General features: G+C 40.9%; 1 protein-coding gene and 1 long non-coding RNA gene across 4 annotated transcripts; one reads left to right on the top strand and one right to left on the bottom strand.

Moving 5' to 3' along the window:
• Positions 1-14,172: 14,172 nt before the first annotated feature.
• On the bottom strand, positions 14,173-58,862 carry NECTIN3 (nectin cell adhesion molecule 3). 3 transcript variants are annotated; one of them, XR_013985312.1, is made up of 9 exons: positions 58,561-58,862; positions 49,196-49,534; positions 40,597-40,893; positions 39,358-39,475; positions 35,832-35,983; positions 24,814-24,952; positions 23,642-23,726; positions 15,547-16,167; positions 14,173-15,507 (listed from the first exon to the last, which is right to left on the bottom strand). XR_013985312.1 is itself a non-coding variant. In XM_081002713.1 (8 exons), exons 1-8 carry the CDS (start codon positions 58,730-58,732, stop codon positions 15,991-15,993), a joined length of 1,479 nt encoding a protein of 492 aa, XP_080858839.1. In that variant the 5' UTR covers positions 58,733-58,862; the 3' UTR covers positions 14,173-15,990. The 3 variants fall into 3 exon arrangements, 2 of the variants coding, with proteins under 2 accessions (XP_080858839.1, XP_080858838.1); XM_081002713.1 differs by having other exon boundaries at positions 14,173-16,167; XM_081002712.1 differs by lacking the exons at positions 14,173-15,507; positions 15,547-16,167; positions 23,642-23,726; positions 24,814-24,952 and adding an exon at positions 27,638-30,478 and having other exon boundaries at positions 58,561-58,854.
• Positions 58,863-58,913: 51 nt separating this feature from the next.
• On the top strand, positions 58,914-62,960 carry LOC308475635. Its single transcript, XR_013985319.1, has 2 exons — positions 58,914-59,076; positions 59,484-62,960. It is a non-coding gene; the product is annotated as an uncharacterized lncRNA (long non-coding RNA).
• Positions 62,961-72,089: the final 9,129 nt, after the last annotated feature.

Genomic DNA, 72,089 nt, shown 5'->3' with positions numbered 1-72,089 from the left:
CCGCCTCACACAGAGACAAAATGCTGTCATTTGTTGGAAAAGGATGACATCTCAACAACAAAAGGGTTACCTTGAAAGAAATCCATTTGGATTCCTTGCAAACAGCGATGCAATAGTAAAAAGGATAATCTGGAAAGGCTGTCACTCCAGGTCAGGGATAGAAGATTAGTGCAAACTCATTTCTGAGCTGATTTAGAACTAATGACAAACTGTCTTGTGGTGAGGGGGCAATATGAGCTGGTCCTTGTCATCCAAAGACTACCAATTTTCACGGGGCCCTTCTATGAATGCGTCAATTTTCAGAAACATTTTCCTACGGACTTTGATTCAAATTTCTGCAAATCAGGGGTGACCACTGGACAGCTATGCCATCTTTAATTCAGTGAGAATGGAAGCACATTTGGCAAAGAAAACTGAATGGCTATGGTTGCATCTTAAAACATTTACATAAGATTGCCTAGATTTGAAGACCTGCTGCGCTGCCTGATCATTTTTTAAAAGGTGATGCCTTTCAATATATATATTTTTACACATTTTCCAAAGCCATCGTTCTAGCTAAGAGCTAAATTATGCCCAGTGAGTCTAATATCTATTCAAGTCTTGTGCTTTCAGCAAATTGCTGCAAGATTTCATGGTATAAGTACAGTAGTTTTAAGTGTAGCTTCTCTATCTGCATGACTTTTATTCCACGTAAAGCAAAATGTGAAGGTTGGTGAGTACATTGAGGGGTTGGCTGTTGAGGAGCAAGAGGGTTTCAAAATATCTACTAAGATTTCTAAGGGACATGTGAATACCATTACATTGCCACGAGAGTTCTCCTAAAATTAAATTTGAAATAAACATAAGGATAAATTCTCAGATGAAATGTCTGAGGAATGTGGAAGGGCAAACAGACAAAAAAAGAGAGGTTTTTTTAGAAAAGGAAAATCCATCAAGGAATATCACATCTTTCTATACAGGTATTGCCAAGGCAGCCAGGACGATGTCTACATGGAAGACACAGAAATCCTTACTGCCCTGGGACCACAATCCCCATCAACAAAGTCAAAGGCTTTTAGAGCTGATGAAGCCATAGATATTCGGTCTTTGTGTTTGGTCATTAACATGCACCTATGTGGTCTATACAGGTATCCTGTACACTCTGCTCACAAGGAAAGTGCACACAATAGCAGGCAGAGTGTGGGTGAACATGCAAAAACCCCTTCTTGCCATTTCCGTCACCCTACAAGGTTCATGGAGGCTCCCTGTGCAATCTTGAACCCTGGATGATCTAGGTTCTAAACCACACAGCAAGTCTCCGTGAGTGATCTTCTATCTTCAATATTCCACAGGGTGGTGATGGGAGCAGAGCACAGAATGCTTGTTAGGTTTTTTAAAAAAACCACCCCAAATTTTACTATTGTTTGACATACATGGAACACAAAGGAGTCCAAACTCCCAGAGTTGCTGATCCCTTTTCAACTCACTTTAATCTCCGATTCACCCTTTGATCATACAACCAACCAAACTGGAGGCAAAATACGTTCAGGAATTTTTCTTCTCAAAAACATGCTTCAAAAACAGATTACGGTAGTCCTGTTTGCTCTGCAGAGAAGCAAGTCTTCAATTTTTTCTGCTCCTTTCTTCTGCATATGGAGCAGAACATTCTCTCTCTCCACCCGATTAGCTTGTGAAGAGGGAAAAGTCCAACAGTTCTCTTAATTTAATCAACAATCAATTAATTAATTGCTTGGGGATTATTTTAATAGTTATTCTTAAAACCAGTTTTTATCATTAATTTTTTTCATTAATGATAAAATTTCATTTTTATCATTAATAGTGTTTTGACACTTTTGCACACTCTCACGTTGCGATATTCCTCCAGAGAAGCGCTTTCTTGGGGGGTGGGAGTGACGATCTTGTGCAGCAGCCAAAAATGTGTGCTTCTGAATGCCATGCAAAATCTCCCCCCTCCCCCCAAAAAGGGCTTTTTTTCAGGGTGAGAATGAAGCAGGGGCCACATGACTGGCCTAGGAGCACATCCCAGAAGACGTGCATCGCAGTTTGGGGTCTGAAAAAAATGGATGGTATGTAATGAACATGCCTTCAAGTTCTGCGGAACTCTTATCTTGATTGAACACAAGGCAAGTCAAGAACCATGTTACCGAAGGGGATATGCCAGCCTTCTCCAACATGGTTCTCTGCAACTCCTATCAGCTCTAGGCAGTCCAGACCTGCTATGAGCAGATGGAAGTTTTAGTCCACAACATATAGGGAACACCAAATTGGGGGAGGCTAGACTATAACATCACCTCCTGCAGCAACTGTGGGTGTACCTACTTCTGTATATTACTGATAGTGTATAGTTAGTACAGTGGTACCTCTAGTTACAAACCTAATTCGTTCGGAGGTCCGTTCTTAACCTGAAACTGTTCTTAACTAGAGGCGTGCTTTTGCTAATGGGGCCTCTTGCTGCCGCTGCGCTGCCGGCACACAATTTCTGTTCTCATCCTGGGGCAAAGTTCTCAACTCGAGGTAACTCTTCCAGGTTAGTGGAGTTTGTAACCTGAAGCGTTTGTAATTCGTTGTCAGAAGAGACACACTTCTCTATTGCTTATTTTAAACCAAGGCAGGCCTGATGTGGACAATCATTTCAGGCTTCAAAAGCCATTGCCTATGAGAGGTTGGCAACCTTATCTGAGGATGGACCGTTGGAGGATGGGCTGGAGTATGTGTGAATGCACGCTCTTCTGGGTCGTAGTGCCCATGAGCATGCGCACAGGCGCCATCAACCCACGCCGGTAAGAGAGGGGGCAGCAGGAGTCGCCATGGACCAGTTAGACAAGCCTTGTGGGCTGCTACCGGCCCATGGGCCTTAGGTTGCCAATCCCTGGTTTATGAAGTCAAGGATGAGGGCTGGGATGGCCCTCTCTTCCCCACCAGTTCAACTCCCCCACCTGCACCACATTCTCCTTCGTGGTTATAGTAAGAACGTTTGTGTTGGGAGGGAGTAAAAGGGTAGCCGGGAAGCTGCAAGGAAGATGTGTATTCCTTTGAAATTGCCAGCGAGCTAGCTTTTAATAGTCCGCTCAATTACTCCAATTGATTATGCAATAGTAGATGCTTTACTTCTAACAATCCTTGACCCTGCTTCATGTTTTGTAAATTGTTTTGACCTGATTGAAATGGGTCATGAAAAATGCTTTATTTTAAACTTTTTGTAAGACAGAGTTCATTATTATGTCTGAGCAGGCCAAACTCTGCCTTAATACAGTGCATCAAAATGGCACCTAAGGGGAGAAGCCCTCTTCCCTCACAATCATCCCTAGCTTCATGAATCATGGTATATCTGAACCTGGAATTATCAGATGTGGGATATAGTTATCGATCAGAAAACCACCCACAATCTAGGGAGATAAAAGACTTAAAAATAAGAGAAAGAAGTTGTAGGACTTGGAAGTATTTCCCCGCAATTTCCTTGTACATTTTCTGGTAGGAGTTTTGCAGTGCCGCTTTGAAAAAGGGGCTTTCTGATTGCTGCTGCATATATGCTGCCTTTTAAATTGACGTTTTGGTTAATTCCGCACTGGCCTTTATTTTCCATTACTTTCATTTTCTTTTAAAACACAGAAGGTGGCAAAGACATTATACACACTCAAACGCGCGCGCACACACACACACACACATATATACGTGTGTGCGCGCCAATAAATAAATATATATATAAAATTAAAATGCTGTTATGTGCAGACTACACAGGTGATTATGGCTAAACCTCAGCATAGGTCACTACCAGCACGAAGGGCAGGGCAGGAGAAATAAATGCAAATGGTAAGTAATTAGATGAAGATTAAATTACAGCACACAAATGAGATGGAAGCAAAATAATTAAAGTCACCACATAAGTAAGATCAGAGGCAGTTACTCCAGGGGACCGGGAAAAGAAGAAAGTAAGTATGAAAAGGTCTTGTACTTATATTGATCAGCGAGTGTGCTTAGTTATAGACAGCCAGGATACTGAGGTGGAGTGGGTCCGCAACAGCTCATGTTGCAGAGGCTGCAAGGAAAACGGGTTCCTCCCTGCAGGATAGTTCTGTTGATTCTAGTGGAATTAATTTAATCTTGATGCCTCCGTGTTTTAATTATACAGCCTCCCTGTGCAAACAGCTATTGCATGTAATTAGAGCCAGGTTAATTACAGTACCAGTCAGTGGGAAGACAAGCGATGCCACCGCATGTTGTGAGGGGAAGCAGCACACTGGGGGATGATACAACCGTCTGGAACTGGGCAGCCAAGTGAGTGGAAAGAAAGGTTGACTACTTTTCAAATATATAAAAAAATTGTCCAGTAGCACCTCAGAGACCAACTAAGTTTGTTCTTGGTATAAGATTTTGTGAGCATGCACACATAAAAAGATACCGCTTTTTAGTTGAGCATAAACTAAAAATATAATATCCCTCCCCACTTTCCAAGAAACACAACCCTTCCATTTTATAGGGTGCCTGGATATCTACTGTGTAACTGACCAAGATACTCTGTGCTTCAAGAAATCCAAACATTCCACATATTCATTTTCAGCCCCTCATCTATAGTGACCGATGACGCTGGATAAGTACACTTATGTGTTATTTATCACCAATGGTGGTGTTTACTGAGTATCCTGGAGTGAACTCCTGTTCTCGTTACAGTATCAAATGTGCAAGAATCACCTGTATAATAAACTTTAGTTGTGCACTTCAAATCCTAACAAGGCAAATCCCATTAGGTATTCAAACGTTTGGATTCTAAATATGCCAATCAGGATTCAGAAATTTGGTCACGGGGAAAAAACCCGCTACCACCTTTATATATTTACCCCTGAAATCCAGATTTGATCCCCCATAGCACCTAACTCTGAGTACCACCAAATCAAGTAGTGGTTCCATCGTTTGATTTCACTAAATCTTACTGGGTTTTTAAAAATCCAAATAAATTGTCAGGACTAGATTTAACCAATGGGTCTTATTAACAGATTCCCATCTCTCCTTCCCTTGTGTGCCCTCCATTCAGCCCCTGCGATGGATACATCTGTCAGATTCAATTCTTGTTTTCTTTCTTTCTTTCAAATCTTAAGAGTGGCATTCAGCTCAACTAAGTCTTATGCGGCTGACAAAAGGGGAAGAAAGAAAGTAGCAAGGGTCTGGATTATCTCCATGGTATAAGAGGTAGCCGCAATTGTATTGCTGGAACCTGCAGATGTTCTGTCTAGTGCAGGGTTCTGACTTCAACAGTAGCTACGTAGATGTTTTGCAGGAAGCTGGGATCAGGAGCCCCTAATGCCTAGAGATTACAGATGCACATCTGGTTTCTTTCCAATGTTTTTCCAGCATCTCAAAGATACATGGCTGTTTAAAATGCCTATTGGTGCAACTTCTAATCACACATACAAACAGTGGTGTAGTAGTAAATGATGAACTGCAGAAATAGCCCCTGCCGTCACTCCCGCAAGCAGTATTGCAAAAAAGTCTCACCCTTTAAATTGTTGGCACAAAGAAGGAACCATAACATAATCACCATTGTTATTATTATTAAAAGTACCATTGTTTGCAAATTATGCCTTTGATTTACTGAAAAACAGAAGTCCTGCAGGATGTGTTGCTACAACGCACAAATGCTTCCCCACCAAGATAATAGCAGCATGCAATGGGGCAGATGATAGCTACATCTGAGGCACCAGAGAGGCAGATACTTTAAGCTTTGCTTTCAGAATAACACAATCGGCAGCTGAAGTCATCTCTTATGACTCAGATGCAAAGGATGGGTAATTGCATCCCCAAGAACTACAATATTTATACAAAGGACTGAACATATTTTTCTCCAGCGAGCACTTTCAGCTGAATTAGGGCGGGGGGCAGTCATATTTTAAGCCTCTGAAAGAAGAGAGCAATGATTACTTCAAGGAAGATGTGCAAAGATTGCTGTTGGGATCCAAGGCAGCTCACCAACCAGCAGCAAGGGAGCGTCTTCCTTTTCCTTGTGGCCACGGCCTCTGTGGTAGCAAGAGTTCTTTTGGCAGCCCAGCTGCCGTTTTATTTCTTCCATGGTGTCTCGAATGTGGCATCGTTCTAGGGTACCCTTCCATATGTTTTCCCTCTGGAAGGGCACCAGGTTAGGAAAAGCTATTCAGGGGTATGTGGGGAGGGGAAATGGTGGGTGTCTTTTTCGCCCATCTATGAAATCAAAAGACGCCTGCTTCTTGGGAGAAAAGCAATGACAAACCTAGACAGCATCTTAAAAAGCAGAGACATCACCTTGCCAACAAAGGTCCGTATAGTAAAAGCTATGGTTTTCCCAGTAGTGATGTATGGAAGTGAGAGCTGGACCATAAAGAAGGCTGATCGCCGAAGAATTGATGCTTTTGAATTATGGTGCTGGAGGAGACCCTTGAGAGTCCCATGGACTGCAAGAAGATCAAACCTATCCATTCTGAAGGAAATCAGCCCTGAGTGCTCACTGGAAGGACAGATCCTGAAGCTGAGGCTCCAATACTTTGGCCACCTCATGAGAAGAGAAGACTCCCTGGAAAACAATCTGATGTTGGGAAAGATGGAGGGCCCAAGGAGAAGGGGACGACAGAGGACGAGATGGTTGGATAGTGTTCTTGAAGCTACCAGCATGATTTTGACCAACCTGCAGGAGGCAGTGGAAGACAGAAGTGCCTGGCGTGCTCTGGTCCATGGGGTCACGAAGAGTCGGACATGACTAAACGACTAAACAACAACAGCAATGAAGATCAGAAGTGCAGTCTGGAGGCACTCATGGAACCACCTGTGCCATTGGGGACTCAAGCACCTTCAATGGCTTGATCATCCTGGTAGCCCTCCTCTGCCCATGTTCCAGCTTGTCAACATCCTTCTTATACATCTGGTATTAACAAATGACACCGTAATGTTCAGCTGCATTATGGAGAGCAGAGCACTACAATCCTCTCCCCATCCTTCCCTCCCTAGCCGTAGCCTAATCGTGTTCTATGCCTTGGCAATAAATATGTCGCTCCTAGAGTGAATTGAGAGATTCGTTGCAATTTGATAAAAGCTTGGGGAGTAACCAAAGAGCTCCAAGATTAAGCACACCTCAGTTGACTGAACTGCAGTTACAACTCCATTAATTATCAGGTTTGCAGATAGCCTTTGATTTATTACGAAAGGCAGTGAAAGATGCACAGGGCAACTGAACTATGACAGAACAGTCATTAAAAGGGCTACTATGTCAAATTCAGATTAAGAACCTCAAGTTTATCTAGGAAATCACAAAAGATCAGAGGTCATTTAGCACCACCTTCTATCCATCATCATAATGTATAAGGCATTCCAAAACAACAACAAACAAATAGATATCCATGTTTTTCTTCTTGGAGTGGGAGAGAGGAGGGTAGATTCCTACACCTCCCTGGCATTATGCCATGATGGTTTAAGGACAGCCTTATCCTAGCCACCCCAAGTTGGTCACTCGGATCATATGGTTCCCCAAGAGCCAAAAGCACAACAGATGTCATTGAGGAATCATGCCTTCAGTGTTGTGAGCTCGTATCTATGGAACTCCCTCCACCAAGAAGTTAAGCAAGCAACATTCCCTACTGAGTTTCAGGTGCCTGTTCAGAATGGTTTTTCCCCAAGGCCTTTGAACACTTAATGCTTTTCATATTTTTCTTTTTTTCTGGAGTTTTTAAACACTTGAGGTTTTTAATTTTGGAGGCTTATGTTTTAGATTCTGTATGTTGTGCATACGCTATTGTCGTAAGCTGCTTGGAGAACCAAATGGTGAAAAGCTGATATAGGTTTTTGAACGAATAAATAAAATTGTAAAAGGATATGTAGTACAAAATCTGTGAGCTAGTAAATATGAAGTTTGATTGTAGGGAATTAATCACAACATAAATATATTTTCAAAGGAAGGAAAAACCAATTGACAAATTGTAATAATTCCTAAGATCTTAATGCTTCATCAGTTTTATTTTAATGCAATGTCCATTCCTGCAACATGCAAAGGAAGACAAAGAACATTAGCTGAGTCTTAGTCAATGGACAGGATGATGAATGCAACTTTTAAAACCTCAAACACCTTGATACTGATAATTTTGATTGGAACCTCCCCACCTAATATTTGCAAAGGGATGAAGTGTCCCATTCAGTGCCAGAGGATTATAGTGCTTGTAGCCTAACTGTAAACTTGTTGGAAAATGCAAGGGCCAAACTAACCTTAAAACCCTGGAGCTGCCAGCTTATTAGAGAATCGGTTTAACAAAAAGGCCACAGTTCAATTAGCACTACCTCCTGTCTCTAATCATCACATCTTACTGTGAATTCCACATTTTTATTGGTTCTTCCCAATGAAAGGTTCCCTTTTTCCAGTACAACGGACAGTAACCAACAGATTCCGTTTACCTTGGGGCTTCATCTGTACAAATTTATATATTATATTGTATTATATTATATTATATTATATTATATTATATTATATTATATTATATTATATTATATTATATTATACTATACTATACCCCGCTCATCTGGCTGGGCTTCCCCAGCCACTATGGGCGGCTTCCAACAAAATATTAAAATACAGTAATGCATCAAACATTAAAAGCTTCCCTAAACATATAATAATATTATGAACCTCCCTGAGATCTACGGATAAAGGTTGGTATACAAATTTAATAAGCAATGATAACGGTAACAATATAGGCTGCAGCAACCAGTTCTTTCAATACAATCCATGACTTGAACTGAGCCACCAAAAGATTCTGGAAGTAGGTTAAACATGGTTAATCTGGGAATATTGGGAAAGGGAGTAAAAAAACTCTTTTTCTATCCTTTTTGAAATTTCATTGTCTGGGCAGGAACGAGGTGACCTTTTTGCTTGTAGAAACTAGAAGCAAGTTTGATGCTGAAAATGAAGGGGGAAGTATGTAGAACAAAAATGGGGACAGTTTGGAATACAACTACCCAGTGCTGGCACTCTTCTGCTTCCCATGAAGAGTGGCAGCATATCCAATTCGTGATCACATTGGGTAACCATCTGGGCCCCCTGCTGCATCCCTGGCTCCAAGCTGCAGTGCATGTGGTGATTATGAAGTCAATCCATTGCACAACTGTTAATGTCAAAGAGTCAGGGCAGCAAAAATGTTGCAGAACTGTTTTGTTCTATATTTGGGTATGCTCTCCGCTAGCACGCAACAGGGAGGGATCCCTTTTCACTCTGGTCTGAGGAAAGAACATCGTCTTGAAAGCACCTGGACTGCATATCAAGATTCTCTATGCTATTAAGTACTTCTCTGGTTTATTCAAATTAAAAAAAAAATTACCAGTTGACATGCACATGCATGCATGCCATGTAATTTTTCTACACTCTCATTACTTGACTGGCAGCTAAATGTGCATACTGAATCCACAGAAATAGCCTCTGACTTTTGAATGGCTGGAATGCAGCCTAGTGTGCAAAAAGCTAAGAGTCTCTCTCATTATTCTGTTCACTTTTTCCTCTGGTCACGCCCGCCACTGGCATGCATTACTCAAAATTCATTTCTATGAAGGCAGAGAAGCAACTTCAACAATGAACTGTATTTTTATGTTGTGAACCCTGTGATCTTTGGGTGAAGGGCAGTATTCAAATTTAATATATAATAATAATGGTAATAATTAGCTACACTACTCCAGTTGTATGGTACATTTAAGCAAAATCACCTGTCCAGGGACTGGGGGGGGGGGGACACCACTCACCCACCATCAATTCATTTTCTAGAGTAGCCTTCTAAAAAAAGGAAAAGGAAGCAAACTGCCCACAATGAGCAAAAAGACACTATAGGCTTGTTCAGGTATTGTGAACACCTGAGAGTTTAAATTGTATAGGGAGTTCCTGTTAGTGGGTAGACTTAAGTGTATTTGGCAGAGTGATTCACATTTTGTAGACCAAGTGAGATCTCGCTACACCATACAGTAACCCAAAAATGTAAGGCTGTTTGTTCTACAGTTCTGTTAGCTACTTGTAGATATGTCTCCACTTGATAAAACAATATTATGTCATGTTGCATTGCTGAATTTTACCATGAGAATTGGGATACAGCAGGCAAATAACATTATAGAAACACTGTTCCAAGTGTAGGGAAATTATAGTTGAGCTAAGGTTTTCTAGAAAGCAGCAACAAATATTATTTGGTTTCTTCTTCCCTTATCATCATGAATTGAAGCATTTCATACAGGCAAATACTGAAGGCTGCTAAATTTTAATCAAGTTTTGATTTCCTTTATACAGTTAAGTGTAGCGACTGTCAACATATTTCACCCATCTCCTTGAGAACCAGATTGTCCATGGCTGAATAATCCAGAACTTAGTCTGGGCACAAGCAGAAAACACATAGTGATATCTCAATTGCTAGTCCTATGCAAAAGGTAGGAGTAGACAGTTTATATTCAGAGTCTGAAATTGATTTAGTTCTGTAACATGACCACCAATGCAGAACGCAATTCTCTGGGCTTGGGCTAACAAGACTGGAAAAAAAAAATCTGACATGCTTTTGAAAAGTTAAACTGCATTACCATCTCACACGGAAATGTAACAAAAACGACTGTACATGCATCTGGAAAGCTCTAGGTTTTGGAAAGCCCTAGTAATACGATGAAAATATTTTTGCATACCATTAGATGATTTGTCATTTCAATGCTTTTCCTAAGGCAGGATGCCTGAATTGTTGTCTGGTCCTCGTCAGCATCTTATCTGAACTATCCAGTGTTAAGCAAGTACTGACATTTCCCCAGGTTGCCATGAACTCTATAGCAGGGGTAACTAATGAGGGACCAATAAGATGTTGCTATACTAGAACTTCCATCAACCCCAACTGGCATTGCCAATAGCATGGATCTACCGCTGGAGGGCAACGGGATGCAGGTGGCGCTGTGAGTTACACCACAGAGCCTAGGGCTTGACGTTTGGAAGGTCGGCAGTTCGAAACCCCACGACGGGGTGAGCTCCCGTTGCTTGGTCCCTGCTCCTGCCAACCTAGCAGTTTGAAAGCATGCTGTGCAAGTAGATAAATAGGTACCGCTCCGGTGGGAAGGTAAACGGCATTTCCGTGCACTGCTCTGGTTCGCCAGAAGCAGCTTAGTCATGCTGGCCACATGACCCGGAAGCTGTACGCTGGCTCCCTCAGCCAGTAAAGCGAGTGCTGCAACCCCCGAGTCGTTCGTGACTGGACTTAATTGTCAGGGGTCCCTTTACCTTACCACTGGAGGGCACCATACTGGCCACACCTGCTCTATGGTAAAACAACAACAACAACAACCTATTTCATGAGCCCAGTCCATCCCATCCTTAAAAGTGTAAAACCAATGCAACAAAAAGTTTCAGTCCAAACCTGGAAGAACCAGGAGAAATGACCAGTATTTATAATAATAATAATAATAATAATAATAATAATAATAATAAATTTTATTTATATCCCGCCCTCCCCAGCCGAAGCTGGGCTCAGGGCGGCTAACAACAATCAAAATAATCCAACGTTCTAAAAACATTTCATTATAAAAATTAATTAAAATCAAATTGGTGGCAACCTTTAAGCAAAATTCTGTGCAGATTGCCAGAGGAGGGGGTCAGGCTGTGCCCTGACCAAAGGCCTGGTGGAACAGCTCTGTCTTACAGGCCCTGCGGAAAGATGTCAGGTCCCGCAGGGCCCTAGTCTCTTGTGACAGAGCGTTCCATCAGATTGGAGCCGCGGCCGAGAAAGCCCTGGCTCTAGTTGAGGCCAGCCTAACCTTTCTGTAGCCTGGGATCTTCAGGATGTTTTTATTTGCAGACCATAAGTTCCTCTGTGGGACATACCAGGAGAGGCGGTCCCGTAGGTACGAGGGTCCTAGGCCGTATAGGGCTTTATAGAAACCTACTTTGGATAATGCAGTCTATATTTCATCACAAGATGACCAACATAACCAAAGTGGTTAGCTGACAGCAGCACCTTCAGACAGAAATGTTTATCTGCTGGGAGTCTGCATTGAGGAAAACACAACACTCCATGCTGCCTCATCTGCTGAGCTGCAGCAGATAAACAGTTCACTCTGATGGATAGTTCACAGCTTCAATTCAGAGTTAGCCTTGGTATATTTTTCTTAATGCTGCCAGTATAGTTTTTCCTGCAAAATAAGTTCGGAATTATTCTTAACCCATTTCTCATTAATGATCTTCATAATGATTAACAAGTGATGTGGCAGGATCTTCAGTAGCCCATAGAATTTGCTACCTTCCAACCACTATAAAACAAGTATGCTCAAGTGAAGAGGAAGCTTTCATTAACATTTTAATGGGCTACAGACAACTCACTTTACGATGAACTTTTTTTAAAAAATAAAAGGAGTCAAGCCATAACTATCAGCTGATATGTATGCTGAAAGTTGCCCTTATATACATTTTAAACACACATATACTCCACTTTGCAATTCAAGAGTGACATCAAGCAAATCTGTTTAGTAGGGAATTTTTATAAGGACAGAAAGCTGAAACTAGTATTGGTAACAGACTAAGATATGCTTCCGCAATAAAGAAAGCATTTGGAAATATATTTTAGCATGGCCTTGAGGAAGGACACACCACTATGATGACAGAAGTTAGCTATAGCTTTCCAATAGCTATCTTTAACCTAGAGAAGAACTGGTTGTAAGCATGCAATTTACAAGTTTGCTTTCAAAGTTACGGGTAGGAAAAAACAAATTATGTTGATAAATGTTTTGTAGTACCTTCAATTGCAACCGAATTCAAAGCTCAGTATCAATTATAAATTAGTAAATTCAAGAGTTGAGGTGAATGCCTTTCTGGAAAAATTCCACCAATGTGTAACTTCTACTGGCTCAACGCTTTAGTGTTTCAGATTTTTAATACTCAAATACTTAAGTATAAGAACTATTTCATGGAGCTATGGTTTTTTTAAAAAAAATCCACAGTACATTGCTTTCTTTGCCCTAAATAAGTGAACCAGATAAAACACTATATTGAAGAATGAAATGCAATTCTCATGATATATAAAAAGTAATACTCCTATTGCCAGAACAATTGAAATAACATATTTTTTTTAAAAAGAGCCCTACCTTTCTACCTGAAAACAGGCCTCTGAAGCAGCTGATGACAAAAGGAAAAGAACATACTATAAACATGTTTTGATAAATTTAGAAGGCAGTGGGGACAGAAAAGGATACTCTGCTTCAACTGCTGTTGATTCTGAAATGATGATGATGATATATTTATACCCCACCCATCTGCCAGGGTTTCCCCAGCCACTCTGGGCGGCTGCCAACAAAATATTAAAATGTAATAGTCTGTTAAAAAGCTTCCTTAAACAGGGTTGCCTTCAAATGCCTTCTAAAAGTCTGGTAGTTGTTTTTCTCTTTGACATCTGGTGGGAGGGCGTTCCACAGGGCGGGTGCCACTACCGAGAAGGCCCTCTGCCTGACTCCCTGAAACTTGGCTTCTCGCAGCAAGGGAACCACCAGAAAAATTACAAGAAAAAGGAAATGGGATAAACACTACAAAGAACTTCCAAGTGTTACAAGCTATCTGACAAGGGAATAGAATGCATTGGAAGGTGGTGGATTTTCCTGTTAGAGGTTTTTAAAGCAGAAGCTGGACAGCCACTTATCACCAATACGTGGCCACTGCTGTCATAGTAAATTTTCTGTACCTGGAGACAGTTGGAGTAGATGACCTTTGGGACCCCAATTATATGATTCTGTTTCCAGGTATTTCAATACAACCCATGACTTGGACTGAGCCCAGTGAGGGCTGTCACCCTACCAGAAGTGCCATTGCCACTGCTCTTTTGCAAACCTACCTGGTAATGGTTGGAACCACTCACAGTATTGAATCTATTGGGCCCTAAGCAGTGCTATGAGAATGCAAGTTAATGCCTATGGCAAGAACCACAGGAACTAGACTTTCCATGGTTCTTGCCACAGATACTGCTGCATATTTTCAAAAAAATGCCTAGTGGCAAATTCTGTAAATTCCTTTCTGTCATGCCTACACGTTCAGTTAAATTTGAAAGAGGGGACCCAGTGAGGAGGGAGTCTTGAAATAGACCTCTCAGGTGGCAAATCACAGAGATTTAGACCAGATCTTAATGAATCTCTATATGGGGGTGGGAACATACATAAAACCAATGCCCAATCCACTCATCCTGCTTGGGTCCAATTTATTTTGCTTACTATGCAGAAATAAATGAAACAACTTCCTCTATCCACCCAGGCATGTTTAGAATAGTTCAATGCAAATTTTCTACTTTCACATTTCTTCAAACTGACATTGGCACATATATAAGTATTAAAAACAAAGTTTGTGTTTAAAATGCAAAACCACTTATACATTTTTAAGCAACAAAAATATGAATGTGTTTAGTGTTTCAACACAAGACCTTAAACAGTGTATCAAATTCATCTTTATTGAAACTTTATCGTCTGCTCTAAATTCACTAATCTCCCTATACATACCTCATCCATTTTTCTAAGCTCTGTGCTCAAAACACAAAATCATGTAGGCAAACGTGCACCTAAATCAAGCTACACCTCTTTACATATAGAACTGAAATGCATTTGTTTTGTACAGGCACAATTGACTTAGCCAGGCTTTTTACATAAAAGCTACATCTTAGTACATAATTTGCATTTCAAGGTTACTTGCCATTTATTTTGCTACTTACCTTCAGCAATAAACTTGAAACTCTGTTCAAAGGCCTATTTGCATTTCTATAAACCCCATGGAACCTTTAACATTGTTCCGCATAATAAGGATGAAAACCAATGAAATGTAGGCTTGTAGAACTATCTACACCTCCCACTGGCCTGTTATTGGCAGCATGATAGGACCTCCCCACTTGTTTGCAGGTCTAAATAAGACACATTAGGTGAAGCCAACCTTTTACTACATTTGAGAACAAAGCAGCAAAGTAACTGGTCGATGCACCTTGCAATGTAAATGAAAAGACTGAACGTAGGAGCCCTTTATGGCTATGGGATTACACATAATTGGGCCAAAGAAATTAGCTAAAAAATACTAAATATGGGAAATTCAGAAGAAACTGCATCCAACTGGGTTCCCTGTTAAATTGTTTTCTACACTCATGTAAATAATGGAACAAAAACAAACAGCTTATCCATTATTTTTGCTACGTTATTTTTATTTCTCTTTCTGTAGTACATGAAGTCACTCTTTAGCTTTTCAATATTCCAATTTTTACTTCTGGTATGCCTGATTAAGCGAATGACTAAAATAATCTGATTTAGGTAAGAATCACTGGTATGAAAGTGAATCCTGAAAATTTGTGCTCCACTGTTTTAAATGGCAAGGTAACGATTTAGGCTAGCATTAACCCAGGACAATAGCAAAACCGTCCATTTATGAAGTAGGCAACACCTTCCAGCATTTCCTATAAGGCAATGAATCAGTAAATGAGCACTTGGTTTTTCCTGTTACAAGCATTCATGACTGTAGCCAAATGCAAGACCCCATGCCTTCTCTTCTCCCTTCCAGTAATATCTAAGATTACAAAACACATGATGCAATGTCACTGCAATGCAACTTTCCATACTCCAAAAAGCAGCAGCCAATGAAGCTGCAGAGTGGGGGAGATTGGACAAACTCACAGCAGTAAATATTATAGGGTTAGTTAGGTAGAAACAATTCAGAGGAATAGCTAAGAAAAATTGGTTCTAATTTCACCATTATACCCCCATCCAAGTTGAATAAAAATACATAGAAATTTCAAAATACACAGAAATCTGTGGTAGACAAATTACTGTAGTAAAGCATTAAGAAACACTGTTCTCTACAAATTTGAGTTTTACTACTATTCCCATTTCCTTTGCCTCATTTTTTCCACAATAAGAGAAGGCAAAGCATTCACTGAACCTAAATCATATAATCTAGAAATCCATATGATATAAAACAGTTATTAGAAAAGTCATATTACTTTTGATCATCAATTTACAGGTGAGAAGTCAAACATAATGTTCCCTGGGATTGATATACACTCTTCTATTGTCTGGCTCAGGATGCTTCTTGCTGCTCCAGTCTTTGCAATTTGTTTGCTTGAAAGCTGGGCACATTTGCTGATGGCTATCATGAGCCAAGGAATTTTCTTCTTCATAGCTCAGTTGCCTGCAGTTTACCATCTTCTAAAAAAACCAAAATAGATGATTAAAGTATGATACAAAAATCTATCTGGCTTCATCATATTGCTTTCTTCTTAAAAGGTATGTCCTTGAATGACAATACTCAAACTAGACGTATTAATTGCTGTGGAATTCTAAATAATAAATAAATACAATTACTTAATTTATAGTATAATGATATGGACTTTCTGTAACTTATACTTTCTTCAATACAATGCACATTCAGTACCATTAATATTTGTCAACATGCAATTTAAAACAGTATTAAGACAGCTCAGTAAAAGAAAAACAAATATTGAATGAAGGCCTACAGTGGTGCCCCGCAAGACGAATGCCTCCCAAGACGAAAAACTCGCTAGACGAAAGGGTTTTTCGTTTTTTGAGCTGCTTCGCAAGACGAATTTCCCTATGGGCTTGCTTCGCAAGACGAAAACGTCTTGCAAGTTTGTTTCCTTTTTCGGAAAACCATTAAAACCCAAGGTGCATTGCTTGAAGAGGTGCAGTTGCGACTTGACTTCGAGGAGCAACTCATAGCACGCGGTGTGGTAGCCTTTTTTGAGGTTTTTGAAGACTTTGGCGATTTTTGAAGCTTTTCCAAAACTTCTTTTGCAGCCATTTGGTAAGTTAAACTTTTAAAACTTTTTTGGGGGTTTTTGGATTTTGGGTTGGGGTGTTTGGAATTCAAGGACTTGGTGTTGGGGAGGGGTTTGCAAGAATCTGGGAGCTTGTGTGGTTTTTTTCTTAATTTTTATGATTTTCTGTGACCATTGGGCCACTCTGCTGGTTTTTTTAAAAAAAATTTCTGGGTTTGAATTTCTGTGTGGTGGGTGGCTGGGGGAACAGTTGGGGAGGGGTTTGCAAGAATCTGGGAGCTTGTGTGGTTTTTTTTGAATTTTTATGATTTTCTGTGACCATTGGGCCATGTTGTTTTTTTTAAAAAAAAAATTCTAGGTTTGAATTTCTGTGTGGTGGGTGGCTGGGGGAACAGTTGAGGAGGGGTTTGCAAGAATCTGGGAGCTTGTGTGGTTTTTTTCTTAATTTTTATGATTTTCTATGACCATTGGGCCACTCTGCTGGTTTTTTTTAAAAAAAATTTCTGGGTTTGAATTTCTGTGTGGTGGGTGGCTGGGGGAACGGTTGGGGAGGGGTTTGCAACAGTTGGGGAGGGGTTTGCAACAGTTGGGGAGGGGTTTGCAATTTCTGTGTGGTGGGTGGGTGGGTGGGGGAACAGTTGAGGTTTTTGAAGACTTTGGTGATTTTTGAAGCTTTTCCAAAACTTCTTTTGCAGCCATTTGAGGTTTTAGAAGACTTTGGCGATTTTTGAAGCTTTTCCAAAACTTCTTTTGCAGCCATTTGGTAAGTTAAACTTTTAAAACTTTTTGGGGGGGGGGTTGGATTTTGGGTTGGGTGTTTGGAATTCAAGGACTTGGTTCTGGGTTTGAATTTCTGTGTGGTGGGTGGCTGGGTGCTTTTGAATTTTTTGGATGTGAAGCACTGATTCTTTTTTTTTTTTTCTGAGTTTGCGAAGCTAGGAGCTGTGCTGCCATGGGACCCAAGAAGACTGCTGCTGCAGAGGCCGGCGAGAGGAAGAAGGAGAAGGTGACGCTAGAAATGAAGAAGGAGATCATACGGAAGCACGACGGTGGAATGCGTGTGACAGACCTCGCCAGGGAGTACGGGAGGAATCCATCGACCATCGGGACCATCCTGAAGATGAGGGAGAAGATCCTTGCGACTGATGCAGCCAAGGGAGTCACCAGGATCGTAAAGAACCGCCCAGCTGTTCTGGAGGAGGTGGAGAAGTTGCTGCTCATCTGGTTAGAAGAGAAGTAGCGTGCAGGGGACACAGTGACTGAGGCCGTCATTTGTGAGAAGGCCAAGGCCTTGCACGCAGACCTCGTCCGGGAACAGCCAGGAACCTCAGGCGAGCCAGAAGTCTTCAAGGCAAGCAGAGGTTGGTTTGACCGGTTCAAGGCAAGATCTGGAATCCACAGCGTGGTCAGGCATGGAGAGGCTGCCAGTTCTGATGTTCCTGCGGCTGAAGACTTTGCAGCGGAGTTCCTGGAGGCTGTGAAGACGGAGGGCTACGTTCCACAGCAGGTCTTCAACTGCGACGAGACCGGGCTGTTTTGGAAGAGGATGCCCAAAAGGACTTTCATCACACAGGAGGAGGCCAAGTTGCCTGGCCACAAGCCCATGAAGGACCGTCTGACCCTGCTCTTCTCTGCCAACGCAAGCGGCGACCTGAAGATCAAGCCCCTGCTGGTGTACCACTCGGAGAACCCACGGGCCTTCAAGAAACACAAGGTCGACAAGGAGCAGCTGAGTGTCATGTGGCGATCCAACAGCAAGGCTTGGGTCAGACGTGTGCTGTTTGTGGACTGGGTCAATCTTGCTTTTGGCCCTGCTGTCAAACAGTACCTGCTGGACAATGACCTGCCGCTGAAAGCTTTGCTTCTGATGGACAATGCTCCTGCTCATCCTAAAGGCCTTGAGGAGGACTTGTTGGAGGAGTTCAGCTTCATCAGCATCATGTTCCTGCCGCCTAACACCACGCCACTGCTCCAGCCGATGGATCAGCAGGTCATCGCCAATTTCAAAAAACTCTACACCAAGGAGCTTTTCAGGCGATGCTTCGAGGTGACTGATTGCACCACCATCACCCAGCAGGAATTCCGGAAGGACCACTTCGACATCGTCACCTGCTTGAAGATGATCACCACGGCCTGGAACGGGATCAGCAAGAGAAATTTGAATTGTGCTTGGCGCAGCCTGTGGCCGGACTGTGTGGCACCAAGTGACTCTGATGCACCAGAGTCAACAGTGGTGCAGGACATTGTTGCCTTGGGGAGGACCATGGGCCTGGAGGTCACAGAGGAGGACATCAGCGAGCTGGTGGAGGAGCACGACCACGAGCTGACCATCCAGGAGCTGGTCGAACTGTAGGCAGAGGCTGCGCAGGAGCAGGCCTCGCTGGAAGAGGAGGAAGCAACTGAGGAACGGCTGTCCTCCAAAGAACTGAGGGACATTTGCATGAAGTGGAAGGATGTGCAGGCTTTTGCACAGCGGCACCACCCTGACAAGCACATGGCACATGACCTTGTGAACACTTTTGATACGAGGGTCATGTCGCCTTTCAGGGAGGTGCTGAAAAGGTGGATGAAGCAGCAGACCATGGACAGGTTCTTCAGCAAGAAGCAAAGAGTGGAAGAGGAACCTTCTTCGAGTGGTTCCCCAGAGTCTTAGAAAATGTACTGTACACTTTGTTGATTTTTAAATGTTTTTCTGTCATGTTTAGAAACTTAATTTATTGTTCCTTCAATTTTTGAAATGCTCTTTACAGTATGTGTGACTTTAAAGAGCACTTAATAAACTCTTGTTGTACCAAATTTGGCTTTGTTTGGACTTTTTTTGACCATAGGAACGCATTAATTGAATTTCAATGCATTCCTATGGGATTTCGTGCTTCGCAAGACGAAAAATTCGCTAGACGAAAAAACTCGCGGAACAAATTAATTTCGTCTTGCGAGGCACCACTGTATTCTCCCTTTTACAGTATTCTTCAAAACTTAGTATTATTTAATGGTTGAAAAGCTTCATATAAGGCTCACATTTATTCTGCATATAGACATAATCTTCCATACTAAGTGATATAGTAAAGGTACCATTAGGTACTTTACTACCATTAGGTCCAGTCATGACTGACTCTGGGGTTGTGGCGCTCATCTCGCTTTATTGGCCGAGGGAGCTGGCGTACAGCTTCCGGGTCACGTGGCCAGCATGACTAAGCTGCTTCTGGTGAACCAGAGCAGTGCACAGAAACACCGTTTACCTTCCCGCTGGAGCGCTACCTATTTATCTACTTGCACTTTGACGTGCTTTCGAACTGCTAGGTTGGCAGGAGCAGGGACCGAGCAATGGGAGCTCACCCCGTTGCGGGGATTCGAACCACCAACCTTCTGATCGGCAAGTCCTAGGGTCTGTGGTTTAACCCACAGCGCCACCCACGTCCCAAGTGGTATAGTAGTGACAATTTTTCACCAAGGGGTCATCTGAAGCAAAAACCCAACAGTGAAGAATGTGTGGCACCTGCTCCCTCTGCTTGATTCAGCAGTCCATGTGACCTCTTCCTTGAGTGTTTTTCAGGGGAAAGGCTGAGTTGCAGAAGGTTGAGTTTATGGATACTATCTTGTTTGCCCTTGATTAGAGGTGAGGAATCCAGCATTCTGGGAACCACTGCTAACTACCAGGCTGTTCAGCACAGGAGAGGTTGCGATATTGTGCAAAGTGTGGAGAGGACATTACATAACTGGGGCGCCACTACTGAAAAGACACTTCCACTGGTAAATATTTGACACATTTCACCTGATTGGGGCACCTGGAGAAGAGCTTCTGAAGATGCTGATGCTAAGGCAGGTACATGTTGGGAGTGGCTATCCTCCAAGTACCCTGAATCCAAGCTAGGGCCCTAAAGGTCAAAACCAACACTTTGCATTGGAGGCAGAAATATGAAACTGTTATTCAGAAACAGGGTATTTTCTTTTCTTCTGGCTCCATGTTCTCCTTCTCATTCAAAACTCAGGTTTATAAAAACTTACAGCACCTTGCATTCCACCCAGTTTTGGACACCAGGCAACTGTTTGCTGCCTAGAAGGGAGAAAGGCTAGAAGCAGATTCTAAGGCACTGCAAACATCTGGATCCTAAGACTCAAAGAAGACTGATCAATGTGGAAAAGTGGGGAAGGTCTGAGAGTAGGCACTGTGGTTTCTGTCTCAGCAGTGCTTCGAGCAGAAGGATTCATCAGTAGACGATCTGTGGCATAATCTTTTGCTGCTGAAATGTTTGCACCAGCTGTGGCCAGTGAAGAAGTAGCAGGCACGACAGTGGCAGTACTCCAGTCCACTTGCACATCGGGACTTTTGCTGGGTGCCAAACTTACTGAGATTGCTGTGATGACCAGTGTTGGGGCAGTCACTACATGCTTCAAGAAACAAGATCTTCCTGACACTTAAGAGCTAATGCTGAGGACCTGCCACAGATTCATCCATGTTGTAGGGAAGGTCTAGCCTCCCCACAATGCAGGGCCATTTCTGTAGGCAACCCAGTATTAAGAGAACTTCTGCCCCAAGTGAAGAGTATCATCCTTGCTGGCTGTCCAGAAAGTCAAGTATTTGTTTTGTATCAGTTGAAGTTTGAAATTAACAATCACTCTGCTGTGCTTTTAGTTACTGCTGCATTGTTTTCTGTTTGCATAGTATTATTTTGTTGTTTCTATGGAAGTTTGATGAAAGGCCCTAAATATTTTTTAAAAAAAATTAAGGAAAACATCTTGACTTAAGATAGGTATGAATGTGCCTTATACAAAAATCACATGCAGCTACAGCAATGTACACAGTAAGAATGCATTTATGTCTTCTTATCACCTGGTATCATTCTACAAAATAATATAGAAAACAAAGAGAATTTCATAAGCACTTTGATTTTAGAAGAATTGAGAAGGATTTTTTTTTTTTTAAGTTCTACGTTACTTGCACACAAATTATCTCCAAACCTCAGAAATGAATACCAACCCCCTACCTCAACCTCAACCTCAACCCAACACTGGCTTAATCTTTAACACAGAAAGCAAACACGAGTATCTTGCTTGCAGCTCATCCTTACATAGTTTTGGGCAACTATAGTGAAGCAGCTTTGCATTCTGTAAAGATTCCACTATGCAAAATTATTTTAACTGTAGTTTTGGATGCAATGAATTCGCAACAGTTAATGCAAAGCCAATAGTTAATGCAAAGCCAATCAGCTTTCATTACAAGTGGATGCCAAAGCTTAACAATGCCAGTCTTTTCTGAGATTTGCTAGCCAAACATTAGAACATCACTTGATTCTGATGGAGTCATGCTGCTTTCTGAATTGGTAGTCATATTTTGTCTGGGTTTATTCTACTTCCTTTGATATTTTATAATATAAGCCAAACGTTTTTTGCTTCATAGTGTACTAAACAAACACTATTCAGTTCTACAATACTGCACGATTACGTCTGAATGGTGTGTGCTGGGGGCCTGGCTAGACTGTATTTAGTCACTATTAGATGATGTCTAGAACTTTTAACCAGGCAGCTTGACCCCGAACCTCGTTTTGCTCACAATATTCTTTCACATCAGTATTTCAGGAGCTTCAACTGCTAGTTGGGGAACACAAGGATTTACACAATCTTATACTGAAAGCTTCAGTGACCAGAAACTTGCATGCCTTTGATAGATTTTCTTAGTCAGAATGCAATGGTGACCATGTCGTTGACTGCGTAGGCTAGAAAGATTACTGCCTCATATTGTTAGGGCTAACTCTAGCTTTTTCTGGAGTGGCTGCATTCCTCAGATCCTGTTGGTTTCTATAGCCGTAGAAGAACCTAACAGTAGATTTGGGTGGCTAAATAACAATACAGAATGTGGACTCCTGAAAAGCCATTTAATGTGGTACAGAAATCCATTATGCATTACGCGGAATCAAAGTATGTGGCCCAGACTTCTTCATTACTTTCAGTGGGCAGTGGGTAAGCATTCCTTTGAATGGGGGTGAAATTAAAATAACTTTTGTGTGGGCTTATAATAAAGTTGAGGGACACGGGTGGCGCTGTGGTCTAAACCACTGAGTCTAGGGCTTGCCGATCGGAAGGTCAGCAGTTCGAATCCGCACAACGAGGTCAGCTCCTGTTGCTCGGTCCCTGCTCCTGCCAACCTAACAGTTTGAAAGCCCATCAAAGTGCAAGTAGATAAATAGGTACTGCTCCGGCGGGAAGGTAAAAGGCATTTCCGTGCACTGTTCTGGTTCACCAGAAGCAGCTTAGTCATGCTGGCCACATGACCCAGAAGCTATACATCAGCTCCCTCGGCCAGTAAAGCGAGATGAGCGCTGCAACTCCAGAGTCATCCATGACTGGACCTAACAGTCCGGGGTCCCTTTACCTTTAATAATAAAGTTGACTGAACAAGTATTTCTCCCACCTTCCCCTGCCCACCCCTAAATATTTGCTGCCACTCTTGCCATGAGTCTTAGTAAAACTCTTGTGGGGATGGGGTTGCAGAAGATTTACTACCTGCAATTCCTTCAACACTCACTTCCAAGTATTTTAAAAGGGACATGTAATGAAGTTCATGAGCATGCACCCTTCAGACTTGACAAGACACACATACATTTACTCAGATATATAATGCAATCTGAGGTTCGTTCTCAAAGAGGACTCCAGCTTGGGATAAACCCATAACAGTCTTTTGAGGTTCAAGAACCTGATTAAACCCTCATATGGGAATTAAATAGATTAGTGTAATTACTTAGAAGTCTGGCTGGCAGAAATATACTATATCAACTGAGTAACAAAATAATGTCTTATGTCAACTGAATATCTTCTATAGATCAATTTGTATTAAGCAACATTAAAAGATCCTTTTACTTTGGAAGTATGCTTCATCAATAACTTACTGGAAGAATTATTTCTTTCTGAGACAAGGAACGAGCTCTTTCTTCATATGAAGACGGAGGCTTGTGTGTTGGTGGAAGATCAATCCTGCATTGGAAAACTTGGAGTTTAGTCACCACTATTGGAGAAATAATTGAATCAAGTGCAGATTACAGCTGTAAACAAGTAAAATGGAAACTTCCTTGGTCATAGAATAGGAAATGCCATTAATATAAAATTGCAAGTATCCCACTTGCGACAATTTCTTAAATGGCATTGGTTTGAATAACTCAACAGAGTTGTCAAGCATTACCTGTATAAAGAGAAACAGAGCACATCATATAAGAACAGCCCTGCTGGATCAGTCCAGTGGCCCATCTAGCCCAGTGACCAAACAGATGCACCTGGGAAGACTGCACAAGAGCACTCTCCCCTCCTGCAATTTCCTGCAATTGGTTTCCAGAAGCATTGCTGTCTCCAACCCTGGAGTATAGCCATCTGGGGTAGAACTATGAATGATTTCTAGATCATCATATTTATCTCTCCCACACCCACACCTACCCAGCAGGAAACCGAGACTCATTCTTTTTTTCTTTTTTAATTAAAGCTAAAAGCCAATAGAATATAAAGTCAGAAAGTTGCTAGATTTTGAATAGCCAGTAAGAGACTACTGAGAAATTAAAAGGGAAGCACTATGATTTCTTAAACCTAACAACACCTTTATTGTACGTCTAGGTGTACAACGAATAGAGGCAGGTAAACAATATTATTTTAGGGGTTCCACCCACCCACCACCAACATATTCAACAGAAACATAAAAGCCAAACTTTACAAATAACAGATAATTAGCCTTTGCTGATATCACTGCAGATGGCATCATTTTAGCTGTGCTTTTTCAATAAGTATATAATGTATACTGGTTACAGAGTTTTGTGATTAAGCAGTCTACAGATCTTTCTAAATATAAATAAAATAAACACATTAGAAACACAAAGAATTTTTAATTTGTGCTAGTGTAAAGGTCTTAGACTAGGTATATATTTTTTGAGTAGTGTATGCTGACATTTTGTATTAGCACTACAGGGACTGTGCCTTAAAGCAGAATAGAATGGTATAGCATGAGAAAAGGGAGAGTAAACACTTCAAGCTTTTTAGAAAGCAAGGATATCAGCTTAGAAACAAACAAAAAACTTACATTTTGTCCATGTAAGTGGGCCTTTTCTTTCTGGGAGTCAGTAGTACTGTCACAAAGATGGTAATGATAAAGAGAGCAAGTACTGCTCCTATGACAGCCCCAGCTACAGCTACTGATGACGACTGCTTAAATGGAACATCTGAAATGTAATTCAGCATGCATTATGATTTTCAAGCAATGAGTCATGTTATCAAAACTCCTCAAATTCAGGAAAAAGAAATAAAGCTAGCTGCCTCTGAGTTAAACATGTTGTGGAATCTACAATTTATCATTTCCACTGCATGCGGGTCATCAACAGCTATGCAATATTAAAAAATGATTGCTGAAGGCAGAATTTGAACATACAGTCTTAAACTTTTAAAGATGAAAAAAGAGGAATCAAAATATGTTGACATGAAAATGATTTTCAATTCTTAACTCACAAGGCGTTAAGTATTTGAGACAGATGCCTTTAACAATGTCTAGAAAAGTAATTTTTAGCATAGCAAACTTTTGTATTTCAATCTACAAATAGAACCATTTGTTTTTAGACTGTGCATAGGAACAACATACAAAAATAAATGGCAGTTATACTGAAAGTTCCGTCTGGTTTAGAAATAGTTATCTAATACTTTAAGAATCCAAAAGCGTAAGCTACTGAAGTTATACTTACCAAAGCAACTTTGCTTATTCTATATCCCTGAGATAGGACAAAACAACGATATCTGAAGTTATCTAATTTTACTATCAAATGTGCTAGCTGTATCCTTTTTTGTAGAAATCAGTAGACATTGTTTTATTTTACTTAAAACACAAACAAAATCTCTAAAAATCTGAAGGCCTGTAACTTTTTTCAATGACATGTTGAAAACCAGGAACTGTACCAGGTACATTAGAAATGTTCACAATTGACTCATCATAGCAGAAGTGGACCACAGTGGTAGGTCAATAAGAGTGTTACCCTTTAGTGGCAAGTTAATTAGTTGCCCAGTTACTCTGTTAAATGAAATGTGTTACCTGTACTGTATGTGCAAATCATTGCTTAAATATTTCAGAAGTATTTGAAAATATCTTTAGCATTATTTTTATCTCCACCATATCTCAGATATCTCAGAATATATGAATGCATGCACTGCTTTTTGCTTCACCAACATGCAACACCGCCATTAAAAACGTTCATATAACAGCCTACTTTGAATTTTGACATCATTTCCAAGGGGGAAAGGTCTAGACTTTGGAGGTCTATATACCAATGGCCCAAATCCACCTAAAATATTACTTATACATGTCTCAACTACACACGGTGTATAGTTTGTCCCTATGTTTTTCCTTTTGAAAAATGTGGCTGTGGAGGATGAAATCCAAAGCAGAATGTACAGGTGGGGTACTTCTTAATTCATTCCCATATAAGAATTTTCACACTATCACCCCCAAACTGCTTTTTTTTCATCTTGAAGGAAAGATCCGCACCTGCATCAACAAATGTATACAGGAACAAGCTACATAAGACAATGTTTTATTGAAACCAAGGCTAACCAAAGCAAAAACTAAGTAAAAAAAAGGCCACTGCTTTCAGGGGATCTAACTTAAGCTCACTTGGGCCACACTACTGCATTTCCCCTACCCAAGAAAGCCTGTTCATTCATGGCAAATATGAATATTAAGTATGATCTGCCCTTATCTGGTACACACCTTCCCTTTCTAATCTATTTCCCAACTGAACTATCAGTACTTCTCACACTCAACATCGATATTCACGAGGACTTGTGATTTATTACACACTGAATGTAATTTGCAAACTGCAGAATACTATCAACTGAGTTCTTTGACTTAGCAGCCCAAAGAATGGTCTGAAGGCACACAATGCAATTCTACTGATGCTACATAGAATTGACTCTGAAAACTACGTGAATGGGAAACTGCCTGGGAATCATTAGCAAGCTGCAAAATCAGCTCTTCTCAGGAAGAATGGAATGCGCAACAACCAACTGGCAAAGAATGAGTGTCTGGAAGTTTGCTACTGCATAATGACTCCCAAGCTATTAATCCAACGAACATGATTACACCAAAGTATACATATATTTAGCAGCATTGACAAAATAGGCACATATGCTTTCATCACACAAGCATACAATCTTCATCACAAAGCATACATACATAGCTATGTATTAGGTTGTCTCCCAGCTGATACAACTCGCAAAACTCAAACTGTTTATGCTATGCTGCAATCGTTTTTCATTCATTCTGGAAATCAACTTGTGCTGGCTCATCTGATTTTAAACAAGGACCATCTCAATGATAGCTACTTTGTATATAAACACTAAAGGCATGTTGGTGGCTACAGCAGCAAATGTTTTCTGGACATGCTGAGAAATAGTACTACAAAATACGCTGGGCACAATCCATATTTGTCCTGTGTATGGATTCTATTTGTTTGGGGATTTTTACATGTGTAGAGTCATCTGAAGGCAAGACCAACTCAAGTCTTGTGTTTATCGTTATCAACTTTTCTCCATAGTTGACAGAGTAAAATAATTTGGCAACTTCAAGCAAAACAGCAGACCAAACTTTCTGCAGCTAAAAACTGCACTATGGAGTACTGACTATGGAGTACAAAATATACAATCTGTCATCAAGGACAGCTATGTTGACTAGTAAGTAATCTATGAACACTTTTACCAATATAGTTAAGTATTTCAGATGCTATATAGAAGTACTAATTCAACAGTTTTTTCTGTATTCAGCTCTCATTTTCTAGTCTACCTGTTTCCTCACCACAAATCTAACGTCTATTACATTTTATATGCCTTTCCATCATTTGTGCATATGACCTGCATTCAAGAAATTAATTTAACAAAAGATTTATTTCACACAACTATTCATACTTACAATCAATTCTGTATTTACACCAAACATACATTAGGTAAAAACACTGCAACACTGAACATCTTAAACCTAGTATGAACCTCTTCATTTTAAACTGTAAAGCTCTTGATCAAATTTTAACAAATTTATATTGAAAACACAGAATATTAGGTACTTGCTTCTAAATTTGAGTGTTACAAGAAAGCTTTTCAGAGGGCTTACAGAAAAGTATGGCATTACAATGGAGATGTTCCTAAGACCATGAGCTAGCTTTAAAAAAAAACAAAAAAACACACACACAAATTAGGACCTGCTACCTTGTGGCCTGATCAAAAGCTAACTGAAGTAAGAACTTCAGCCATTGATGGATCAGTTCCATGAAGCAATTATTGAAACTCACTTGAGTTCACAGGCAAGCATGGTTTAATAATTTTACTTCCAAATGTACTGAAGACATACTTTGGTAAAGTAAAATAGTGTTACCACTTAAATTATCAATGTGATAGAGACGCGTAGAAAACCTGTTTCATGTATTTATACTCAACTGCAGTCACATTTCTGAAGACATAGCAACCAAGTCACAGTGTGCTGTCAAAACTGCACCTTAATACAGATACTGTACTGACTGAAAAGCTCTAAAATACTGCAAGTCATTATGTAATGTGCTCATATTACTTCCAAGGTTTTTACTGGGAAGCTAAAAAGCATTAATATTGTCTGTACACATGCTACCAAATTCATCTAATTCTTCATATGCAAATGTTTTAAATAAGTTTCTATTGAAGCAAACACTCATCTACCTTTTCAGTTTTGAGCATGTTTGAACATAAGCTTTTCAATGGCATTTGCTTCTAAGCAAGTATGATGGGCTCCTATTGGTTGTGCTATATTCTCTACACAACCAACTAGGTATTCTAAAGCCTATATGTGAGATGTATTTTTAAACAACACAGTTGCCTCTATTTCCTATGTCCTTCAGAGAAAATCCCTCCTTACATATATTTGTTTCTCCCATCTATTAAGTAATAATTTACTTTAATAGTAATTTTACTGCACTACTCCAATTCTTTTCAAGCAGCATAAAGGTCTCAAAATGCCTCATATGAAATATACCATGCTAGTATATTTTCTGTTTAAGCCAAAGTGTTTCATCCTTCTCTTTCAAAATATGCCATGCTTTTCATAGTGACAAATGCTTACAAAGTCTAAATTTGCTCCTGCATTTAATGCTTCCCTGCTTTTTAGCCAACATTTCTTTAGACAGTCCAAATACTTCTTGTACCATCAAATTCTGTGAAAAGCCAAAAGTTTATTTCTTAAAATGCATCTTCATTCAAATACAGAAGTTGCATCTGGGTTTCAACTCAATGCATTTGTAGCTCTGTGCTTAATTAATGTTATGGAAACCTAATATTTCCTGAACATTACTTTTTTCCATTTAGGTAGGGTAAACTGTTTGTATTGTATCGAAATAACATTTAATAGATCTTCTGGAAAGGATGAGTCTGGAAACACAACTGAAGTGACTGGAATCTTACATCCCAGTGCTTGGAAATAAAATGCAGTGTAAAAATATAGAGTTCCTGTTATGCTGCAAGACTTTATTCATTGAAAAGTCTATTGCAGCAGGTTCAGTGCAACAAGTCATCTGTAAAAGGTACCACCTACTACAGTATCTAAATGGCAAGGCTCAAAAATGTAGAGGTATTAAATTCTGTGCAGAAAACCTAAAAATAAAGCTTTGAAAAAACTGTGCCATCAGAATATTTCATGTCATAAATTTTTTTGTAAACGAAGTGTACCTTAGATCAGCTCTGTACTTGAATCAGTTTCATGTTACTGTTTACTAGAATTATGGATCAAAAAGTACTATCAAGGTAAGTCTTGATCATAAATTTGTAGTCACAAGCAAAGACAGTTGCTTCATTTCAAACTTTTTATAACAATTTCTTTTTCCACTTAGCACTTGGTTATCTTGTGCTATAGGCCAAATAAAGCACTATATTAAAATTCATATCTTGTGAAAGACAGTAGTACAGCATTGAAAAAAATAATAAAGCAGCTTCAATACATTTAAATGAGGTTTTTACATTTCAATTGTCAAGTTAGAATATAAAAAGCTTGAAAATCAACTTCAAAAACCTATTCCTCAAGAAAAAGTATAAACAATCTGAAAGTGATCAGCTAATGAAGGAGCTTTATGTATAGTCAAGACTTGAAGGTGGTCTTTAGACATACCACTCCTTTCGAGATATTACAGAGCCATCTACATGTGAAACTAAGTCATCTTCATTTTCTTCATAACATTCTTCACCTAAGTATTTCATTCCCAGTGTTCCACCTTCATAGTAATCCATTGGTCTTTCATACCTGTCCTGGTACCTGTTAATAGTGTCTACTTTGTTCCAGTCTGTTTTTTCAGATTCTCCCAAGTAGTCTTTAGTTATGTGACTGTTCACAGGATGTTTTATTTCCTTTTTCACACTGTCAGGGTAAGAATCCACATCCTCTACCTGGAGGGTATCTATTTGGGACTCCTTTTGCATATCTGATGGTGGAATGTAGTTCTTAGCGAAGTAGTCACCACGGAACGTCCTCCTTCTCCTATACAAGATAACTCCAGCCAAGACACATACAAATATCAGGAAAAGAGCCCCGCCCACTGCACTACCGATGATAGTGCCCCAATTGTCTTCCTGCATTGCTGGCCATGGTGATGTTGGAAAAAGCTTTAGTTTTGGCTGAGTTGCTAAACCTGTGATGCCATCAGTTGAAGGAAGCCATGGAATCGTGGGTGGTGAAGTGGTAGTAGTAGGAGGATCTAATGAAAGAGCAGAGATACACAAGACACAGAAAAGGCAGAGAATGTCAATGCAAACTAAATTAAGTTAAGAGCTGATAAGAAAGCACAGTTGATGAGTAAGTAAGTGTACTTCAACATAGTTTTTCATTCTTCATTTAATTTCATTACTCTGGGTAGAGGGAGCAGACTTAACTTCTGGACCAGCTTACTGAAGTATGAAAAAATAGTTTACTCTAACAATATCATCAACAATTTTTTCCATGCTGTTTTAGAGCAAACATGGATCAATGCCATCAGCTGAAAAGTCAACCTTTTCTTATATTCCAAGGAAGAGTTAAGAATGAAAGAAATAATGTATTATATATAGTTTTGTTAGAGAATGAAAAACTATAAGCTGCATGCTGAAGTTAGTTCTTCATTATTTTCATTTCCCCTGACCATGTATGTAGTGGTAGGATTCAATTTGATAGTTACAAGATTTTAAAAGATAGCAGCATTAAAAAGTTTGTTGCGCACTTCAATGCTTCCAAAATTCTCATTAGTACTAAAGAAACATTTTAATCAAAATAGGAACCTTCTAAAAAAACAAAGGACTTGTGGAACAAATCAAAGCATAAGAAATTTGTTTCTTATTTCAAAATTGACCCTCAGGGTTCCTTTCCAACTCTACAATTCTATGATTCATTCAGTTTCTATGAAAAGCACCTAATGAACCTTCTAATATTTGACACCTAAATTTGCATGTTTATTCTGTTGTGGTATGGGTACTTAAAAGCTCAAATAACACATACAATCTTTACTTGGCATCAGTATTGCTCAGGTTTGTTAAGGGTTGACTATGCAAGATGTGTTTAAGACTACATTTGGGTACTGGAAATTGTTGTATGTGGATGATACAACAAAAGTTGTATCTATGTACCCAAGACAGTCTGAAGCTGTGAATAACAAACAGTGGGTCCCTTTTCAGTCTCACATGGCAATGATCTTGAAATTGTGTTGAGTTGCATAAGCTGCTTGTGATATGGCCCATGGATATGTCAGAGGAAACAAAAAAATTCTACTCATCATGCCCAAACCCTAGGACATACATAAAGTAGTGTTCTTTGGATCCTAAATATAATAGTATTAATATACTTCACATTTATCAAGTGGATTCTAGGTGATATAAAAAAGGATAGGAGACAGTTTAGAATATTTAATTATTTTTTAAAACTATTTTAAAAACTAATAGCCCACTGGAGGAGGCTATTCATGAAATGTTATTGTTAACGTTTAGACTACTTCTTCAAATAAATAATTAGCTGTGTAGGCTAATTTAGTAGACAAAATCTAGAAGACTGAAATACAATCTAAGTAATTTTAATAATTATTATTATTAAATTTTAGCTGGCTATACACTGAATAATTCACTTAAATCCTAAAATACCATGAACAGTGACTTTCATAATATAATCTTTATAGCCTTTTTTGACATGCTTGAATAACAAACCAATTTTCTCAAAAAATTCTACTAACATTAGGTCTATGCTACTACTATTATGCCACTTGTCATTAAGTAACATAATTCACTCACTTTCATCAGTGAGCTGTTTAATTCTTTATGCATATATTAAGTACATTAAATGAACAAGAGAAAGGAGAGGAATTTGTAAAATGGGGATACTACATAGATGAACATAGGGATCTTGAACAGTGGTTCCCAAACTTTTCTTCCAACGGACTACTTGAAAATTGCTGAGTGTCTTGGTAGACAACTTCATGATCTGCCTCCCGCCCCGCTTGTTGTAGCAACTGTAATGCACTGTGCTAAATGCTGTATAATTTCCAATCATATTTTAATTGCTACTTTTTCTTATATGGACCACAGTTTGGAAACCCCTGATCTAGATTAATGATGTTTAGTTTAAAAAGGAGTGAATAAAGTTCTCTGATCCTGTATGAAGTAGGTGAAAAAGATTTAATTAGTTTCTATCATTTTCCGAAACAGAAGTATCACCAGGCTAAAAAGAAAAAAAGAAAAGGGGGAAATCTGGAAACATGCTGAAATTGTTGTCTTGAAAATCAGGTTGCCTTTTGATTAGGGTGATGTCAGGGAGCTTTTTCCTCTTCCTCCTCCTCCTCCTCTTCCACCCCACACCTGTTCTACAGTATACCAATCCAGTCAACAGAATTTATTTGCAGCACACCATGGGCCTGAGTAGACAATCAGAGGACCTTCTGTCCACACTACTTGAGAGACAGGGAGCATTGTTGAGGGAGTGGCTGTTGAGTTTTTTCATGATCCCAGGCCAAGGCATGCAAAACTAGCCAAAGCTGTGGCAATGGAAGGGGCTTGGTGGCTTCCTCTTCTTCCTTTAGTCCCTCCCTCTTTCAAGGTCACATCAGAATTAGATGCTAGAGGGCAGAGGAATGATGGGACCTGAAGCTTGTGGGCTGCTCAGACTGTCCCAGTAAGACGGCAGATAAATTGAGGAGTGGGAAGAATAGAGAAAGTAAGTCTATGTACAGTACCCCTCCCTCGACCTTCCTTCATGGCTTTTCGGCCCCACTGTTGATTATTATTTTTCTTTCTACCCATTACAAGCTGACAGGTATATCTGCCAACCAAGGATGACACCTGGTGCATCGGATGAGTTTTATTTCATGAAACCTATGCCAAAATAAATCTGTTTGTCTCTAAATGTGTACAAGACTGGTTTTGTTGTAGCAGACTGCTACCCGTCTGGAATTTGCTTTCAACAGCTGCTTCCCTATAAACTTCCTTCAGAGACTCTTCTCCTTTCTATTCCTTACAAGCCAACTCCTTTCCTTCAGTCTTCTCCTTCAATCCCTGCTGATATAGGACTTTCCATGGTCCCAACCCCTTTAACTTTAACATATTTCAAATTCAAAACTTCATATAATGAGAACCCATGCATTATTACACATGACTTCTGTTCAAATACAAACGCTTATAGCTTAACTGTTGCCTAAATTAAATAAGCAGCAAAAAGACCCAAAACTTAATAGGAACGATTGATCAATAGGAAAAAAATGTATGTGAATAATCAATAGGAATTTACATATAGCTATAACATGCATGATTCAACACGTCATTTGGGTGCAAATCACTTCCAAGCATGTAACCACCATGCCACTGTAGAAATCAATAAACAATAGTGGGTGTGCACTCCCACAAGCAGCTTTGACTTGCTACAAATCATAAACCCACACCTTTAGAAGAGTGACATCTATGAGATGGCATAGATTTGTGTCTGTACGTTTAATGCTTTGTTTAGGCATAAGACACTGTCAAATGCTTCAGCTCAGGCCAATACCCTCCAAAATAGCTTGAGTTAGCCTAAGTCTTACACAAGACACTGCGTGGTCTGTCAGTACCTGAGACCATGCTTGATCCAGCAACCTGTGAATGTGCAAAAGTGTGACCTGCCAAAATACAACTGTTTGAAAAAAAGAGGTTTGCATGCACTGGAGTACAAAATCCAAATGCCAGGCATTAAGCTCAGAAAATAGTGAACATATAGCTTATGAAGAGTTGGAATATTAATGACTAACGTGAATTTGAACATGTAAGATTGGATGTTTTCAGGGCAAAGTAACTACATTTATCCCTTAGACAACTGAAAGTGAAGATTTTCTGTTAAATGCAATAGATGCTGTTATATGTTGTATAGGATGCTGACTGTAACATTTAGAACAAGATAGCCAGTGTGGTGTAGTGGTTTGTTTGCCAAACTAGGGCCTGCGGAGACCAGGGTTTAAATTCTCAGTCAGCCAATAAGATCACTGGAGGTCCTTGGGCTGGTCACTCACTAACTTACAGCTTAACTTACCTCACAGGGGTATTATGAGGATAAAATGGGAAGAATTATGTATGCTACCTTGAGCAATAAATAAATAAATAACCAAACATACAAATAATGTCCCATTATGGACTTAGATATTGTATTGTACATAAAACATAAGAACATATATCTGCTTCTTGAGAAGATCAAGAGTAAAAGTCAGACTGCAGGAAATCCTTAAAGGATAAAATTTAACCCTAACTTTAACAAGCTTTCATTTTTTTCTACTGTAATTGAATGTTCATATCAAGTTTGCTTTTAAAAGAATGAACAATGCGACTGTTGCAGGTCTACCATCTATTTTTCAGCACTTCGAAGTATAGATCTTTTCATAAATCATGTTCACACGGTAAGAATTCATCCTTTTTTGTGGCTTCTCACAATTTCTTTTTCTCTTAACTTCCTTGAACCCTTTGGTATCATCAGTAAATCTGGCTACCTCACTGCTTACCCTAACCTAATTCCAGGTCAGTTGTGAACAAATTTAAAAGCACACATAGCAAAACTGATTTTTGTAGGACTCTACTTCTTACATCCCTTCCCCCCAAAAAACTCTTCAGTTCCCTGGTCTCTCAGGCCACCTGCTCTCCCACCCTCCTGTGGCCATGCACACACAAACAGGCTCTCCGGTTCTCATTATATGTCAATGAAAGGTTGCTCTTCTACTGCCACAAATTAGACAGGAGGTCATCATCACTCGGTAGGAGACTGTGTGGGGAACAAGAGGAATGGGAGGCAAGCACTGTTGAAATGAAGTTCCCAGAAGGCTTCTCTCTCCATCTGTCCATTCCTTTTGCCTCCCTTCTTCCTGTTCTCTCTCCTCCTTCTCACATACAGCCAGGCTGTCAGCCCACCCATTCTTCTCCTTCCCCTTTTTGTGCGTGCCACAGCTTCATTCTCTAACCGTCATTTACGTCTAAACATGTGCATGCAGTGAGCTGCTGGTCTCAGTTACAGAAAGACCAGGGGGCAGAAAAGTAAGGAGGCACTAGATGGGCTGTTGTGCCAAGGCTACGCCCACTGGCAATCCCCAGCCCACAGTACAAGAAACACTACCTTAAATTATTGTTAAGTACATTTAAAACTCCTACTTAAAACTTCATTTCCCCAACTCCTGATTTCAACCACAGCTGTGTCAACAGTAAAGAAAAGTGTACTGGTTTGCTTTTGAAGATCATACTAGATTATGTCATGTCAATCATCTTTACAGGAGGGCAAATATTTGCCCACTTACAGCCCACTTGCGTTCCTAAGGCTAATCCAAAGTCCTGTCGCTCCAGCTACTATAAAGCCAACCATTATTTCTGTCAGCGTTGTGTGCAGATACATCCTATATTTTTGCTTATATAATATACATCCCATGCAATAGAAATGTTCTTACAAGGAACTTTAAGCAAACTGGATGATGTTCTCTCAAGCTAATAGTTAAAATGAAACAATAAATAACACACTATGACCATTATATTGCTGACCTCTCATTAAGAAGTTTGTTCAAACACTGAAGAAAAAAACACCCAGTGACTTACCTAGTATGTAGATAGTCTTTTGATCACTTTTTTGACCAAGTGGATTAGCCACTGTACAAACATAAGTTCCAGTATAATTATATGTCAATGGACTGTTGAAATGCAGAGTATTGTTTAAAGGCTGTAAACCTTCAGGCCAATGTCGATCCAACCTGAATCACAAAGAGGCATTTTTGAGTGTTCCAAATCTAATATTTTATTCAAATCAGATAATTTTAAATAGCTAAGAGGTTCTCCTTCTCTAGAAGCAAATAAGTTCATGTGCAGAGTATCTCAAAGTAAGAGGAATAAAAAACTGAATTTCACAATTATATTTAATATGAGAACTGAAGGAGTTCAGCAGTAATTTTGTTCATGTATTCTAAAACTAATATAGAACCACCTTAGGTTTCTGTAACACACTCTTCCCTCAGTTTCCAAAACAGAGTTCCATGCTAGGCAACTGTGAGAATCATGAAGACATACAAAGAAATATACAAGGATTTCGATTGTCATGTTTCGACATCCTGAAATTCTGCTCAACTTCTGTACTGACTTCTAAGATCCCAGCAGACATTGCCACAAACATTGAGACTTTGTCATACTCCTAAGAGCTAGTCATTTACTTTAAAATATTGGTGAGATGTGTACAATGTCAAATTTGGTATTAAAACAATTCTCTTCTCAGGGTGCTGAGCTGAGCATTAGGTGTCCATACACCAATTTAGCCTTATGCCCATTCCAAATAATGTATATTAAATTCTGGTCAATCATCTCACATCACACAATTAAGTCATATAATATTAATATAATTCATTCATATAATATTACATAAAGCATAATCTAAATGACTATTGTTTAGTTACTTTTTATGCTGTTCAGAATACATGTACATAGCTCCTCATCTGAACCTCTGCAGAAAACTCAACAGTGTTACTCAGTACCTCCATGCCAGTTATATTAGCTACAAAGCTGCTTTTCTCTCATCTAGGGTTGGCTCTAGAACTTGGAGAGCCTTCAGTAAAGTGCCATTTGATGAGCCCTTTTCCTATATCAGCAAGCCAGCGGCTTATCAGATGGCAATGGTGAGTGGATGTGGGGTGCTATTTAAATGTCTCTCAGTACCTCCAATGCAGCATCACAACTCAGTCTGAGTTAATTATTCTATAAGTATACATGGCAAGTTCAGCACAGAAGTGTAAATCCTTTATTTGCTTCATACATGGCACACAGACAAAACTGAGGGAGAGGAGAGAACAGAGCATTCTAAATCTCCTAACTAGTTGCACCCAAGGACCGCCCACTCCCACCCCCATTTAAGTTACCTGTTCACATTTGTATATATTCATGTAAACACCATGAACATAAACAGAACATAAGCAGAATTTTGCTACAAAGCAGAAGCACCAACACTTTAATTCAAACCAAACTACTACAACAGTAAAAATGTTAAATGTCTTGTTAACAATGTTTAACGGATATGTAGCAAGATCAACTGCAGCAAGATTACAGGACGTGAAGCTATATCATCTTCAGTAATAAAGTACCTTGCCCACAATGCAACACAGGAAGAAATTAAGGCTTCTCAAGAGCATTTAATTATATTTTCTTCTTGCTGCATGCAAGCGCTACACAAAGGTGGCATATCATCACTTAATTCACCTACTAAACTAGACCTGGTCTCCATTAATGTGAGCCTGTGTATACACCATATATTTAAAGTGCATTACTTCCCCAAAATAATCCTAGGAAGTGGAGTTTGTTAAGGTTGCCAGGAACTGTAGCCCTGTGAGGGAAAACTATGGGGAAAGTATGGTGTGTACACAGCCTCAGCCTAACATAAAGGAAAAGGGCAAATGCCTGGTCACAAGGAAAAAATAACATGATATGCTCCTGATCAGTGTTGATTTTAAATACTTATATCACTTCATCTTCTATCTTCAGTTATGGACAGTGTTTTTCAACTTAAGATTGGTGTTGTTGTGATCCAAAGTTGAAGGGGGGTGGTCAAAGAACTGTTATTTTTCTGCAACAGGGTCCCTAGAGCTGCCCAATCAGCATAAAAGGGGAGCTTTTAAGCCAGTTATCCTCCAAAGTGACAATGAAAATACAAGGTGCTTCAAGTTTCAAAAGAATGGTTTGAATGGCTTCAAAATCAGGGGCAAAAGAATTGAAAATGTATAGGTCGCTACTACTAACATCCAAACTCAGTTCCTCTAATAGGACACGTTTGGACCTTTAAAAAAAGAAAGAAATCTTCCATTGTGCTATATTTGGAACTGAATTGTAGTGGTGATTTCATTACTACAAATATACTGACTGTAGTTTCAGAGAGCATTTTAACTTCAAATAATTTGCAATGCCAGCAAATTAAGACGGAAACTACATTTCAATTGATTATACATAAAATGACATTAAAATAAAATTATCTTTAAAATGATACAAGGCAGCTATTAACTAGTTATGGACATGATGCAACTTTTTAAAATGTTATTCAACATTTTACTCTGTTGTATATTTATACCATGTATATAATAGATCATAGATTACTTCTGAATCAAGTATAACTGTCACCCAAAGTTAATCAATTGCAACATTTGTGTTTAACATTAATCATGACTGGCAATCCCCCAACAAAATACTAGCAGCTTTGCAGAAATTCAAAAAGCCATCTAATCTCCAAACCTGCTATACATAAAATCAATAGATCATTCTGCAAAAAAAAACTATTCTACAGTTTATACTGAAGCCTGTTATGTTTGTTGATAAATTCAATGTGGCAATGTATTACTACTTAACAATAAAGCATACTATTTTATTCATAAATAATTCAAATTGTGTCTTTCTCTTACGCTGTTAGCATATGCAGGAGATGGTTTTTTTCTGTGAAAACCAGTGTTGCATTCTCCCTGAAAGCTTTGAGTTGTGACAAATATGCTGCTTAAAATATTTCTCTTGCTAGAACAGACCAAGGAACCATCTAATCTACAATTCTGACCTCCCACCCAAGTGACCAGTCAGATACAGTGGTACCTCTGGATACGCACACCTCCCTCTGGTTGCATAACCTTCAGGATGCGAATGCGGCAAACCTGGAAGTATTTTTCTGGGTTTCACCGTGCATGCATTCGCAGAAGCGCTCCCTCTGGTTGTGGAAACCTCAGGATCTGACCAGAGCTCTGGAACAGATCCCGTCCGCAACCGGAGGTACCACTGTACTTCTGGAAGATTCAAACAGCCACGCTCTGTTTGCTCCAAGCATCTGGTAAATTAGAGGCATATTGCCACTCAAGATGAACATTTTGAACTGTTATGGTTAATAGCCATTGAATAACCTATTTTCCTTGGATTGGCCTTATCCTTTAAAGAAGTCACGTATGCTAAGTGCTACTACCACATTGGATGGTAATTAATTCCATAACTTTGCAATTTAAATTAACTATTTGCAACATAGCGTTCACAGACTGATATATATTTAAGAAATTAAGATACAGAATTGAAAAATATTTTACATTTTTAAGAATGCCAGAATTAAACAAGAACTTACCGACTCCATGTAAACTCCATTGGCAGTGGATTTGCATCAGCATTACACCTGAGTAAAACATTCTCTCTTCCGATATACCAGTTTCCATCATACCCAGTCACTGTAACCTCAGGGGAATCTACAAACATATATAAACATAAGCTACTATGGAAAACAATCAAGTAAGACTTTGTGGAATCTAGCAACTTTAAACAGCCCCCATCTAAATTATTTTCTTAGCTTCTAATGAATACCTAACCTACCCAGATTTCACCTTCTGCCTGCTTGCCATCACTGTCAACCTGCACCGTCATTAGAATTTGGACATAATACATTTGATTCCAACTAAGGAACAGTCTTAAGTGAAATTGTCAATCAGAGGGCTGTTAAGAAACCATCTTAACATTCTCAACACATTTAACATTATCTAAATTAGATACTATTTATTGCACTTTATCTGCACAGATCATATATATAACTTCAAAATGTATTTGTCAGGAACATATTCTAATAAATAAGCATTAAGTAGTGGAAACTATCCTGCAGGTTATCAATTTCAGTTAACCTGGAATTTAATTAGAATATGGTTGCCATGCACCCCCTGAATTGATCCCCCACCCCAGATAACTGCTGTTATTCCAGGGCACCCTGTAGCTTAAAGTTAACACATTATGTATTTCACACTCTTATTTTGGGTCTTTGAAGTACCAAAACTTCAAGTTACATATAAACTCTTAAGTCTATATGTAACTTGAAGTTTTGGTACTTCAAAGACCCAAAGTAAGAGTGTGAAATACATAATTATTTCCTATTTGACTATATATAGCCAGTAACGACAAGATTAAGATGTTACTATGGAATAATTCAAATGTGCTGTGCAATGGTCCTGACCATTTAAGCAATCTGATCAAGATATTTCTGGGAGAAGCCACATTATAAATATGGCCGAACAATAAATCACAAGTTACCTTGGGATGGGACCCAAATCAGAATATGGAAAAGAGCAATTGCTAGCTACTAGCTACTTCTCAAGGTAGAATGACTTGAGAGAGGAAACATATGTCAACATTCTTCCTTGTTCCCAACACAGGGCTTTTATTTTTAAAGGGTAAGGTCTAAGTCAAAGGCTACTTAGAACCATTTAAAGGTATTAAAAGCCTGGAGATACTTGATATCAACAAGATATCCTATCACTTACAATATGAAATGTTTTTAGAGGACAAAGTGATGAGGACAGAGAACATATTGCAACTTACTTACATTGAATGTCAAGCACATACACCATTCTAATCTCCTTTTCCAAGGCTGGATGTTTCACAACACATGTTATATGCCTTCCTCTAGCAAATCTTGTGGGGACCACTTTGTATTTACTCTCCACTGTCACAGTTTCATTGGGATATGAAGTTGAAGTGGATTCCATTTCACCAAGACTACCTTCCCAGAGAACCTCTGCAGCTGGTTTTCCGGTGGCTGCTGTGCAAATTGCGGCAAGTGTCTGATTGGCACCATCAATTAAAGCATTTGGTCCCTTTTTTAGGCTCACGACTGGTTCAACTACAGAAAAATACATAAGAATAATTTATTTTTTGTACCCCGCCCATCTGACTGGGTTGCCCCAGCAACTCTGGGCAGCTTCCAACATAATATTCAGAAACACCACCACCACCCAAGAGAACATCACACATTAGAAGCATCCTGATATAGGGCTGGCTTCAGATGTCTACAGAAGGCTGTATAATTATGTATCCTTTTGACACCTGATGGGTATTCCACAGGACAGGTGTGACTACCGAGAACGCCCTCAGCCTTATTCCCTGTAACTTCACTTTTCACAGCGAGGGAACCGCCAGAAGCCCCTCAGAGCTGAACCTCAGTGTCTGGGCTGAACAATGGAGGGTGGAGACTCCTGGCGATATATAGGGCCAAAGCTGTTAATAGCTTCTAAGGTCAACACCAACACCTTGTAGGTCTTTAAGGACCAGTGCTATATGGTCCTAGCAGCCACTCCCAGTCACCAGTCTAGCAGCCATATTCCGGATTAGTTGTAGTTTCTGAAGTCACCTTCAAAGGTAGGCCCACATAGAGCACATTGCAGTAGTCTAAGCAGGAGATAAACAGGATATCTACCTGTGGGCAGACAGGTGGGGTCTCAGGTGGCACACCAGCTGGAGCTGGTGAACAGTCATCTTAGACACAGAAATGACCCGTGGTTCCACAGACAGCTGTGAGTCCAAAATGACCACAAGGCCACACACCTGGTCCTTCAGAGGCACAGTTACCCCATTCAGGACCAGGGAATTCCCCACACATGCCCACCCTCTGCCCCCCAGAAACAGCACTTCTGTCTTGTTGGGATTCAACCTCAATCCATTAACCACCATCCATCCATCCTCCAACCACCTCCAGATATTCAACACAGACATATATAAATACTGCCAATTACCATATCAATAATTTTCCTAAATAGCTTCTGGAAGGGCTTCCAGCCTGACAGTGAATGCCTTTCACATAGCTTCTTTTTTCTATACATTGTTATGGTAACTAGTATTACATTTATTTGAAGTTATCGGCAATTTTATTTCAAAAGAAAAGTGCTCTACTTGACTTATTGTGATAATTCTTCTCAGTTGTACAAATTGAATAGGGCAGGACACCATGTAGTCCATCACTGCCTACCTGAATAATTAGTCAGCCAGTAAACAACAAGTAGGTGAGCAGTGCAAACCTATTCTGTACAGTTCAATAGGGCTTTCTTCTGCCAGGTAATTAGACACAGTATCATAATAGCTCAGTTCCTAATCAGATCAGTACAGCCACCTTGAATTGAATAAATGTCACATTTATAAGAAATATGAGGATATAGTACATTCCAATGGGAATATCTGAAGATAAATATTAACATTAATAAAGACAAACTGTTACTGCCCACTTAAGCAATTAAACCTATTGCCAGAGTCAAGACATGCAGAGTTCTGTTACAGTTCCGTAGTGTATTCATAGCAAGTTCCACAGTTCATTCAAATAAAACTAGAGGACTCTTCTACTATGCCTTGACTACTGGCAAATAGTGTTCCTAAGTGTTTAGTCTGGTCCTCCATGCTATTTCAATATCTACATGGAGCTTCTGGATTTAGGGATTTGGAACATTTTGTCAACAGTGTGCAATTTAAGGGTACTCTTCTTATTTTCAGCAGACATTAGAAAAATTGTTGATGCCCAGAATCAAGACAACAATGCTCCTAGTTAGACCACACACACACCCCTAGGGATACAGTCTATTCTGGATTGGAGAGTAACTCTTGCCCCCAAAAATCAGTGTTGCAATTTGGGGGTACTCCTGTTTCCAGCTTTGCATCTGAATGCAAATTGTGATGTGTCCATTCCTGAACAGATGTACTTTTACACAAGGCTACCTGAAAGAATCTTAAGAAACTTCAGTTGGTCGATAATACAGGAAGGGTATTTGTGAGTGTTCACCCAACAGCTGAACTAGTTGTTAATTTGTTTCCAGGTAGCATTCAAAGTCTTGGTGCTTACCTTTAGTCCTAAACTGTGTGGGTCCAATATACCTTCCTTAACAGCCTACACTGTTCCTAAGATTTTTGTGGACAGGCCTTTCTCCTAGGTCTGCCTGTAGCAGAAGCATGATTGAGGTGAGAGAGATCGCTTTCCATAGCTATCATACTGTGGAATAACTTACTAGATGAGATTTGTTTGCCACCCTCCGCCCCGCCCCCCTTTGTGCTTTCTGCCAGGTTAGACCTTTTCAGTTTTACCAAGCACTTTATTTTTTATGCAGTAGACCTCATTTTAGGAAGTTCAACCAAACACCCATTTTTAAATGGTCGATTTAACAGAATTGTTATTTTCTTTTGTTGTAAGCCCTCCCGAGCTTCCACTGGAAGAATGGGGTATACATTTAAAAGTAAAGATTTGAACCAGAGAGGAAAGTTTACACAGTCAGTAAGCCTTGCTTCCACCCCCATCCCCACTGCCCCCCCTTAAACACTTTGCCCCAGAATGCAGTGGTGTTGTTCAGGTGGCTGCAATGAAGGGGTAATTGTAAGAAATTGGGGAAAAGGCTATTTGCACATGCTAATTCTGAAAAAAAGTTAGATAATACTACTTTTTTGCTTAGACCATGAAGTATGGCGCCATTTAAATTTATTTTGTTATCTACATCAATAGTTAAAATGATAGAATACTCAGGATGTTCTAGATAGTCTGTGTTTCATAAATCTACTGTATAGAAAGCTACTACAAAGCAGTGATTGTGGGTACACTCCTCCCTCTCCACCATGCATACAGCTCACAAACACACAAGGCACAGAAACAGGCACACCCCATTCTAATGATCAACCCAACAACCAGGGAGGGAATGGTTTACATCACCATCATAGCAGTGCAGCCTCCCCAGCACTGTGTTCACTGGAGTTTTTCTTTCTGCTACTGTTAATTCAGCAGGGGTGGAACAGGTTAACGCATAGGTTAACCCACCCCTGTATGTTAATATTTGGCTTCCGTGAATTTCTACTGCAAAGATTAAATATGGGTTTCTAACATTTATTGTTGCAGAGAAAGACTGAAAGATAAGTTCTCATGAAGTAGCAGAAATTCTTAGCCTACAGTAAACTACTTGAGCAAGAAAATATTAGTCCTTTACACTCTGGGCACTGAATAACTGCTGTTTTAATTTCTCAGTCATGCTAGTTAAACCACAAGTCTTTCTTCACACTACTAGATATCTGAAAACAAAATGATGGTCCCAGTCAAGTGACAGTGTTTGTCGCATGCTGCTCAATCCTAAACAGCAGGGATTTCCAAACAATTTTCACCTGAAAATTGCTGGACGTTTCAGTGGACCACTTATTGATCTTTCCTAGTGCTAGTTATACAGTTGGCTAACATCCCTGCTTCCCTCTCCTCTTCCCCAGCCTCTTCCTGCCACACCGCCCCATCACCCCATAGGAAATAAAGCACAAAGGGCAAGTTTTCATCTTAGAATCAACTACCCAACAGTTCCAACAGAGGAAATTTGCAGCCATTCTTCCATTTTAACTCATTTGAATTTTAAGGACAAAAAAACAAGCCACAAGTGTTTCAGAGAAAGAGTACTTGACTCATCACACTATTTCTCAACTTGCCAAAGATGAACCTTGTCCACTCCCATCCTTCCCTCTTCTTTTCTGCCAGAGCTTTTCTACTTTGGTTTTGAATTTTGGATTAACCACAGTATAGGGCTATGTCCACACTGTAAGTAAGCAGCTTCATAACCCATGATTTAAGATGAACCTCAATTCGTCAGATGTGTGCAACGTAAATTAGGGTTAATCAAGAACAGAAAATGAAGCTTAACTCTTTGCAGCTGCACATGAGAGGACTGCAGAGAAGAGAGTGAAACCCACAACTTGCCTAGGTTTGTTCCAATCACAATAAATTTTGTCCAATACAAGTTTTATGAGCGCTTGTGTTCAATGCCTTATATATTATGCTCTATGGAAAAATAATCATTTTTCTCCCCTTTTTGTTCTAAATACGTTAATCTGACCATTATGGTGCATAAATAAGAGTTGTTGATAAATTCTGTGTGATAAGAGAAACTAGGAGAGATAAAATTAGGAATATTAGATTCAGAACTGATACAGGATTAAGAAAAAAGACTTTAAGTTGGATACTGAATAAAGAAGCACATGAAGTTGCATTTTGAGAAAGACAAACAAAGATCAAAGTAAATAATCTATTTTCAATATTAATAAATCACCCACTAAACCTGAAGGATTACTGGGGGAGAAGATTTGAAAACTTGGAAATAAGTTTGGTCAACTTAGTAATGGAAACTAAGTGAAAATGTATTTCATCAATGTCTTTCCAAAATGAATGATGGGGTGAGTAAAGGGCTTAAGAAGAGATGGGCCATGTATTATTTATTTTCAGTGACTGGAAAAATGACAGAGTAGATCATAGACTGGTAGACCATGCTTCATGTAGAGTGTGAAGCACTTCTTTGCAATGTTCCAAGAGGTCATATCAACCAAGAATAGGCAGGAAATGGTCTGAAGACTTGTCCACAGCAGCTATTTTCTTTGGAAACAACTATTAAAATTCACACCTCATCCTGATATTATTTCCTCCTTGAGCAAAGTAAGAATGTCTAAATGAAGTACTTATTTGCAATGTACCTTGGGATGACTAGACATTTACCCTTAAATAGATCTACATGCAACTAGGACTACTGTCTGCCCTGCCAAGTCTTAACTTGGAGACTGTCTCATGTGGATCTTCACTGATAAAATGGGTTTAGAGGCTAATATTTTACAGATAAATCCAGGCGGGGGTCAGACCTAACTCTTAAGTCAATCTGCTTGTGAAGGGTTGCAGCCAAGTTATATGAAATAATAAGCATCACTGTCTAATCTAATACTTGTAAGAAACTGCCCTTGGGTGTGATGCATTATTACAGAAACATACCACATCAAGGAAGTATAAACTTTAAAAAGCCTGCCCCTTCCTTATCCCACAAAGATGGTGGGTATGGGTACAGGGTGCGGGAATTAGCACTTGGGAATAGGACCAGTGAAAGGAACAGGATGGAGAACTTCCAGTATTTAAATTGTACTGACCATTATTTTTCTTCCATGAAAATGCCTTCATTAATAGGATCAGAATTAAAGGCAGGGCATTTTATTACAATCTAAAGGACAAACCTGTAAAATGCAGAAACCAAGATCCAATTTACTATACATCTGAAGCTGCATAGAATGTGAACCTTATTAACACTTGCTGTGGACTCCTCCTAGAAGACCACTGTTTTATCTAAGCTGTTGTAGTTACTTCATTTCACCCCTATTTTGGACGCTGCCTTCTAAATTCTAATCTTATAACAAAGAATATCCCATATCACAGCTTCGTCCAGCTTGCTTTAGCTTACCAGAAATAATGATTTAAATTTCAACATTTGCAAACAAAGGGGTTAAACACAAATAAACAATCTCCCCATATTTGCAAAATACTAAAGTTAGCATTTAAAATAATATTGATAGAAACCATGCAGGTTCTGCCTATTCACACTGCAGAGCAAGTCTTAATGTTTTCCAAACACACCAACAACTGTTGATGTCGTAGTCACCAGGGAAAGTTCCTGTGGCAGCAGCAGTGCACTCAATAGGAACATATTCTATGTTCTGGGTCATTTCAGAAATATGTTGTCCTCTGATCAATATAAGAATCTACTGGTGGAGGCAGGCCTCAAACAGCAAACCATGTATCACAAATGTTACCACAACAATGCTAAGAGGGTATACAGCATTATGTAGAATGCTGTGGCTATTTTGTGAAGGCCACATTTATTGCCAAGAATTAAGTTTTCTAAAAGAGAGAGAAAAAAACATTTTGTTGCTGTGCACAAAGGTAAAAAAGGAAGCATAGGATGAGGATGCTTCATTTTGATTAAGATCAAGCGCCTTCTCAAGGAGAAGCATATTTTACCAGAATAAATTACAAGAACTGCTAGAACCAATTCCTTATATTTTATAACATTCTGTAAACAAAGAAAAAAAATCCTGTTAAGGACTTAAAAAAACAACAAGGACACACTTCTAACTTCGCCACCAGCAACCTTGTCAAGAGCCTATGTAGCTTGCACCCAGGCTACCTGAAAAACCTCCTTATATGAAACTGCCTATGTACTGAAATCCTCAAGTGATAACTTCCTCTGAGCTCCATCAACATTAGAAGCATTGGTGCTGGTGGCACATGACACAGTCTTTTCTGTGGCTGCTCCATCTTTGTTATCCATCAGCAGGATAAGTCCTTCCTACTAAGACAGGCCTTTGAAAACTTAAGGCACAGATGCTGCTGATCAATAGTCTACTGTCAGGACAAAATGTATTTTAATTCCTGGTTCTAAATGTGTTCTGATGTATCTTAATTGTTTGTTTTTAACTAGTTTGTTTTAATTTTATAGTTTGTTTATTGTCTTTTAAAATGTTGTAAGTCACCTTGAATTCCAACTTAGGGAAAGCTGGAATCTAAGTAAGCAACAAATAAATATGGGAAGAACAGTACAAGGAAATTGTCCAACAGTTATTTTAAGAGAGGGCATGTAGAGAAATTTCAGGGGCTAAAGTTAGTTATCACACAGCACAGTTACAGGATAGAAAGTTTTAATGGGTTAGTCACATTCAAATAAAACAAATTGAGGAATATGCTTTATGCCAGGTTTCTATGGCAGCACAGAAGCTATTCTCAAGGTAAATACGGTAATAGGAACACAGGTATAATATACATTAATGTACCTAATTAGGCTGGCTTCTAAAGGAGAAAATCAAATAATTTTCCTGGAGCTTGTCTAGAGTATATCACTAAATATATATAGGATAAGACTTTCAACAATTAGCTCTTTAAAAAGGAAGGGGTTTTTTTTAAAGGAAGATGAGGGTGGGGAATCTGCCTTGCATGCAGAAGATCCCAAGTTCCTAGCAGAGCTAGGAAAGGCTCCTGCTTGAAACCTTGAGGAGCTGCCACCAGTCAGTGAAGACAATACTAAGCTAAATAGAAGAATAGTTTGACATGGTATAAAGCAGCTTCTTATGTTCCTAAGCTACAATACTAATTGCTGCAACTTTGCACACTCCAAGAATTTTGTAATACAATCCAACTGAATATTCCATTTCCAGACAATAGCATTCAAACCTAAATCAAGGGAATACCTAGCTAACTAAAACTATTCTAGACAAATACATCAGAGAATAAAACATATTTTCTCTATTCATTGAAGAAGCTACAAGGTCATGTTCCCCCTAGTGAGAATGTGTGAAAATATCACCAAGTAATGGCAAATCATCAGCTCAGTAGACAATTTGTTACCAAGGGGCTAGAAGTATTTATATATTTAAAAAATGTCTAAACAGCCCTTCATCCTGAGGTATTCCAAGTCAATGAGCTAAACTATAATACAGTAAAATAGGATTAAAAATATAAACTAAGAGGCAATAATTATAAACAAACAAAAAATCAGTCAGAGGCCATGAAACCAGTTTAAAATGAATGAACAAAGCCCATTAGATTTGACTTAAAGTGTTTTGAGATAGCTAGTATACATGGAAGCAAATATACATGGAAATAGTACATACAGTCACCTCAGGTTTGAAGTAGCTTCATGTCAAGTATTTTTGGGTTGCGCTCTGTGGCAACCCGGCACGGAGTGCGTAACTTCTGGGTTTTGCCACTCAGGCATGCGCAGACACTCAAAATGACATCACGCGCATGCGCGGAAGCAGCGAAATGTGACCCGTGCAGTTGCGTGTTACGTTCTACTCAGGATGCGAACGGGGCTCTGGAACGGATCCCGTTCGCATCCAGAGGTACCACTGTATACTGAAACTATTATTGATCCACAGCACCCATGCAATGCCCTCTTCTGAAGCTCTCCACTGTAGGGGAAGACAGGAATGGTAATCAAATGGTCTTTCAGGAAACCTCATTGGCCATTACCATTTTCATAATGCCGAACCAGTTTATCTAGATATATTTAGGTATATATTATACTTTTTTCAAGAATGATTCCAATGTGGTTTACAAGGAGCATAAACTTTAATCAATGGAAGAAAAAATCCACCTTAACTGAAACACAATGAGGTATGAAATAGCCAAAAGACAATGAAGATAACCGTTTTATCAGGTTGAATCTCCACTGCTTTAGTTAGTTAATTTTCTAAACAAAGCAAGGACTTCCAAGAAGTATTGAAACAAAAGTGACAATTCTTGTGCTAGAACACATATTGCAAACTCCAGTTTTAATACTGATCTTCAAACATGTAGGTAGAATGTCTACAAAATAAATAAAAAATAAGCATACCCAATACAGTTACAGTTGTTGATGACTGGGAACTTCCTAGAGGAAACGTAGCTGCTTTGCATACATATTCTCCGGAATCAGAGAAGGTAATATTTGTTAGGATGATTGATGCATCTGTAAGTGAGGCATTCTTAAGAAATACTCTTCCTTGATATCCTCCTTGAACGGAAAATCCATAATCAGGATGATGTACAGCAATAGTCTGTGGAGCCTTTCCATGCATTTTCTCCCATGTAATTTGTGTTAATGTCTCATTTATATCAATTATGCATTTCAGTGTAACACTCTTCCCCCATACTGCTCTCACACGTGGATCAACTTTTGGTCCAGCTAAGGCACCTGAAGGTGGGGAAAAAGTAGAAAGAGAACAAAATATGAGTCATTCTGCATCACACATTATTCTTGTGTGAAAATTTGTTCTGTTATCATTGAGTCCACATATATTTTACCATTGGGAAAGTTTAGCTGCTATTACTTGCAATTTCTCATAGCAAAATTACCACCTTTATCCGGAATTTTAGCAATGATTTGCTTGCTATATTACAATAAAAAGTTTAGTGCAGATGACATAAATTTGAACATTACCATACTTTCCTGGGATACTGGTAACTACACACATTTGCAGACTACTTCTGTGTTCAGGGAAGATCTGCTCTGCTCATGCAACAGACTTTGGCTTGCACAATGGATTTTCTCCCTCTCTGCTGCAATGCATTCCTCCCCTGGGCACCCTTCCCTATTGTTTGTTTCTTGGTTTGCACATAATGCTAATGTGTGGTTCTTTGAAACCAGAAGTAAATTTGGCAAAAGTACTAATCCCCACCAAGTGGCAAGAGAAAGGTAGTTGCTGAGGCTCATCCACATACCACTAAACCGTGGCTTAAATGATAGCAATTGATACAATACAGCTTTGAACCCATGTTTTCTGCCTGCACAAAAGGTGCTTTGAATGAGACAGATGTTGAGATTATGATGACATTATTTGCAGCAGCAAAGCTAGAAATAGCAATTAACTGGAAATCTCTGGTTATACCAGATCTAATCTACACCAGTGGTGTAAAAAATTTGGATGGTATCTTTTCTAACAAAATTAACATACGCTGTAACACATAAAGAGAGTTGAGCTGATTATAAATCCCATTCTTTCATAAATCTAATAACTACTAGAACACAAATTTTCAAGACATTAGATCTAATTTGAAATGATTTTAAGTGCCCGTACTGTTTATGTTCCCTTACATAACTATTGATATGGAATTATTTGATGTACATAGTAGAGTTGTAATTTCTTACACATGTGCACACAAACACATGTGCACACAAAGCCCCACTGGAAGATTTGTAGTGCCTCATCACAATTTTAGATTTGTTTGAAGTCAGAGTGAGAAAGCAGATTGTACAATACCAGTGTCTACACCATGGGCATGAGAAGGGAGGAAAGTGGTCATTTAAAACAGCAGCAAAGGTTTGAATAAAGCAGGGATGTTATAATAACAGGTACCAGAAAGTTTACATCCTCTTGCAACACTTGATAAGACAGGACACTAAACTTCTCCACTGAAACTGAAAGAGACTTGCATGATCATGCCAACTTCCATCCCAAGTAGTTCTTAAAAGCAAAATGCATTCATGCTTAACAGCATTTAACTCAAAAAAATTCACTATATGTCTGCAAAGTAACTTAAAGATAACATTCACAATCCACAAGCCATATTTTGAACAAGAGCCTTTAAGTTCATCTCAATGGAAGCAACATTTTGCGATCTGAAATATGAAATCATTTACATGACTGTGGTTGGAAACACTTTAAAATTGAGAAAACTAAGTTTAAAATATAAAGCTGAGTAACACTGACTTCATCTACCAGAGAATTGAATGCTGGAAAATCACCATAGCAACTGAAAACCTGGTCTGGCAACTAAGAAATGACTATCAGCTTGCTAGAATCATTGCATATATACAGGGAGCATCATTACTACACAGTATTAAAAATATGAACCCTATTCTAGTTTATTAGGTCAACTAGCAGAATAGTTTGTCTTCATGCATCCTTGAAATGAATCCTTCAATCTAAATCTGAAGGAAGCAGAGGTTAGACTATTATTTAGAACAATTAGCTCCCATATGGGAATCTAGTTTGTCACACAAGTAATGGTGACCCTGTTGTGTAAGTTTCTAAATGAAGAGACCAATTATCCCTTCCAATGTGCCTTCCAGCCAGGTACCGGGGTTCTTATCCTTGTTACTGACCTACATACATAGCTCAGCAACTTTGGCAAAAATAAAAATCTCAACCATTCTTGAAACATGGCAACCCTAATTAAACTAATGGAAGAGGTCAGTACGACCATGGCACATCTTGCTCACTCTTTTATAGTCTTCCAGGAATTTGATGGAGAGAAGTTCTAAAACTGTGAAGAAAAAGATATGGACCAAAGCAACAAAAACTTACCTAATTCATACAAGACAAAAGTTATGTTAGCTATGATAAACCTGACTGATGTTTGGGTATACAACCTGACTTGAGATTGAGTAACACTCTCTTGTTTAGATTGAGTTGTACTCCATGTGAAGGAACTAGGTTCAGCATTCAAGCTCTACTTGAATTCATTTATATACCACATTTCTTTCAAGGAGCTCCTCACAAAAACCCTGTGAAGCAGGTTAGACTAAGAGGCTGTGTCTGCCCCAAGGTCACCTAGTGAGCTTCATGGCTGGATGGGGATGCAAACCTCTGAGTCAGTGTGCAGAAGTAGTTTTGGTAAGCAAGAAGGCCAATGCAGAATAGCTATTATATAGCCATTCTCAAAGTGCAAGCCCAAATCCCTTAACCATCAAGAGTTAGCTGTTTTTATTTATTTAACTATTTGCCTTCCAGCATTTTTACAAACCCCCAACTCTCTAAACCAGATTGCCTAGACAGGATTGCCCTCTTGTGGTCACAGTTATCTCCTGTCATCTCCTAATACTCTTCCCCAAAGGCTCTTTCCTGGAGTGTTCAAATTTGAACTCTCTTTGCCTTTGCGGAAGGATAAGAGGGGGAAACCCAATTATCTCAGTCTTTTCCAACTTAAAGTAGCCTCCCACAACAGTTACCTCCCTTGCTTTCATCAGCGCTAGAAGCTGGGTAAGGTTATCAATGTGATGGCTGCTAACTTTGCCACATCATTTCAAGTCCTGCCATATTTTTAGCTAGCAAGGGAAAACTATCTACCACATCCTGCCCAGCTCAACTTCAGTGAACAAACTGAAATTTAATCCAGAGAATTGCTGCTGGAAGTTCTGCTAGTCTGCAAAGAGTTGTGCATCCTGTCTTAGATTAGGTTGAGATCCCCCTGAAATTATTAACTATGCCATGTACTGGATCTAGAAGCACCTTTCTTTGCTCCTGGATGCCCAGGTGGTGCTGGCGTCCAGTAGCAACTTTTACAATCTATGGTTCTGTCTAGAAAAGGCAGATTTGGCCTGTGCACCAGCTACACCCAGACCAAACTATTCTAGCTCTTCTCTCACAAGGCTGCCTCTCACAAGGTGCAAAATATGGGGAGATGGTCAGAGCATAGCGCAGCAATTCTACAGCAGTTATATTGGTTGCTTACTTGTTTCCAGAATCAATCGAAAGTGAAGGTATTAACTCTGACAGTTAAATATCTTCACACACTCATATGAGCCTGCCTGACGTTAGGATCTCTACTGTAGGCTGCACTCTCTGGATTGCCTTTTGTATATATTCAGTGTGGAGGAGTGCAAGACCAGGGCTTTCTTGGTGGTGGCATGGAAATGGTGAAATTCTCACTCAATGTAATACAGAACATCCTCCCTCTCTATTTGGAGAGAGATGCTGAAACCTTATTAAAAAAATTCTAGAAGGCAGTTTTAATCGTTACTTTAATGGTACCACCTGTTTCATTCTGATATTAATGCTAAATTTGTATACATATATTATATATGCATGCATTATAATGTTAGCATACATATTTCATTCTAGCAAACTGCTTAATAATTTATTTTAAAAGCAGGATATAATAAATCATTTAAATAAAATAAGCACTGAAATTATTATCCTGCAGCAGCTTTGGTTGACAGCCAAAAACTCCAGATATATCTGTTTATTTTAATAATGTATATCCCACCTTATCAGGAATATAAATCAAAGCCGCTCACAAAATAAAACCAATATATGATACAACAAGAAGTACAAAGCGGAAAAAGCACATCAGATAAACAAGCCACAACAAGCAGCAGCTTACTGAAAGGAGGTTTACAGCCAGGAGTACAGAAACAGGACCCAGCAAATCTCTGGGGTGGGCATTCTACATGGTAGCCCTTATCAAAGATCTTGCTTCTAGTAGATGCCTACTGGACTTTATTTGGCAATGGCATCTGGCACAAAGGCCCAGGTGTTGAACAGAGTGATGGCACATAAAGTGGTCCTTAAGACATCCTGTCACAATGCCATGTTGAGCTCTAAAAGTTAAAAGCAGCACCTTAAGCTTAGAAACAAATAAAATTAGCTCAGATAATACAAGACTCCAACCATTTGTTCTAATCACACAACCCAGGCTAGGCACTAGCATTTTGTACCAAAGTTTTGTTTTTATCACACATTTCCGCAGTAATCTGTAGGTTACTAGGGCATGATTGATGGGTGAGGTTCGACTTAGCCAGGAAGTATCACAGCTAATGTGCCAGCTGAAGCTAGTAAAAGGAACTCCTATGTCCTGATGTCACCTGAGCCTCCAGGACAAATATGCTGGTCACGGAACAGCCCACACTATGAACCCAATCCTTGAGGGGGAGTGTAACCATGCCCAGAACAATCTGTATCACCTAAATCCAGATTTAGAAAAATATCCCACTCAACAGCAGTTTCATCTTGTCTGGATTAAGTTTCAATTTTTTTACATCCTATCAAGTCTCACACTCAAACAGTTTCAAGATTCGTTGCCTCCTTAGCCTCCAAGGTAAGGAAGAGAAAAAAAGGTGGGTGTTACCAACACTGCTCAGCAAAGTGTCTCTGGACTTCACTCAACCATTTCATATAGATACTGAAATGCTTGGGAACCAAGATCCTCTCTGCTGCACCTCAGTGGCAGAGCTGCAGTCCCCCAGCATCACCTTCTGCAGCAAGCACTCCAGAAATCAGTGGAACCATGTAAGGAAAAAAGTCCCCTCCTACACAAATCCTATGAGGTGCCATCAACTGTCACTGAGAGCTCCAGGAAAATCAACAAGTTTACATTCTCATTTCTCATTTCCCACAAGCGGTCCACTAGGGCAACCAAAGTGGGTTCCATTTCAACACTGGGCCAAAAATTTTGATTGGAAGGAATCAGTATCATTCAAAAATACCTGGAGCTACTGATGAGTCCTTAAGCTAATTTGTGTTGATAAATATATGAAAGACTTTCCAGGATTAAAAAGTATGATAGGAAAGAACAAAAGTCTTCCTGAAAATTATAGACATGAAACTAGTTTTATTTTCATGCCCATCATTAAAATATTCAGTGCTGCCAATATAAAGAAGAGAGGAAGATCCTGTAGAATATGGCTCTCTTAATTTTTTACTGAAATATTCTAAGTACCTTGACAGATATGACAAGGATTCATTCAACAAGAACTACATTTGGCCACATGCCATGGTCTGCAGAGAATTTTCACTAAGTAAATCTTTTACTAAAATACCTCAAAAATCTGAATTTGGCTTTCCCCGATTCTTCAGTGTTTAATGCCTCATCATCTCCAATATGTAATTCAACACTTTACAGATTCAATAGCTAGGTTTCTTCAAGGAACTTAAAGCATATGTCTAGGACAAATACTAACTTGGGATTTACTTAGTACGTTCAGAGTACTTTACATACGTATATTCTTGTCAGTGGTATTTACGAGACGGCTGCAATGTAGGCAAGTTTTACTAGAGCCACATTCCAGATGGGGACCAAGGCCAAGAGTGGTTTGCTTAATGTCATCTACTGAGTTCACGGTAGAGACAAGATCTAAACCCCAGATGAGATGGTTCACATCTCAGTATCTTAGGCACAACAATGCTGCAGTCCTCATGAATTCAGTTAAGAATGCTGACTGTCACTGCAGCATCTCCAGGCTGGCATAGCAGAGACATATATGACCCACTGCCAGCTGGGCCAATAGCTGGATCAGCTTAGGACTCAGCAGGTCCTTATCCAGCCCAGCTCCATTCCCTTCATGACTGAAATGCATTTCAGGAGTCTATGCTGTCTATCACTGGATTGGGGAGGGCGAATCTGTGCAGATGAATTCAGCTATATGTTCCTATTTTATCACAACATACATAAGTGTATTTTACCTCAGTGTATGAATTTCTAAACATACTTTCTTCTAAAATACACATTTCAAAACACTTTTGGTAAGTTTTGAGCCAAGAACACCACTACAAAATTCAAAGATGTGCACAACTTAAAATGATAGTTACGTTATTAATATTTTGATATTGAACAACTTATCACTCTTGGTACCAGCTAAAGGACTAAAAATGTCACATTACCAACCTCTAATTCACAGATAGTCTTAAATACAGATTCAAGGAGGATGAGCCAGTGTGTGTTAATTTTTCTGATTAATGTTGTAATATTATGGTGATTTGTAAATATTTCATGTTTACTTATATAGCTGAACTTGAATACCTCATTACATTAGTCCTTTTGTTGAAGATTTAAAAATCTTCAGATGAAGAGCTGTAAATAAGCCAACTCCTCAGCTTTCAATTTTGGAAAAAGCTGTGATGACTAGTAATACTATCTAGAATGAGAAAAAGGGATGCAGGTGATTGTATAACACACATACCTGAAAATGATCTGTGTCTTAGTTGACCACAATCTTAACATGCATCAACAGTGATGCAGCAGCAGAAAAAGTCAATGCTATTCTACGCTGCACCAACAGAAGTATGCTGTCCAGATCAATGGAAGTTATAGTACTGCTCTTATTTTGCCTTGTTCAGACCACATCTGGAGTACTGTGTCCAATTCTTGGTGCCACAATTTAAGAAGATATTGAGTGTCAAGCTGAAACGTGTGCAGAGAAGGGGTGCTCAAGATGATCAAGGGTCCGAAACCAAGCCTTATGAGGAACCATCAAGGGAGCTGGGTATGTTTAGCTTGGAAAGGAAGAGACTGAGAGGAGATATGATAGCCACCTTCCAATAGTTAAAGGGCTGTCACATGGAGGATGGAGCAAGCTTGTTTTATCCTGTTCCACAGGGTAGGACCCAAACCAATGACTTCAAGTTACAAGAAAGTAGATTCCAACGAAACATCAGGAAGGACTTCCTAACAATAACAGCTGTTCCAACAGTGGAACGGACTCCCTCGGAAAGTGGAGGACTTGCCTTCCTTGGAAGTTTTTAAACAGAGGTTGGATGGCCATCTGTCACGGTTGCTTTAGTTGTGACTCCTGCACTGCTGGGGGTTGGACTAGATGACCCTCAGAGTCCCTTCCAACTCTATAATTCTAAGTTAAAAAAGATCGAATCAACTGAAACCTGCTGTCTTTAATGGAATTTTCACTGAGATATCATGCAGAAATGGTGGCGTACCATAACACTGAAGAAGGTGAATATAATTGTTTACAATCATATCTAGCACCTGGAAATGTTTAGAGCCAAACGTTAAACAACTGCTTTGAAAGCAGCCAGGAGGAATTTAGGGACAAAGTGTGGATCTTCTAGGAGCAAATTATCTCAAATAGCTATTAAGCACCTCACCTGCAAATAAAAGATAATTTTTAAAAGCATGTATTAAACTAGCATTTAAAGTATAGTAGTCAGAGGTCTATAGGATTTCTGGCTTTTGCACAAACTAAGGTAGACATGAAGTGATGTATATACATGGATGAAACGCACCACTTTTCTGGTAAATCCACAAGCATCTGTTGCACCACCCTACAATTATCTTCAGGTGTATATCAGAGTCTGGAAGACTCTGTTAATGGCTGTGGCTGTGTAATGAGTGGAGCACTCAGCTGATTTGACTCTCCTTATAGAGTACTCTACAGGGGTTGGACTAGATGACCCTTGTGCTCCCTTTCCAACTCTACGATTCTACAAACAGTCCCTGAAAGGAGTGGTTCCAAGATGAGCCATCCCCACAGATTCGCATTTGCTTCAGCACCTGCTGCTCACCATCAAACTGGCTATTGGCCAATTCCGGCAAAGCACACCAGTTGTTTTTGAAGTCAGGGGCTTCCCTAAGACGGGATGGGGTGGGGGAGAGAGAGAGACCCGGAGGGGGTGCATTTAAAAGGGCGGCGGCCAGCTACATCATGGCATCGGCCTGTCCTGCCCACAAATCACGGCTGCCCCGTCATCAGCCGAGACAGAACGGAGACGAGCGAGAGCAGCTTCCAGCCAGCGCAGCTCCCAGAATGCCGGACGTAACGGTCTCGGCGGCGGCGGCTCCAAGTGACAAGTGGAATCCCAACAGCTCCAACTCCCAGCAACAGCGCCGACAACAAAACACAACAAGGCGGCAGGACACACACGCTCACTCTCTCCGCCTGCGCGCCGACGCCGGGCAGAGGAGCGCTCCCGGAATAGCAGATGCGCGGGGTTGGCAACGCACAAATACACACAAACTATTAAAAAGAGCGGCGGACCTTCGAGGCTCCCGCCTGCCGGAGACAAGTCGGGGAAGCGGGGGGATGTTGATCGTGCTAGCCCAGCCACGGGCTCGGAAAGCGCTGCCTCCGTGTATGTGTGTGCCTTTTAACGAGCGCACGAGAAAACGAGTATTTATCTCAGCAGAGGAACATGAGCTGCAGACAAGACACACCCTCGCACACATCGCTTGCTCTTCGACGCCCCACAACTCTTGCCCGGCTTCGCGCGCCCCCCCTTCACAAGAAGCCCCCCTCGAGCGCCACACCCAGAAGCAGCAACCGCCCCCCCACACCGAATAAGCTCACCCTCCAGCCCCCCCTCGCGAAATGTTGAAAAAGGGGTGGGGGGGAAGGACCCTCGAGGTTGGTTCCTCCATTTCCCCTCATGAAGAGAAAAGACGCGAGGCACTTCCCCTCCTCCCGCCGCCCCTGCGCCTCCGGCCGGGGTCTCTCGCCTCCGGCTTGGCCCACCTCGCCTCCACCGGACACGCAACTTCTCCCGACTAGCGGTTGAGGGAAAAGTTTCCCCTAAGTCCCGCCCGCCACTTCTCCCTCCCTCGCTCGCTCTTTCTCAACCTCCGTCCCTCCCACAGCGGCGGCCCCTTCGCGCCCCGCGCTCGGACGACGGAGGGGAGAGGCTGGAGGGGGAGAGGGAACTGGTTTGGTCCGGAGAGGAGCCGCCGCCCCCTTCGCGGAAAAAAGAGAGAAAAGTTTCTGCGGCGACTCACCGCAGCAGACGCGGGAGAGGAGCAAGCCCAGCGAGAGCAAGCCGGGCAGGGCGGGCGCAGCCGGGCGGCGGTGGCAACAGAGCCGAGATGGAGGGGAAGAGGACGAGCAGCGGCGGCGGCGGCGGCCGGGAGGAGCCGGCGGAGCGTCCGCCGCCACAATGGACCCGGCCATGCTGGGGGCTCCGTTCTCAGCAGCAGCAGCAGCAACCGCCGCCGCTACGGCTCGGCAGCGCAGCCTCCTCCTCCGCCTCCTTCCCTTCGCAGCGCCGGGTCCGTGTGTCGCTGCGCGGGGAGGCGTCGCGCCCGCTGCCCCTCCTCCTCCTCCTCCTCCCACCGAAGGAACGGGACGGACCATCCCGACCGCCAGGGGAGGGGCGTTGAGAGCGCGGGTCCCCCCCTCCTTTGTGCTTCTCTTTCCCTGAAGGCCTTTCTCTGACGGGACGTCCCCGGTCTCAACGACTCGACGCCTCCGACGAGGAAGCCGGACACCCGGGAGCGGGAAGGTGGGAGCGGAGGGTATGTCACAATGGCTTCCTCCCCCTCCCTTTGAGAATTAGTGGTACATGCCGCTCCTCTCCCTCCCCTTCCCTACTTGCAAATTAGGAGGGGGGTTTTTAGAGGCGGGGGGCGGGGCAGAGAGAGATAATCAGTGTTTCTCACTCTGTTTTTTATACTTTCATTTCTATTTTTTTCCCTACCCACCCCCCTTTCCTCTGTAGCATTTCTTTCTTTTTCTTTGCTTCTAACCACGATTGAGTTTCCTTTTGCTCTCCATGATTTCCCCTTCTCTACCTTCCTTTGACTCGTCTGCCAGTTTTACTCTGGGTGGTTATTAAGTCCTTCGTGCCTGGTGAAAAATACAGGCTTGCTGGTTTTCCGTCCGCAAACCGTTGCCAGCCCCGTTCTTTCTCCTTCCACGCTAGGACCCTCCGAGAATCCTCCTCCGACCAGCTGGAAGAAGCACCAGGAGCACAGCAAGAGACAGAAAGGCGACAGGGTTGTCTTGCAAACGACCGTCAGCGAGCAAGCAAATACCCGACACTCTTCTTCATCCTCATCATCTTCTTCTTCCAGCCGTGGCATGGCTCCAAATAATCACCTGAGTTCAGGAGCGCTTAACGACGCAGCAGGAGACTGTTAACACCAGTAGGTTCACCTTCTGGTCCTCCCTCGTTCCCCGCCCCATTTGCCGCTTAAAAAAAAAATTAAAATCAGCAACCACGAAAGGAAAAAGTAGTTTGGAATTAGAGTTTTCGGACGTGAATGGAAAAGGACATGTGACCCGGAATGAAGGAGGAAAGGTTACAGGCTACCTGACAAAGTTAGATGTGGCAACCAGTTACTGGAAAATTAAATGCTTGTTTATCAGCAGATTTAATTGCTGGTGAAAGATACGGGCTTGACAATTGCAGCAGTTGCACCTTCTGCATCCGTTCAAAGCGTGCGGGGAGATGGGGGTTAATGAAGGTAGTGACAGTGCAAGCTTTCCTTTACTTCCCTGTCCATCTATTGCAGCCTTTTTCTGAAAGTGACAGAAGGTACGGAAGCTTTCTCCTTCTGTAACCTGCATCCCAACTACTACTGCCCGTTTCTGTGGTCATTTCTAGGATGTGGGCATTTGCCCTCTGCCAATAAGACTGCAACAAATCTCATTTTGCACAGTCCATTGAAGATGTGGGATGGGCGTAAGCTTCATTCCTTGCTGCACTGTGGAAACAGATTAGAACTGGCACCAGTGAAAAGCAGGGTATCATGTTCCCAATCCTCTTAGCCAATCAGATCTCTTTAGCAAATAATGGGTTTGGAGATGAAGGGAAGGCAGAAGGATGTTTATGAACAGATCTTGAGTGTGGGATGGAGATGCTTGCAGATATTAAGAACCTGATTTTGCAATACTCTCTTCATCCGGGGAGGTTCTTTTGGCTCCAATAAAATGGTTCAGCATCTCAGTCAGAGCATTTGAAGAAAACTGTCAGTGAAACACAGTTGTTGAGGGGATGTTACTTCAACAAGGATGAAGAGAAGTTTGAGAATAGTGTATATATGTATGTACTACACATTAAGAGAATCTGAATGGTACTTTGTAAAAGCATGGTTTGTAAATCATGTTAGAGTAAATAAGAATTACAGTAAGTTTCCAATTATGTGAACCTGATTAGCTTTATTATCCTGAAGAGCAAATTAACTGAGAGAGTTAACAAAATCAATTTTTGAATTGTGTAATTTTTCTGTTTTCATATACAATCTTTTAAACTGAACACAAACTACCTGTTGAGACTTCAATCCCAAAAAACATTGTAGCACATTTTGGAAACACCTGCCTGATAGACTTGCAGAGAGTGTAAGGATGCTAAATAAGTGTGTTTTCACAAATGTGATTCAATACTGGGATTTCTGCTTATTGGGTATCACTGTCTACATAGTTTGATATTCTTATTATCAAGTCTCTGTGCAACTTGGCAAACTTTCTCATTTTTAAAGGAACAAACAGGTCACAAAGCATGTTTTCTCTGTCATTTACTGCCCAAATCCAAGCACCTTTACTTAGTAAGTCCCATTGATTCAATTATGACTATGCACACATTAACAGCTTAAAGGTAAAGGGACCCCTGACCATTAGGTCCAGTCATGGACGACTCTGGGGTTGCGGCACTCATCTCGCTTTATTGGCCAAGGGAGCCGGCGTACAGCTTCCGGGTCATGTGGCCAGTATGACTAAGCTGCTTCTGGTGAACCAGAGCAGCACACAGAAACGCCGTTTACCTTCCCATCGGAGCGGTACCTATTTATCTACTTGCACTCTGATGTGCTTTCAAACTGCTAGGTGGGCAGGAGCAGGGACTGAGCAATGGGAGCTCACCGTGTCGCGGGGATTCGAACCCCCGACCTTCTGATCGGAAAGCCGAAGAGGCTCAGTGGTTTAGACCACAGCGCCACGCACCTCTGATCAACCGTCTGATCGGCAAGCCCTAGGCTCTGTGGTTTAACCCACAGAGCCACCTGCATCCCAGCTTACAATGCTGCAAAGTTGTTTCCCCCCTGTTGTGTTTCAAGTTCCATTTGCATGTTACTGTTCACACCAGATAGGAGGCAGGGATGCTTTCACCTGATATGCATTACCTGTTTGGTTTCACCACATCTGTAAGCCCCCAAATCCTATTCATGAAGCTTTCTTCTGCAAGGGCTGCCTCAGCTTCCCTATGAAGTGAATGTTGCCTAAATGGTTGGCACCACTTTGCGGTGGAATTTCATTCCCAGAGGGTGTTGCTTGGGGAATGCTTTTCTGCCCCATGGAACCTTCAATGTGGGGTTCTGCAAGGCTCAGTCCTATCCCCTACATTGTTTAATGTCTATATGAAACCATTGAGTGGGGTTATCTGGAGGTTTGGAGTACGTTGTCAGCAGTATGTTGATGACACTCAGCTCTCTTTCTCCTTTACATCTGCAGATGAGACAGTGGAAGTGCTGGACCAATGTCTTACCTCGGTAATGGACTGGATGAGAGCCAGCAAACTGAAACTCAGTCCAGATTAGACTGAGGTGCTGTTAGTGGGTGGTTCCCTAGACCAGATGGGTGAGAGATCGCCTGCTCTTGATGGGGTTACACTTCCTTTGAAGGAGCAGAGTCGTAGCTTGGAGGTACTCCTGGATCCTTTGCTGTCGCTCGAGGCTCAGGTGGCCTCAGTGGCTCTGAGTGCCTTCCATCAGCTTCAGCTGGTGGCCCAGCTACGCCCCTATCTGGACAGGGATAGCCTAACTACTGTTGTCTATGCTCTGATAACCTCAAGGTTAGATTACTGTAATGTGTTATACATAGGGCTGCCTTTGAAGACAGTTTGGAAATATCAGCTAGTACAGAATTCAGTGGCCATGAGCATATTACACCAATCTTGGTCTGACTGCACTGGCTACCAATTAGTTTTCAGGCCCAATTCACAGTGCTTGTTTTGACCTTTAAAGCCTTAAATGGCTCAGGACCGCAATACCTCAAGGACCGCCTCTTTTCATATGAACCTACCTGGTCCCTGAGATCATTTTCTGAGGCCCTCCTTCGTGTGCCTCCTCGAGAGGTCTGGGGGGTGGCAACACTAGAATGAGCCTTCTCTGCAGTGGCTCCCCATCTATGGAATGCCCTTCTCAGGTAAGTTCACCTAGTGCCTTCATTATACACCTTTAAGTGCCAGGCAAAAACATTCCTTTTCAACCAGGCCTTTGGTTGATCTTATTAATATTCTATGCCCTTTAAAAATGTGGGGGGTTTTGACAGGGTTATTGGTTTGTTGTTTTTATTCTGATTATGAATTTTGTGGATTTGTATTGATTTTGTTCTGTGAACCGCCCTGATACATCTGGGTATAGGGCAGTATCTAAATTCAATAAAGAATAAGAATAAGAATTAATATGTTTTCAAATGGGATGGAAGCTGATGTGAGGGGAAACGCATCCAACAGCAGTATTCCTCAAGAAACTACAGGATAGATATGGATTGTGGCGAATATTGTGTGTCCACTGCTTCAAATACTAGAGGTAGCATAAATGGTAATGTGTGCACAGCCCTACATTTCCTAGTAAATGTACTTTGGGTTGTATCCTTAATACCTGGTATTAAACAAATATGTGGATAATGGATTTATTGTGGCTATCAGCCATGGGTTTTAAATGAAGCCTGCAAGGCAAAAGTAGCAAATAGTCAATATCAGATGCTGAGGACAAGCAATGCCAGAGGGATGCTGGTTTCTTTCTTTGTTTTTAAAACCTGTTTTTGAGCTTCTCGGAAACATCTAGCTAGGAACAAGGTGCCTAGCACCTTGATGTGGCTGATGAAGGAGTGGCCTTTGTCTTAGCCAGATTCTGCTACTTCCGACAATTCTGTCAAAATCCTGACTTGAAATGGAGCAAAGAACATAAAGGAGCCGTAGGCAGGCAAAGAAAAAGCACCTCCTAACAGGAGCAGCTTTAGGCCAAACTGCATTATTCCTTCCTTCCTGTTTGGAACATGCTGTGCTTGAAGAGCAAAAGGTAGAGAGCTCGAAGAAGAGTCTGCAGTGTGAAGTGCTGGGGAGTTCTCAATGATTTCAGGTTGTATAACATAAGTTACAGGCCATGGGGTAGCTGTAAATTGGAATACGCCGCAGCTATTAGTTTGCCTTTTCTCCTACCCCGTAGCTCCTGGTAGAACTGAAAGTATACATCCCATAGACACACAGGTATGGATTTTGAATCCAGTTCAAATCTAAAAATGTTTCAGAACTATTTGTTGGCCGCCTCTCAAAGCTAAAAGCTCTTCCAAGGCAGCTTATAGAAAACACACACACATTAAATTAAGGTTTTATGAATCAAGGTCTAGGGTTTTTCAGCTGCCAAAGTTAGTTTGTTCCTTTTCTCTTAAATAACCTATTATTGTAAGAGCCAGTCTACATATTCAGAACAATAAAATGATACAGGTGTGTTGAGACTATACCTGTTCCGACTGCAGGTGTGGATGCTATTTCTTTAGCATATGACTAACCCTTGAAAATTGCCAAGCTGTCTGTTTTTCTCCCTAGTGTACTAATTTCTATGAATGTGGCATAGGGGGGTGGTCTGTGGGTTTTTTGTTTTTTTTACATGGAAGAACTTTTAAGTATAATAATAATAATAATAATAATTTATTATTTATACCCCGCCCACCTGGCTGGGTTTCCCCGGCCACTCTGGGCGGCTTCCAACGAAACACTAAAATACAATAACCTATTAAACATTAAAAGCTTCCTTAAACAGGGCTGCCTTCAGATGTCTTCTAAAAGTTTGGTAGTTATTTTTCTCTTTGACATCTGGTGGGAGGGCGTTCCACAGGGCGGGCGCCACTACCGAGAAGGCCCTCTGCCTGGTTCCCTGTAACTTGGCTTCTCACAGCAAGGGAACCGCCAGAAGGCCCTCGGCGCTGGACCTCAGTGTCCGGGCAGAACGATGGAGGTGGAGACACTCCTTCAGGTATACTGGGCCGAGGCCGTTTAGGGCTATAAAGGTCAGCACCAACACTTTGAATTGTGCTCAGAAATGTACTGGGAGCCAGTGTAGGTCTTTCAAGACCGGTGTTATATGGTCTTGGCGGCCGCTCCCAGCTGCCGCATTCTGGATTAGTTGTAGTTTCTGGGTCACCTTCAAAGGTAGCCCCACATAGAGCGCATTGCAGTAGTCCAAGCGGGAGATAACTAGAGCATGCACCACTCTGGTGAGTCAGTCTGCGGGCAGGTAGGGTCTCAGCCTGCGTACCAGATGGAGCTGATAAACAGCTGCTCTGGACACAGAATTGACCTGTGCCTCCATGGACAGCTGTGAGTCCAGAATGACTCCCAGGCTGCGCACCTGGTCCTTCAGGGGCACAGTTACCCCATTCAGGACCAGGGAGTCCTCCACACCCGCCCGTCTCCTGTCCCCCAAAAACAGTACTTCTGTCTTGTCAGGATTCAACCTCAATCTGTTAGCTGCCATAATTCTGCACCTATGCTGGAAGCCATACAATCTGAATGGGGCCTCTGTGATGTGACTTAAAGAAGCCTTCAAATACATAATTAATTTTGTCACTAAATAATATTCTGTTAAGAATTGTGAGAAAAACACATATTTATAAGAGCACAGAGAATGTTTCTGGGACAGATTTAACTTTAGGATGGCAGTGAAATTAAATTGTGAGCAAAAGCTAGTCAAATTTTGTTATTTCTTCCCTATTCTTGTATGTTTGCAGTTTCCAAATCTGCAAAATATATTTTATTTTAGCCAGGCTTTGAACAACCTACTAAGGAACACTGGAACAGATGCCTATTCCCAACCTAAGGCAACATCATCCATTCCGCTGCAAGAACACTTAGGCCTCTGAGACTCTGGTCAGGCCACCACCATAACAGATAGTGGCCAAAGACAGAGCTGGTTCACTTGTGCCATCCTCTCCTGCAAAATGTGGCTTGATGCCGTATCTGTTATTTTCTTTCTGATAAGCACGCAAACTCCTTTTCGTTTATCCAGGTCGTTAGTCTTATGCTGGGATTGTATAACAGGCATACTTTAGGGTTTGGTATTTTAAAGGTTTATTCTTGTAAAGCCACTCTAAGAGCTGCAATCTGGGGAAAAAACCTTATGGAAGATGAGTAAAACTCAGTAGGAAAGTACAATGTATAAGATTGTAAGGTAAAAGGTAAAGGACCCCTGGACGGTTAAGCCCAGTCAAAGGCGACTATGGGGCTGCGGTGCTCATCTTGCTTTCAGGCCGAGGGAGCTGGTATTTGTCCACAGACGGCTTTCCGAGTTATGGGCAGCATGGTTAAACCGCTTCTGGTGCAACAGAGCACTGTGACGGAAACCAGAGTGCACAGAAACGCCATTTACCTTCCTGCCACAGTGGTACCTACTTATCTGCTTGCACTGGTGTGCTTTCGAACTGCTAGGTTGGCAGGAGCTGAGAAAGAGCAATGGGAGCTCATCCGGTCGCAGGGATTTGAACCGCCAACCTTCTGATCGGCAAGCCCAAGAGGCTCAGTGGTTTAGACCACAGCGCCACCCGCGTCCCTATAAGATTGTACTATACATGCATTTAGAGTACAGTAGAGAATTAGCGATATGGCAGGGGTCTACAAATGTAGCTGCCAAATGACCGGTGGCAACCACATCACTCTTTCTGAGAATCGCTGCTCCTATGTGCCATCTCAAAGTCAGAAACCTCTCCCCTTCCCCGAGTTCTCTCAAGCACTGCAGAGAATGTGGACATGGGAGTGTTCTGTCCCTTTACGCTGGGTGTGAGACACAAATCCTGCCTTTCTTCTAACTCTTTGGTATCCGCAGAGGACAGGGGAGTGGAGGATAACAAGGAGGCTTCAGTCTCACTTCCTGTCTGCTTTGGGAGACACATAGAAGCATCAACAGAGATTCTCACTGTTTCCAAGGGTCACTGGACTACAGGATGAAGTAAGAGACTGACCCTTCCAGTCTCTTTTCTGCACATAGCAGAGAACCTGGAACAGGTCCCAACATAAAGTGAAAGATCTCTCCCACCTCAGAGGGCAGGTGAGTTCAGTAGCTGTAAATTTATGGAATCATAGTCTTATTATCCAAGCCATTTAGACAGTCATTTTCTTCCCTTTGGGGAAATGACTATTTTGAATAAACTGTAATCACTGAATTGGTAATGGTATTGCAACTTACTGCGCATATTGTATTTTAAATTATTTTCTTATCTACTCTTCGAGAACAGTTTAGTATGATGGGATGCTGGTGGAGGAACAGGTGGAGAGACGGTCCAGTTGGCCATAACTTACAGCCAAACAACCCACGCCTGATCCCCTTTCCTCTCCTGCCCCAGTAGGGTATCAGCATTTCCAAAGTGAGCTGTCACCTGTTGGCTTCTGTTATAGTACTCTTCCACCAGCAACCCCATTGGTGCTTACAAATAGGAACAGGGCACCCCTCTTCTCAGGCCCCTTTGATACTGTGATTATTTCATAAACTTTTGTTTTGGGTTCAGCTAGAACTTTGCCCTTGCGAATGCTTTGGTGATAACCCTCATTATTATGTATTTCATTACGATACTTGGTGTTTGTTCATTTCCATTTGAGCAAGTCAACATTCCATCTTCTGGGATCAACACAGCAGTAGTTGTTGTGTAATAGTGTGTATAATTTTAATTCTGTATATCATGTCCACCCCCCAAGCATCTGGTGTTTATTTTCTTTCACTGTGAATTCAAGTTAGAGCATCAGCCTTAACTGATTTTCTCACTTTGATGGCTTTGGAGTGATGGTTAAATATTGCTTCAAAATGACTTTGGTACTCACTTCAGTTTTGTAATATAAGTGACTTATTAAAAAGAAACAAAGAACTTATAACTTCCTTTTGCCTCTGGCGAACTCTCTCTATATATAGAGAAAGAGAGAGAAGACTGTGAAAGAACTATAACAGACTGCAACACAATAATTCATACTTCGTACATGAAAAAGGTCATATAGCAGAAGAAGAAGAAATAAGAAAGAGAGGAATACTCTGTATTGAGAAAGCAGAAAAAATTAACACAGATAAGTATAATACAGTGCTAGATGCTACCTGCATATCTTTTACCATATACAGTAATCTTATTCAAAACACCATAGAAGCATACACCCTGTGGTTAACTGATAAGCCAGAGAGAGAGAGAGAGAGATTTAACATGCACTTCTCCCAAGCAAATTCATCTATGAATGCTTCAAGTTTGCATATGTAAATATTAGAACAGAACAGAAATGAGGGGAAAGATACAAGTACAAATGGGGTGCTTGAAGCAGTGGCTTGGGTGCCTGTCTGCAAATAAATCTACCTATGAACAGGTGCTCCTGTTGACCATGTCAAACTGTTTTAAGTCTGTTGTTTAAAGGGGGCATGTCAAATGGTGGTGTGAAAGGCAATGCAAGGACCAAAAAGAAGAAGAATTAGACTCTTTAAGAGGTTTCTTTTGTAGAACCCAAAGAGGGCTCTCTTCCACAGAACTTGTGTATGAAGGACCTTAATTTAGTGGATTTTTCATGCAAACTATCTCAGAGTCAATCCCTGTCATCTTCAGGTGGGTCTGGGAAAGATTCCTATCTGAAACCCTGAAGAGCCACTGCCAGTCAGTGTGGAGACCAGGGTTTCCCAAACTTGGATCTCCAGCTATTTTTGGACTACAGTTCCCATGATCCCTGAGCACTGGTCCTGCTAGCTTGGGAGGATGGGAGTTGTAGTCCAAAAACAGCTGGAGACGCAAGTTTGGGGAACCCTGGTGTAGACAGTTCCTAGCTTGAGCGACCAATGGTCTGACTTGGTATAAGGCAGGTTTCTATGTTCTCTGTCTTCCTGTAGATGCAGTCTGATCTCAGCAACTGTTGCTAAGATTACAAGTCCGGGTCGAAGGCCTGTGTCTCATGCAAGTAGGTTCTATCTCTTTCCCTCTTCTGTACATTTCAGGTGATGGGTTGTTTTGCCTGCAGGTTTTTTCTTCCCTGGCCAACCAATTGGGAGTGAGAAATAAATTCTGGATTCCAATCAGGAATTACAGATGGAGCAGTACTACTGAATTTGTTCAGTGTGATTATCCTCTGGCTTGAGCATCCTTGTGACTGTGCAGGTAATAATTCCATGTGAACTAGAAACACAAATGCCCAGCTTCGCAGGACTGCAGCAATCGCCACAGGCATTTCTTCCAAATATGTGTGAAGCATGTGCAAAGCTTTAGAAATGATGTACAGTGTGACCATACCTTACACCGTGACTGTTTTATACATGAAAAGGCTACAGGCATTAATTTCAGTTAATGATATGCACCTATTTATACAAAAGTATTAAATATGTAGATGTATTTTCTTGTTCGTGCATGTGCATATCTATTAAGAGCAAGGCTATAAAGGCAAGACAGCAAGACATTGTTTGGGAGTGTAATATTATGAGATTATTATGTCTCTATTTGGAATTGGAAAATGCCACAACTCTAACCTAGCAATGGCTCTTAAAGTGTCTATAACCCAGCTTGCGTTCTTACACTATATTTCTCAACAAGAGTTAAGCATCAGTGCTACTGTTGTGTTAGAAGAACCTGGAACATTTATTAGTTAGTTACGACAAGGACTGTACAGTGATTAACATATCACACAAATGGTGTGTGCAGATTTCCACTACTCTGGAGTATACGTCTTGAGGTTTTCACCCATTGTGTTAACCATGCTAACAATTCAGTTCAGATGTCACACTATTCTACTGGCTCATCAGCTGCCCTCCCCCCCCCCACCACACAGAGATTACCTTTTCTTTTTCCTGGCTTGCTGCAATCATAATTTGCAATGGTAATAGCTAAGATCTATGGACCTATGGTTTTAAAAAGTCATGTTCGTTGCCATTTCTGAAAAACTGACTCATAAAATACGCGTCACTAGGGATGATGTGGACCCATCTGACTTTGCTTCTGTTTGGGGACCGTTTGTGATTTATAAGACAAAACAATCTCATGGTTGGCACATTCTCACTAAATATGAGTTTATTTGGCAACATTCATGAATATTTTGTGCAAATACGAACCTTGTATTCCACTATGGAATATATTATATACCATTCATTCTTTTCAAAGCTTTCTATGATTATTATGATTATGTGAAAGTGGAATGTTGGGAATTAGTTCCCAAGCCACAGATTTACCTGATCTTAGAAAGAACAAGATGATTTGCCAGACTATTGATAAGTAAATCAAATTTAAATCTCCCCTTTTTTCCTCGCCCAGTGAATATCTATTGTTTGATGCTGTCTGGAACAGCCCTGCAAAAGGCAAGACCTGTGGACCAACTGCAACTTCCAACAGGACCATTTGTGGCCTCCTGAATTCATAATATGTAGTCCTTTCCCACCACTTTGTGGGAATCTCAGTTCTTCAGAGTGTGCATGGGAGAACACCACCTTCTCCATTGTTCTTCCTCACCACGGAAGTGAGTAGTGGACTTAGTACTATTTCCCCCCAGCCTGTTGCTGCCCCCCCCAGTCCATGCATAGCTCACCATGGCTGATGTTCCTTCACATTACTGGGAGACCGAAACCTTGCATGTGGTTGCCACTGAACTCCGCAAGCAGCATAGATAAGAGAGGAAGTGGGAGAGAGAAACCAGTAGAGTAAGAAAAGGTGGAAAGAGGGAGGTGGGGTTGATATAGGGTTCAGAGAGACCTTTGGTGATACAGAGAACAAATAATGATTTGGGATATGGGGAGAATAAAGAGGGCAAGTGGGGGATAGGGCTGCAGAAAGGATTGTGGGTGGGGAAACCCACATTTACGAAAGGAATGTCCTGGGCAGACTTCTGCATGCTGATGGGTATCCCACGTGCATTGATTTCCCACTGCACTGAACTTTTACATGCTGCATCAGCTGAATTACACTGGTTCATCTAGTTCAGTATTGCTCCCTTAGATTAGCTGAAGCTCTTAAGGTTTCAGCAAGAGATCTTTGGAAGCTCTGCTACCCAAACTTGTATTGGCAGACCCCTTCAAATGACAAAGGATTCATTCCAGAGACATTGGTTTGAAGGGTCTACACTGAATATTCTACATCATGGATGGACACTGTGAAAGGCTCGGACAACAACAGATTACTTGTAGGCAGGGCTTTTTTCCCTGATGGGACATGCTGAAATGCAGTTCTGGCACATCTCAGGTGGGTGCCACTGTGGGCCAGCTTCCTGATGGTGATAGTGCTACTTGTTTACAAAAGCCACAGCCTCCGAGTGGTTGGCGAGAGCAAAAGAGCGACACATGCACAGCAGTGGGGCGGAAGGGGCACTCCAGCTGCCTCGTGATGCAGAAATGCATCGGGACTTGCCCCTTGGAGGGCACCTGTGCAACGCAGGCCAGGCTGATGCCGGGTGCAGGCCAGAAGGTGAAGGTGGTGCTCTCTGGCTGCTGCCATGGCCGTGTGCAATGCGGGAATCTGCACCGCATGGCGTCCCCACCAAGTAGCACTGCTTGGGAAGCTTCTCGCAAAGAAACGAGGGTATGAAACAGCAGCCCAGAAGAGCACATGACCGCCTTGCTGCCCGCTAATGAGCGAAGGCAATGAGAGGGGGAAACAATCTGAATCTTTCTATAAGTTGGTGTCATGTGATTTTGGTTTCAAGATGGCGTCAGCATATGGGTTGGGGAGTGGAGCGGTGAGTTCCAGCTCTTTGTTTCTTAGGGGAAAAGTATTGTTTGTACACTTGGGCCTGTATGTCAGTAAGTTAGGGAGTTTCTCAAGGAAAGGTGGCTTGATATGCCATGTAGTGCGACGCTCTCTCATACAAAGAAAGTGATACAGTGGTACCTCGGGTTAAGTACTTAATTCATTCCAGAGGTCCGTACTTAACCTGAAACTGTTCTTAACCTGAAGCACCACTTTAGCTAATGGGGCCTTCCACTGCTGCCGCGCCGCCAGAACACAATTTCTGTTCTCATCCTGAAGCAAAGTTCTTAACCTGAAGCACAATTTCTGGGTTAACGGAGTCTGTAACCTGAAATGCATGTAACCTGAAGCGTGTGTAACCCGAGGTACCACTGTACTTGCAAAAATAAAAAAGTTGGCAACCACTGATCCACAAAAACTTACATTGTTAAAGTGGTATGGCAAGCAATGAGTCCTGTTTCCATCTAAAATGTCACCATATTCTCAAGACTCAAATATGATTCAAATGTCACCATAGTCTCAATACTCAGAACTGATATATATAACCCTGAAGAGCCCTCAGATGGAACCCACGATCATGCTACCATAACTGGTGTTCACAGAAAAGATAAGATGTGAATAAGCAAAGACATTAAAAGAGGAAAAGGAATGTTAACGGCAGTGGAAATGCTGGGAGGTTTGGGATTAGAGAGGCACTGAATGCCTATATTTTAGATTTTATCCTATTTTAAGCACTCATTATAAAACAGCAATACAATAAAAAGGTGGAAACTTCAAAGAAACAGTATAGTGATTATCATCATTTTCCATGGCTTACACATGGGCACAACTGTATTAACTTCTCCTTTAGCAA

This window comes from Podarcis pityusensis (assembly GCF_964106645.2).
Source record: "Podarcis pityusensis genome assembly, chromosome: 4".
Classification (NCBI taxonomy): Eukaryota; Metazoa; Chordata; class Lepidosauria; order Squamata; family Lacertidae; genus Podarcis; species Podarcis pityusensis.
Note: the sequence above shows the minus strand (reverse complement) of the source record. Positions and strands in the feature narration are given on the sequence as shown.

Coding starts and splice junctions, on each gene's coding strand:
- NECTIN3 (XM_081002712.1), bottom strand. CDS start 58,732: ATGGCCGGGTCCATTGTGGCGGCGGACGCTCCGCCGGCTCCTCCCGGC. Junction 49,535..58,560: donor CCTCTCCCGCGTCTGCTGCG/GTGAGTCGCCGC, acceptor CCCCACCTTCAG/GTGCCTTAGCTGGACCAAAA. Junction 40,894..49,195: donor AACAACTGTAACTGTATTGG/GTATGCTTATTT, acceptor ATTTTTCTGTAG/TTGAACCAGTCGTGAGCCTA.